The 72,089-nt window shown below is 38.1% G+C and overlaps 1 pseudogene; it reads right to left on the bottom strand.

Moving 5' to 3' along the window:
• Window positions 1–2,641: 2,641 nt before the first annotated feature.
• On the bottom strand, window positions 2,642–55,297 carry LOC115853311 (zinc finger CCHC domain-containing protein 10 pseudogene; annotated as a pseudogene).
• Window positions 55,298–72,089: the final 16,792 nt, after the last annotated feature.

The raw sequence follows: 72,089 nt of genomic DNA on the forward strand, positions 1-72,089 counted from the left end.
GTACTGTTAGTCTTTTTAAAGACATCTGTATTGAAATATAATTCACGTATCATACAGTCCACCCATGGCTTTTAATATTTTCAGAGGTGTGCAACCATGACCACAATCAACTTGAGAACATTTGCATCACCCTAAGAAAAAATCCCACACTCCTGATCTATCACCTCCCCATCTTCCTACCCCAGCTCTAGGCAAGCACTAATGATTCCCCTCCCCGGCTCTGAGGCTTGTTTTTGTTGTTATTTGCTTGTTTATTTGTTTAGTGACACGCTAAACTGTTTTAGTGAAGTTTGTCTCTCCTGAAGTGTGAAACCCTGGGTGTCTGAGAGGGCACAGCCACACAGTTATCTGAGATGACAGCATTTTTAGCAGGGTTCTGTTGGAGTGTCTCCTTTCCTGATCATTCGGCCTCATGTGGTATCACACCCACCTGTTAGGCACCACTAATTACGAGCTGATTACTCCGATAGTTTTTGACAATGCCCTCAGGCATAAATAGCTCTGTAGTCTGATCCGATTAAATTCAGACAAGAGTATATTTTTGAGAACAGTCTTTATCTTTTGTACTCAGGAGGTACTTCTTAGTTATCTCTTTTTCTCTGGTGAACTAGCTGGCCTGTAGTTAAGCTTTTTACTCCTAATTAAGAGGAGCTATTGTTTTCAAGAACACCCTTAGGCTTGAACCTCACCAAACTCTATTTCTAATAATGACTTTATCATTTCCTTTGGATAAAGCTTCAGAGGTCTCTTATAAACTGCTTCTCAACCTGGGCAAAATCTCTCACTGCTATTCCAGGGCAAGCTGCAGCAGTTAGCCTCTCGTCCTCTGGTCCTTTGACCTGACTCTCCTGGTGTGGAACTTCTGCTCTATGATTAAGTTGATGTCAGGGTGATTAGGACCCCAGTATTCTTGCCAGCCATGGCTGGAGAAGACCTTCCAGGTTCTAAGTGAGGGCTGGGTGAACCTCTCAGTAACTCTCAGCCAACCTCCAGTAATACCTGGAATTTATCCTCTTCAACTTGGAGTTGGAGGGAATGAGAAATTCTGGTGATGAAACCAGAGGGGGCCCTGTGGGGTGCCCAGGCACAGAGGCCTTTTTTTTTCTAAGCTCATCAGCACAAACAGAGCTTTATTTAATTACAAGTGATGTAACCTATGTACACGTTAGTTTCCCTTCCAAGTTTAACTGCTAAAATTACCCTTACAGAGATTAAATTGTAAATTTCATTAGTGATTTATTAAATTTGCCTGTCAACTGACACATTCTGTATGGAGCCTAAAATGATGTTTTGAGAGTTTATTTACAATCATTGAAAGCAACAGTTCTGTCAAACAGGTAATTACAGCTCTTTAAACTCACAACATACATATATTTAAACATTTAAATAGAAGTCCATTTTCTTCAAAAGTAATTTTCTACTGCTTTTTCATAAAAATATGAAAAGACAACATCTGTACTTTAAAAACCTATATTTAACCGAAATCAAGATTTTTCTACAAATGATACCTCTTTCCAAAAAGCTTAAAAGATATCACAAAATAATGTGATGTTAAACCAGATAATTTCGCCATGGCCTACTACTTTAAAGAAATACTGTGCAGTATTTCTTTTTAAACTTTCATGCTGGATTTCAACTGTGTATGTGCTATGTAAACATACCAGATTAATCCAGTTCACTCATATTTATGCAGTAGACTGTCATATACGACCAGTTACCATATAAACTGTCATACCACAATTGCAAAATGGTAAAAGGCAATCTTTATGAAAACTTAAGACCACTTTAGTAAAAGGCAACCAACGTCACTCTAATTTTCTATAAAAATTACCTCTCTTCCTCCTACCTTTTTTTCCCCTTTGAATGGTACCTTTTATAGCATATCAACACACAATGGTATTTGTATCACTTTTACTTGAGTTAGCTTTTTAAATGACTTTTCTCATACACTGAATTTATCAAAAGGCACCAAGATTAGAGTCCTATGTAGTTTCATAGTTTTGTTCCTTTTTAAGTTCCTCTAGAATAATTTTTGTCATAAAAGGGTAACTTTAAGAACCAGAAGAAAATGAATGATACAACACAGTAACTTGAAACTTGTACCATCCAAAAGGTATACATTTATAAATAGATTCCTTGAACTTTTCATTTAGGACAAGAAGTCAGAACAACTTTCTGAACATAAACATAAAAATAGAGCACATTTATTAACAGTAGGAAAACTCTGTTTATAGAGGTATTTAATCTTACATGATAACATACAGCCAAAAGCATTAGAAATTCACTGCCAGACAGATATTCTGAGGCGCTCTCCTGAAGACATGTCTGGCACATAGCACACACACAACAAAGTATGGCATTTATTTCCCAGGGAGAAGAGATAGGTTTCATCACAGAAAGATTTACTAGATTTCAGCTTTGATTAATTTTAGAGATATATTTTAAAGATAAAAAAGAAAAACAAGATTCACCCCTAAAATAAAAGTCTTTATATATATAATCCATTATTAATACTCTTTATGCTCTTACAATGTAAAACATTTAGAAGCTTTTGAACTCTAAAAATTTTGATCAGTTAACCTATTTGGTCTTAACACACTCTAACTTCCCTTCTGAGAATTACATTGATGTTTTTAGTCCATCAGTCCAATATGGATGGAACAATTCTATTTCTTTTTCTTCTTCTTTGGTGGTTTGGTTCATCCTCAGAGCTACTCTCTGTGCTGCTGCTGCTATTACTAGAAGAGCTGGAATCTCTTCTGCATCAGAGGACGAGGGAGAGCTTGTGGAGGAGGCTAAAGATGATGAACTGGAGGAGCTTTCATCAGAGTCACTGTCCTCTGAGGAGGACGAGGTAGACGGCTCTTCACTCCCTGATGAAGAATCACTGGCTGAACTGTCACTGCTATTGCTACTGGAACTGGTTACACTCTTAGACCTTTTTTTCTTGATCTTTCTTTCTACAGTAGTTTCTCCAACGCTTTCTTGTAATAATAATCTGTTTTCTTTTTCTTTTAAAGCTTTCTTTAGTTCTGCTCTTCTTGAAGGCCTATGTAGGTACTTTCTTTTTCCTGTACATTCATAAGTCCAATGCCCAAATTCCAGGCCTTTCTGACTTCTTACATGTTTTACAGATGGAGAAAAACCATTATTAAAAGATTTTTTGTGGATAATGAAATTAAGGAGAAAATTAGTATAAATAACAATTCTTAGTGTATTAACTCTAAAACCTTTTGGTACATTTAAAGCTATTTTAAATATTCCAAGCTGTATCACTCCCTGTGTAAGAAGATAACCTTTTATTTCTGTAGCTTTAGTATCAAAGTTGGAAGAAAACTATGGCTATCTATTGTTCTCATCTCCTTCACAGTCCAAAGTATAAAATTGTGGAAGGGGTTAGAATATTATTAGCATCTTAAAGAGACTTTAAAATATAACTTTCACTAGCTTTTCATGTAGAATAATGATATTAACTAATTTCACCTCTCAGTGTTGTAAAGATTAAGTTAAATACAAGTTCATACATGAAAGGTCAAAAAATCTGGTACCTTGTCTACAGCAGACATTCAATAAATGTTAACTTTCCGTTGCTTTCTTTTTTTTTTTCTTTTTTTTTTTTTGTGCGGTACGCCGGCCTCTCACTGTTGTGGCCTTTTCCGTTGCGGAGCGCAGGCTCAGCGGCCATGGCTCACGGGCCCAGCCGCTCCGCGGCATGTGGGATCTTCCCGGACTGGGGCACGAACCCGTGTCCCCTGCATCGGCAGGCGGACTCTCAACCACTGCGCCACCAGGGAAGCCCTCCATTGCTTTCTTTAGAGCCTCAGAAATGTGAACCGAGATTCATTATTTCTCTCATTCTGAGATTATTCTAAAGCCAGGTAATTGAGGTCATGACTGAAGGCAACCTCTCTGCCATTTTACAGTGAATTAAGCTGAAGTTTGTGTTGCTCTGATGATGACAGGAGAAGATTTATGTCTGTTCCTTTTTCTCAATTCCCAGCACTTCATTTTCTCTTCGATCCAAATGCAAAGTTTTGCAATAATTCTGTTTTAAATTCCAAGTTGCCTGATGGTCCCACCCATCACATATAGATGTAAATTTACAGTGGCAGATCAGTTATATAAATATTCTTAAAAGCCCTTGTTGTTAGGAGACTCACATATTCATTCATCCATTCAGTTGTTTATTCAACAACTCAAATTATGTGTTAGGTGATGAATCTAATATCTCTAAGACACAGAGCCTACCCTATAAAACTCATAGTCTGTTAGGGGAGCTAGGCATTATGGCATGTGCTATGTAAGGGATTTTTACTAGGCAATTTGGGAGGAAGAGGAGGCGTGAGTTACGTAAGAAGTAAAGAAATGATCCTCCCTGCCTTATTTTAAGGATCAGTCCTTAAATATTCAATATATATTTAAGAAAAACATAAAATATATTAGTGGGAATGGAATTGGAAGATATGTGTATATGTGAGACTTTTTTTTTTTTTTTTGCAGTACACGGGCCTCTCACTGTTGCAACCTCTCCTGTTGCGGAGCACAGGCTCCAGACGCGCAGCCTCAGCGGCCGTGGCTCACGGGCCCAGCCACTCCGTGGCATGTGGGATCCTCCCAGACCGGGGCACGAACCCGTGTCCCCTGCATCAGCAGGCGGACTCTCAACCACTGCGCCACCAGGGAAGACCTATGTGAAACTTTTTGAAGCATCTGGACAGATCATATGTTTAAACCTGTAGAAGCCAGGTTACTGTTCAGTTAAGTCAATAATCTTGAATTTGGAGACTCAGCCTTTCATATGTAAAAGTGAAACTATACCTGAAATTTAAGGAGAAAAAGTCAGTGACAGGTTGAGGGCCGTGAAAAACTGAATTGAGAGAGCCTTTTTCTTAGAGTGGAAAAGGGACATCATCTACTTCAAAGTTATTTCCACATAGTTATACTCATTCTCTTTCCTCATTTATTTCCAGATGAGAGGTAGAGGAATAAAGCATATCATGAGAACTATCCAGGGTGGGACAAAACAATATGGCCAACATCTTGACCATGTGGATCTCAGGAAAAACTCTTGTCACCCATCAGCACCCTGCTTGGGAACACGCATAAGTTAGGACTGCCTTGAGGAAGACTATTAAACCCTACAATGAGTATCAGGCCCACAGAACTGAGATAGTCTAGAAGCTTTAGTCAGATTTTTGCCTAGAGCAATACTATTGACTTTGAAATTAATCTTTATAATCTTCGCCTGTTACATATGAGGAAATTAAGACTGGGAAAGCTGAAGCGTCTTGTCCAAGATCATACCATTACATGAGAGAGAGGTAAGAACTACAACCCTGCTTTTAAAGTTAGACATCATATCCCCAATACCAGGCTGTCTCATAACTGGGAAATGCAGTCTTCACTTCTACAGAATTTTCTAGTGTTATCATATTTCGGATCCCTCCCCCCCTTAATTTTACCCAATTGATTTGACACTACAAGTCCCTATACTCACAATTTTGCATACCAGGAAAATTAAAACTATTGTCTGCACTTGAACTGGTGGGAGCCAAAGAAGGAGAGAAAAAGTAGCCTCTCTTCTAAGTCTTGCATGGTCATAACATTGGAGTCACTTTAGTGGACAAATAGTGATAGAAATCCAATTCAGCATACATTGACCGAATGTTCATTAGGTTCATGTCTATACACTGTAGATACTGAAGGAGAGAAAAAATACAATATGGGAATTTCAACATGTTGTCACCCACCTGGTCTTGGTTCACTATCAAATTCGTGGAAATGGAACTCTGTGGACAGAGATGGAAGGTAGACCCTTTCAAGAAGAGATTTTTCTAAATATAATTCACCTGTACTTTGTTTATTAATATTTTCCCAGTTCCTAGCACAGTGGCTAAATGAAACAGCTCTTAATAATATTTGATGGATAAATGAGTAAATAATGCAAAATCTTTGTTTCACATTTTGCATCATATTGTATTGGTATCCTGTAATGTGTTCCCAAAAGCGTCATCCCAATCAACCTCAAGATTGACTACCAGAATTCAAACTTTACAAAGATTTGCTTGACTTGCTGGTTTCATTTAATCATTCATTCAACATACTCCAAATGCTAGGAGCACAAAGATGACTTGGACATAGGCAAAAATATGGAGGCAATTAAGACATAATAGTTAAATACCTTCCCTGGTGGCGCAGTGGTTGACAGTCTGCCTGCCGATGCAGGGGACACGGGTTCGTGCCCCGGTCCGGGAAGATCCCACATGCCGCGGAGCAGCTGGGCCTGTGAGCCATGGCCGCTGAGCCTGCGCGTGCGGAGCCTGTGCTCTGCAACGGGAGAGGCCACAGCAGTGAGAGGCCCGCGTACCGCAAAAAAAAAAAAGAAAAAAAAAAGATATATTATTAGAAATATATATCAAAATTGGTAGCATAGAGATTGAACCTAATGAATTTGCCTAATTGAGATCAGAAGGGAGGCTCCTTGGTCACATCTTTACTGAGGTGATAATGGAATAATAAACTGGAGTTTGCAGGGCAGGGGGCAATGGGCAAGATAGACTAATACTACACTCAGGGAGAAAATTGTGCTATTCACTTATTAACATTTATAGAGAAAGAAAATTATCCAATCGCTAGTGACCACAGAGCTAATTCATGGTAAAAGAGGAATATATTAATAACGATTACTGTTGATGACTTTTAACTTTACAAACGTTGGCAACTTCTGGTTTTTAATGACTACATGGTAGTGTTTTTTAAATTTCCTTTGAAGGCAAACATTTTAAATGAGAAGAACCTCCTGAGGGCTGAGAATATGCCTGGTTCTAGAGTTAATATCCAGAGACAAGTTTATAGTTTGTTTCTACTCTTAAGCTTTCGATGATTTCCTAGATATTTATTTTATTTTTAAATGATTTAAAAATGAACACCAACAAAAATCCTGTGAGAGACTGAATATACAAACAGAAAATGGCCAGGCCACACGGAAAATAGAGCTCTGATCTACAACCTTTACAGCAACCCGCCCAGGAAACCAAACCACAACTTCTGTAGCATTTGGTCCCAAACAGCCAGGACTTGCTCAATAAAGGCCAGCTTCCTTAATTTTTGTCACTGCTTCCATCTCAAGGTCAACCAGAAAAAGCCAAATATGCTCCCCAAACTAATCGCATAGGATGCCCCACTTCTAGTTAGCCCACCTCCAGCTTCCCCATTTCAAAAACTTGCAGAGTAGGGGCTTCCCTGGTGGCGCAGTGGTTGAGAGTCCGCCTGCCGATGCAGGGGACACGGGTTCGTGCCCCGGTCCGGTAAGATCCCACGTGCCGCGGAGCGGCTGGGCCAGTGAGCCATGGCCCTTGAGCCTGCGCGTCCGAAGCCTGCGCTCCGCAGCGGGAGAGACCACAACAGTGAGAGGCCCGCGTACCGCAAAAAAAAAAACCAAAAAACTTTCAGAGTACACCTGAAGCCTTCCTTGTTTTATCAAAAACCTTTCCCTCTCCCCTGCCTGCCTCCCTCTGAATCTCTGCCAAGTGCTAGGGACGGTGGCTGACTCTGTCCCTACAGCAACCTCCAAATGAACAGCCTCAGCATATTCTGTTTGGGTGGTCTTTATTTATTTCCACATCTGAATGATGCAACAGTCTTATTGCGTCTACCTGTTCCACCTACATTCGTCTTGTTTAAGTTATAACAAAATGTGTACTTTCGGTAAAAAGAGGGAGGGTCTTATTTGAAACAATATGTTGTGTTTAGAATCTGGCTGGACTGGCAGAGGTCAGAGGGGCTGGTGCCCTGAATGTCTGGCCACTTCCTAGGAGATTTGGGAGGCCCAGAGTCCCTTGTGTAAATTTCCTCTGCCCCAGGCTTCTCTCTAATGAACTAAAGGGAACGCCCATCCTCAGATAAGGCAAGTAAATAGTCCATTGTTTGCTGTAAATTTAAGAGTATCTTTAGAGATTTTATAGGTTACTCTTATCTCCTTAATATTTCTGAGATGGATCCTAGGCTTCAAGGCTGGGAAAAATAAACACTAGGCATTGTGCTTCTAAAAGGGTAGAGGAGGAAAAGTTAGGAGCAGGGCAAGCTTTATTGGGAGGTAAGATGTCTCCAGGCTTAAGTATAGGCCAGAATGCTTTTAATGACAGTGGGAATTTCCCCATACTTCCAGCCTTACTTAGTACTACTTAATACAGCTGTTGCTTGGTATGGGGTGGGGGACATTAGTTCCAGTATCCCCATACACACCCTCCCCAGTACCAAAATCCGTGGATGCTCAAATCCCTTATATGAAATGGTGTTGTATTTGCATATAACCTATATACATCTTCCCACATACTTTAATTTTTACTTAAATTTAATTTTTTTTATAAGGGCAGAAAACAGAAAAGGAATGCTCCTTTTCATTAAAACAACAACAACAAAACTAAAAATCAACCCCCAAAGCAAATGTTCTAAGAGCTTTCTAGGTGGCAGGCATTATGAAATTTCTCCCATACGCTTTAAATCACCTCTAGATTACTTATAATAACTAATACAATGTAAATGCTATGTAAATAGTTATAAATGCAATGGAAATGCTATGTAAATAGTTGTCAGTGTGTGGAAGATTCAAATTTTGCTTTTGGAACTTTCTGGAATTTTTTTTTGAATTTTTTATATCTTCAGTTGGTTCAATCCATGTATGCAGAACCATTGTACTGCTTTTGGTGTAAATAAACTGAAAGGGAGGAATCAATTTCTAAGTGGAAGCTACTGTATAATTACTAAAGGAATCCAAGGTATAAAGGTTCTAACAGATAGCAAGCTTCAATGTAAATGCAACCGGATATTGATTATATTAGGAACATTTGAAACTTTTACAATGCCTTCCAACTTCTTATAGGGCCAGATAGCATTAGGGCAGTTCATATTGGAAGTGTTTCCTCAGGAAACCAGGGCAGATAGAGTGTGAAGAGCCAGCCTAAGAGGCTGGTGGCACCTGAGGGGTCCTTGTACACATATTCCCTTTACTCACTAACTGGGTGTAAACTTTGTAATGCTTTGTTTAATTTTCAGGGAGCGTTTCTTATTAAACTCTGTAATTACTCTATCTTTTGTTGTTGCTGTTGTTTTATTGGGCACCTTTGTCTTCAAATTTAGCCCTAGTAAAGACTTTCTTTGTCACTACCAAGTATGACAAAATTTGAATAAATTTATTAAAAAAAATAATACTTTAACATTGGACCAAAGTCTTTTAGAATGTTAATACAGCCTCAGAGCTTTAGTTCTTAATTATACTGTCAATTAAATTCAAAACAAGCTCCGCTAGGGCCTACTGTGGATGCCATGCTCTATGAGATGAGGGGCTATGTCAACCAATATGTACACAAATAATTACAAAGTTGTGCAGAGTGATAAATGACATCAGAGATGTAGGAACCAACGGTTGTGGCAATCCAAAGGATGACAATATTACTGTAATAGGGAAGAACAAGTCTGACTCCATACTGGATCTGCCTCTTTTACTTTAAGCTTTGTATTGTACTGCCTTTGCTACAAGTTAATCACTAAAGGGATGTTGCCTATAGCTTAATGTACACATAATGGCCCATCTCCAGAACCCTGCTGCCCATGCCTGAGTGTTAAGCTAAAATACTTCTGTTTAGCTCACGGGAAAAATCCTGACCGGGCCCACCTGTAAATGTCTATAGGAAAGAAGAAATTAACACATCCCCTCTGGAGTCTGGGCAGAACCAGGAAATATTTGCAACAACTAACTACCTTTTTTACTTTACCTCCTCACCTCCCCCCCTTTGTTCTATAAAAGAAACGAGCATCCAAACCCAGGCAAGATGGTTCTTTGGGACACTAGTCCACCATCTTCTCGGTCTGCTGGCTTTCTGAATAAAGTCGCTAGTCCTTGCCCCAACAATTCATCCTTCGATTTATTGGCCTGTCGTGCAGTGAGCGGTACAAGCTTGGACTCAGTAACATCACTTCTGGTTGGGACACACTGGGAGCAAGCGTTTCCAAAGAGGTGATACTTAAATTGAACCTGAAGGCATTGGTAGGTTTTGAAAGACACCGATGGTAAGGATATTGATAGCTGGGAGTATAGCCATGGGAAAGGAAATTAGAAATCAGAAGGAAGAGTTTGAGCCAAAGCAGAGAGCTTGAACGGGCCAGAGCAAGTTTGGAAAAGAAACAGTTGTCAGCTGTCCAGGACACATGGACTGTAGGAAAAGGAATATAAAGCCAGGGTGGTAGATATGGTTCTGATTATAGCTGGAAAAATCATGTGAAGATTTAGTATAATACTATAGGCATGGAGGAAAGTCACTAAAGATTTTTATGCAGAGAATTAACATGATCAAATTTGCATCTTAGAAATACCGTTTTGTGTTTTAGGAAGATGTGCTACATTCAGATTAGACTTATGATAGATATGCATGATAGATTTTGATAAATATGCAGTGATTTATGAGTAGTGATATGCAGTCATGAGAAAATGTGGTAAATCAGCATAAATGCAAAGAACATTTAGGCCTGGGAGGTATACTAATTTTATATATTTATTAGGACATATCACAAGATTATTTATAGTGCTTCATAACTTGTGCTTTTAAAAAAACGGAGGGATTTGAAATTAATCTTCTCTGGATTACTGCCTAAGTGGTTTTAAGAAAGAACAACTTGAGGAGCAGCAGCTTCTTGCTTTTATAAGTTGTTAATTTTTCTGAAGTATTTATGAATCTAGACCATGTGAAGATGGGCTTTTGGCACTCAGATTTGCCATTGCTCAGGCCTTTCCACATGCCCTGGAAAACTGAGTGAGAAATGGGGAGAATTTTTCTCTTATGCAGGTAAAATAAAGAGAAAAATTAGACTACTAATCAACTCTAGTTGAGTAATTTTTAAATCAAGGATAAGAAAATGCTAGGCATTGGAATTTTGGTCATGTGAAAGAAAAAAGTAATAAAATGTAAACATTTTACTCATATAAACACCAACTGTGCCAGTCACCAAAACACTGAGTTTCTCTGATTTCCCATGGCAGGTTGTGATGACCCTACTTCCACTGAGTTTCCTCTTTGGTCAGATCTGATACTGTTGAAGAAAGAAGGGAGCTCTGGATCACACAAGTCTTACTGAGTCTTACTGAGCAACACTGAGTGGATCTACTCTGAAGTTCAAGGTCCTAAAGAGATTAGAAGTAAAGGCTTGAGGTACTTTATTCAGGATTCTAGGAAGCCCTCTATTTGCAAGGTGGTTGGAGTGTCAGAATAGACCAAAACTTCAGAATGATTCATAAAACCTTTACCTAAAATATCCCTGGCTGGAAAGATCTGGAGATCTTAATGATTCTGGTGTTGGGTTCTCACAGCCCCTGAAGACCTTCCTTTGTTCCTCTTTTATTTATTTATTTATTTTGCAGTATGCGGGCCTCTCCCAGTTGTGGCCTCTCCCGTTGTGGAGCACAGGCTCCGGACGCGCAGGCTCAGCGGCCATGGCTCACGGGCCCAGCCGCTCCGCGGCATGTGGGATCTTCCCAGACCGGGGCACGAACCCGTGTCCCCTGCGTCGGCAGGCGGACTCACGGGCTGGGCCCGTGAGCCATGGCCGCTTGGCCTGCGCATCCGGAGCCTGTGCTCCGCAACGGGAGAGGCCACAGCGGTGAGAGGCCCGCGTACCCCACACACACACACAAAAAGTCTATTAAAAATTATTAACACACCATGATAGCATTTTTAATCATCTGTGATAGTTTTCTTTTTATGACTTTGATGAAAATCATCCAGTAAATAGCTACTGCTCATGGATGTATATATAACCATATTGCCATCTGTCAGGGGCTGTCCTGGGAACCAGATTTTATGATGAGCATTTGTCCTAAAAGACAAATGGGTGCTCTTCACAGATCAACTATACCATTTGGCAATGCATGGAATTTAGTTTTCTCTTGCTGTTAATGTATAGAACAGCAAACCAAGAAAGTCAATGTATTTTTTCCTTCAAAATCTGAATGAAGAATTTCTTAAACTTCTTGGAAAATACTAACAAAATTAAACTGTTGGCAGGAAAATTCCTCCAGATCGGTCAAATTCTGTTGTTTGTAATTATATCATTGTAATTGACAGTGATAAATATCTTTGAAGATCTGAAGTGCTTGGTATAATTAAATCCTGATAATGATAAAACAGCATATTATTCATACACTGTCTCTAGTGGAACAAGTGGGACTGATGTACTGAAACAAAAGATATCAGATGATTCACTGATTTTAGATTTGATTTTAAACTGGCTGAAAGGTTTTGATGAAAGATAAGTATGACTTAGAAGAGGAGGAGCCTATGTGCTGTTCTCTTTTTACTGCCTCCACAAGAAAAGCTCAGATAATTATAAAATGAATAGACCTCATCAATTTCCATTCTACCTTTTAATCAAAGGACTATAGCAGACATTGAAGGATATTCATCTGTTTTCTAACTTAAATGCGTGGTTTAATCAGAAGCTACATTGTGGTTCAAAATGGAAATAAAGAATTAGATGATATATTCATTTCTTCATATAAAGGACTATTATGTTATGAATAGATTCCATACTGTAAGATAGCATAGAAGTTAAAAACTGGCAGGACACATTAGGTCATTTGGTTGATCTCCATACTGAGGACAGCATTGTTTGGTACAATATACTTTTCAGTGTTTTGTAATGTCAAAATATTCTAAAAGACTAAGTCCAAGCAAAAATATCTTGTAACCCTGGAGTTGTGAAGTAACTCAAAGTGATGGGAGATTAGATTACTTCTCAAAGCACCATCTGTGCCCAAAAGTCTACTAATGCATGAAGAAGTCATTGAGAAAAGCAATCGTTAGAAGAATAAGAAATATAAAACACTGCCACAGCAGAATATGGAGCTGGAGAAGGCAATGTTGAAACAAGCTGGAGTCAAGAGAAACTCAGACATGCACTCAAGATGTAGAAGATATCCCCTAGGGATAGACACCGTAGTTCCTTTAGACCTGATTGAAATGATTAGAAATCACACTGAAATGTGAAATGACTTCTATAGCTATTGTGTGTGGGAGAAACAGGAGAAGCAAAGACTTCAAAAGGTTGAGAGGGAACAGCGGGGCCAGGCCATGTCCTTCCTGCCATGTAAACAGCTTCTGACAAGCCATATCCTCAATGAAGCCCTACTATGGGGATTAGAGAACTATTAACTTCTCTGTCAAATGATATCTAGACATGGATATGCAGACCTACTCTCCCCAGTGCATCTCCTACCCCTTTATTTCCTATTCCTAGTGAGGAGCAGAAAATAAAACACCTATCAGGGATTCATGTATGTCTTATAGTCCACCTTCACAGTAACCCTACTGAAGTAGATGGGTTCCATTTAGCACATGGTAAAATGAGAGCTTCAAGGTATTGAGGAACTTGACCAAGGTTAGGCAGTCACTGGTCTCTCTGATTCCAAAACTATGCTCCCTTCACCAAGTGCATCTATGTGCCCTCTAACATACTTTGATCATGAGTTTTAAAGGAATGTATGTCAATGTCCATATAGGAATTAGTTAATTATTATTTGCCCCTCTTGTCTGGAGGCTCATGATTGTGGGCCCATATTTTAGATTACCTGCTTTATGTATTGAGATACTCCTAGACTCTGGCCTCACACTCGTAGTTTAACTTCTGATTTACTGAAGACACATTCTCAAGCTCTTTTATAGCATGCCTTCCTTTCTCTAACTTCTAAACTCTAGAGTTCCTCAAAGGTAAATCCTAGGCCTTCTTCTGATTTCTCTCTAAATTCTCTTCCTAGATTTTATCTATTTCCATAGCATTATATTTCATCTGTAAAATATAAATCCAGGATGAACCCCATATTTATATTTCTAGCCCAAAACTTTCCCCTAAGTTTGACTCATATATCCAGCTGCCTGCTTGATAAGTCCATTTAGATATCTCACAAGCATTTCACATGAGCCCATCTAAGATAAACTCCTGATCTTTCACTGTCCCCAACTCCCACACTTTCTTCCTGGAATCTTCCCCATATCAATAAAAGTCACCATCATTCCACCCAGCTGCTCAAGCAAAACATCTGTGTTGAGATGAATACCCAGCCTTGTCCCATTTGCAGCCTTCATTCTGACTTTCCCTACCCTCCTGAGGATGGAGTTTAATTCAAGGATTCCTTAATAGTAAACTTCACAGACTTTTTCTGGAAGTTCTGGACACAGATTTTTCTTTCTCACCTTTCAGTACCATGGCAAGGGGGCTGCCAAGAATGGAGTCAGCGCTAATGAAGCAAAGCTGTGAAATGGAGAGAGAGAAGCTATTTGTAGCTAAGAAACTATTTCCTAATCACATCACACGAGGCACTAGACCAGGTCTGGAATGAATCTAACCCTACTTCTGGACTTTTTCAGTGACTTTTCAATTTAACAGACTTTTCAATACTTAACCTCTAATTGTTTATCCATTTCTATTGAGTTTTCCACTCCTTGCAACCCAAAGCATATTAACACAGTTGTCTATGTGAGTCTCAAGAAAGTGGAGGAGGGGGAACTCGATGGTAATTACATCAATGGACAAATTAAAATCTGAAAATGGATCCACGTGTATGTAGAAATCTAGTATACAGGCAAGGTGAAAGTTTGAAAATCTGGGTAGAAAGGGTGAACAATCCAATAAAACAGTTTTGAGACAATTAACTTTGACTTTGGAAAATTATTTGTAGACTTTTACTCCTCACTATTAGTAAAAATGCATTGAAAATGGCTTAAATATCTGACTATAAATACTAGATATATTAATAAATGAATAAACTGACAAACAAATCCAAGAAGCAAACACAGAAACATGTACGTATTAACTGGGGTAGGGATGGCTTAAAACAAAAAAACTATAAACAAAGTTATAATGGAAGCACCATAAATGAAAAAGACAAATTTGATTCTTTAAATCAGAATTTCAAGATTTTATGTGACAAAAGACATGCTAAGACTGTTAAAAGAAAAATAAACCAGGAGAAAATATTAGCAGAATATATAATAGACAAAGAATTAATATTTAAAACATAACTTTCACAAATATATAAGAAAAAGACAACAAGATAGAAAAAATGGTTAAAGAATTAAACAGATAACTGACAAATATGGAATTACAAATGATCAATAAGAATGTGGAAAGCTAGTCAAGTTTTCTAGGAATAAGGGAAACTATCGATATTTGGACCAAAACTGAGCTAGCCCTTTTCACTTGCTAGAATGGCAATAACTAACTAAATCAGTCAGTCAATCAATCAGTCAGTCAGTCAAAGTCTTGGCCAATGCATAGGTAAGTACTCTGCTGGTAAAACTATAAATTAGTTCTACTTTGTGATCAATTCGTTTCTATCCAATTAAAGTGCACATAGCATATGACTAGCAATTTCACTTTTGGCAATTATTCTAGAGTAAGACACATGATGTTTTCATGTGAACAGGTAATCATAGATGAGGGTGTTTTTTGCAGCCTGAGTCTTAACAGAAACACAAAAGAGAAATTTTATATAAATGGAAAGAGCTGAACAATTTATGGTATATTCGTATTGTAGGATGTATTGCAGAAGTTAAAAGGAATAAGACATAGATTTATTCCTAGAACTTTCTACCAGATGTATTGTTAGAAGCACGATGCAATTTGCAGCATGACACAGAGTAGTACTTTTAAAATGTATATATACAAAAGAAAGAGAACCACGAAATTGTGCTGTATATGTAAATATAAAGAAAAAGAAACACTAAATTATACCTATGGCATGATACATACCCGAAAAGTATAGGCATAGATAAAGCCCAGAGGAGCCGAGTGCAGAATTTCCAGGGATGATACTCATGTAAGAAAATCATTTAGAGTCGTCTTCTGGTAGGCACAGGGGCAGAGCGTGGCCAGGATTATAAGACCAGCCTTTGGAAGGTATTTAACACCTTCCTTGGATAAACAGCTGAGACCCAAGAATCGAAAGGTCCTGGGACAGCATCATTGGAGAAAAGAGACAAGTGTTTGATGACAGCTGAGTTCACTGACAAAGAAATCATTCCTTGCTTCAACTTACTCACTGTCAGCTCTAACTTCAACATCAACACAAAGTGTGCACGGCATTTTCACGTTTTGTTTAACAAATCCCTATCCCTCTGTTTCCACCGCGGACCCCAGGAATCCATTCTCCACCCAGCGCCCAAAACGATGATTTAGGAACGCTACTCACTCAGGTCACTCCCATGGCTTCTCATCATACGTGGAATGAAACTCAAATCCTTCCCTGAGTCTCCAGGCACCACGTGATTCACGCTAGCCCCGCCCTCCAATCTTCTGCCCACACCTCCCACACTCACTCTACCTCCGCCACCAGGACTTCTCGCTTTTCCTTAGACATGGATGCATTTCTGCTACTTCCTATTCCTGGAAATCCGAAATTATTCTTCCCCTAGACATTCCTATCTTCACTTCATTCACGTCTGTTTACTTCCCTTTCAAATGCTACCTCCTGGGAGATTAGACTGCTTACATTGCTGTACTTTTCATCAAGGCACTTACCATACCTGATGTTGTATTTCTTAGATGTCTTTCTTGTCTTTGTAATTGTAAGGTCCAAAGGAGTAGGAAATTTGTCTCTTTACTTCTCTCCTGTACAACTAAGTCTAGAATAGCGACTGGGCATTGTAAATTGGGTTTTTAGTGAATGAATGAATTAGTAAACAAAGAATTGGAAGTAAGAGACTAACCCAAGGTCGCAATCCTGCCAGAGCTAGAAGTAGAATTTGAATTCCAATTTTTTAAACTCAAACCCAGTGTTCTTCCTATTATATCAAAAATGTCACAATTATTTGTTTAAATGATTTTTTCGGTTATTAGGCTATTTAACAAAGGATTATAATGTGAGTAATTTTTTCTTGGAAAAATAATATATGAATAGACTAGGATTAAATACCTGCTTCTGACAGCCACCTATGCCTGATGAAAACCTTCTTTAGGGAAAGGAAAGGGGGTGGTTGCCTGGGGCATGGGAGAAACCCATAATCGGTGGGAGTGTCAAGATTTGAAATACAAAGCTGACAGGTTTCCAGGTTAACTGTGTTCCATCTGCAGTACTTGAACCATGAATGTCCATTAAATAACGAGGTTGAAGAGATCTACGGCACATGAATGTTTGCATTCAGATGATTCTAAGACGTGTCATTTCAGAACTCAAGCAATGGGAATAATATCTTCCAATGTTGAGGTAACCTAAGACTGTAGTAAGAAAGTAGCACTTCTAGAAGATTCCACCTGTCACCTGGTGGCTAATTGTTTTCAGACTTAGTGCACAGGAAGGGATTATATCCTAAATGTAGGAGACTTTCACTGGTATTGGAAGAAGTTATCAACTTCTGGATTTATAATTTATCTGCAAAATAATTCAAACAGTTCCCTAAAATCTGGATGTTTACCATGAAAACATACCATTGGTCTCAACCAACAACACTTAGCCCAAAGAACTTGGGTCCTGGAAACAGTTGCTTAACACTCTTGGTGTGCAGAGTCCTGGCCCAACTGTACCTTTTCTGGCTATCTCAAGACATTAAGTACATCATTGACTAATGCACTGTGTATAAATCCACCCATGCTTGTTGCAAGAGTAATCTCTTTCCCTCCCTGGCTAATTTTCCTATGGTAGATTTATTCCGTTTTGGGGAAAATGCATTTACCCCCTTTCCAAATATTTAGGTCAGTGAACTCATTTCTGGAATTCAGAAGTCTGGAGTCTATAAGATTTGGCAGATAAAAGATGATTCTTTTTGAGACTGTAGCTTAAATACAGTGAGTTGTGCACACGCTAATGGAATCAAAACGTAAGCTTACACATCCAGACTTATCTCAACATTCTGTGTTACCATTTAAAGAGAGCAGTTTGTGTCAGATCTAAGAGGCAGGGACCTTATATTACACTAGTTTATGACTAAGTCAAATGCATGTCTGCTTATTAAATAATATATCTTATTATATCATCACTTGAGAGGGTATGAAGACAGAAGAAAATATATCAAATGAGTTATTGGTATATTATAATAAAATGCACTTGCAATTAAATAATCTGTAAGGGAAAAGTTCCAGAACTCATATTGAGAAAATTCAATTACTAGTCTCCATATATATATATATACACACACACACATATGTATATGTGTGGATATATATTTCAAAATTAAATACATATTGTAATTATCACAAAAATCATTACATTTTATTTAAAACCTACTAGGTGCCAGATACTCAAGAAATTGAGACTTAGAAATTTAAGTTACTTAGTTTGTAAGAGGGTTCCACTATTATCCAATATGACTCTAATGTGCAGAATAGCTAATATTTATTGAGTGTTTGCTAAAATGAAGTACTCTACCGAGCTCTTAATCCTCAAAACAACTCCATGTGGTAGGTACTATCATCCCAGCTTTACAATGAGTAGATCAAGACTTAAAATGAGTAACTGTGCCAAAGGTTGACAGCTAGCCTGACAGGGAGATGGGACTCTATCCCAATGCTGTCAACCAGAATTCCAGGGATTTTAGAACCTCTTGTGTAGGGACCATTCTATTTCCTTCAGTGGTCAGGATTGCTGCAAAGATTGAGATAGGCGCTTAGGGAAGGGGTGGTGGATTGCAGGCCAAGTGAGACTTCCAAGCAGGCCTACTGTCCCATAGGCTCCCCCTGCTGCATCTTCCTGGAATTACCTCTGATGTTGCTCAGGGAAGCCGCCTAAGCTGGAAGCTTTGAATGATGATGATTCCTGGGAATTATCATTTCCTTTTCCAAACACCTAGATCAAGCAGGGATGATTGACAAAAAGATTAATTACAGCAAATAGAAGGTATAGTTTACCCTTTTTGCGTTTATCTGAGTTGGCCACTGAAAACCTATTGACTCACTCTCATTTTGCTTTCTTTTCTGTCCATTGCTTACGAATTGTATTCTAAGACTGTTGTCACCTAATTTACTTAGTCCATATTGTGGGAATGCCACTATCATATTCTATGAGAAAATTCTACTCTCTGATGCTGTCTTTGGGGGCTGTGTAATTTATTTATGCAAAGGTCATGCTTATGGGGTACAGCATTCTCTTCCTTTGCATTCAGGAATTGAGAATTGTATCTAGTTTTCTTTCCTCAATCTTCTAAATTATTTTTATGTGTTGCCATCAGAGTCATGAGAGGGTGCCAGTTGTCAATCCAATACCCCTTCTCTCCTTTCTTACTAACAGAATGACAATCTTTAAGTGACCATAGGGCCACTTAAAATAATAATAATTCCCAGGTAGCTTGAGGCTGTTGTATCCATCCAGTTTAGATATGTAAGAGCAAATGTGTTATGAGAAACTTCCAAGAAGACTCTTTAAAGGGATCTTAGAGGCAGACTCATTTAGCTTTCTCTTATTTTTCTTTCTGCTGTCTGGAATGTGGGTGAGATGGTTGGAACTCCAGCATCCATTCTGAATCATGAGGTCACCTTAAATCTGGAAGCAACACATCAAAAATGGTAGAGCAGAAAGATAGGAAAATCTGGGTATCTGGTGACTTCATGGAGCTGCCACACCAACCCTGGACTTTCTGGCCTTAGTCTTCTTCTACGTTAGAAAATACACATTTGAGAGTTTGTCACTGTTATTTTGGTGTTACTGTTATTCCTAACCTATATAAGACCCTTTGTAAGATAAAAATAATTATAATTTTTTGAGGGAGAGCCAAGTATAGTACACTATCCTAGACTTGTTGTAAATATTAAACTGTATAATTCCCACAATAACCTTATGGAAGAGCTAAGGTAATCTTCACTTCATAATTACAGACAGTAAGCCTCAGAAAGGCTTATTTGAATATTTACTCAATTTATACAGTTAGGAAAAAACGCAGCCACAATTTATTTTATTTTAAAAATATTTATTTATTTATTTATTTTGGATGTGCCATGCAGCATGTGGGATCTTAGTTCCCCAACCAGGGATCGAACCCCAGGCCCCCGCAGTGGTAGCAAGGAGTCCTAACCACTGGACTGCCAGGGAATTCTCAGGGCCACAGTTTAAATTCAGATCTATATAGTAATTAGATTCTACACCTTACTCTTTTCTCCTTTAACAGTATTGGCTACCTGTGCAGTTTATTCATATCTCTACAAACTCTCTGCCTTGATTCAAATCCTGCCTCTGACTTCTTGACCTCAGGTCATTTAACTCTAAGCCTCAGGGTCCCTGTAAAACAAGGGACCTATAAAACAAGACTATTAAGAGTCCTTATTTCTTAGGATTGTTTGGAAATCAAGTACATTAATTCATAAAAAACACTTATCAAAGTAGTTCACACATATAATCTTGTCGATAAATATTTCCACTGTATAACTTCATTATTTCTACATTGTAGTAGCATTAATAATTTGTATGTCTGTCTTACTTAATAGATTCTAAGGTCACAGTGACAGGAAATATACTTTTGTCATCTCTGTGTCCCTTTTAGATTTTACACAAAGCTTTGCACTTGTTAAGTGCTCTATAAATGTTCGTTGAGTTTAACTTATTTGAAAAACAGTATTGTGGGACACACTTTGCTTGATGGCTTGTTTAAACTTTATTTTTATGATTATTTAGGTGTATTTTATGATCATTTTTGTGATCCAGATAAATAGTTAAGTCTGAAGAATGCAGTTTGCCTGAGTGAAACAGAGGTCAATTATCACTCATTTCTTTAATCTTGTGGTCATTAGTTAATGGGATTTAACCATAAAAGCATTAATTTACAAAACATTTTAAGAAGCCAAAACTGTTTCATTGCCCATATTAACCATTTTGAAATATTATACTTAGGCCAAATTCCATTTTAATTTGTATCGTTGGCTTATAAGAAATAAAGAAAGAGTCTGTGTTATTTAAATTTAGCTATAAAATACAAGAAAATCTTTGTTTTGTCCATGTGAAAAAGTTCTAAAACTGACAAACTCGTCTATTATTCTCAAAACTCAAGTTTTGATGCCAAAGAGCATCACAATAGTTCTTTCTTCAAAAGCCTATTCCATAAATGTATCTATCATAAAACATAAATAACTCAATAAAATTTGCATAAATATTTATTTTTCTCTTAGACATATTTCAATAGGACAATCTTGGATTCGATGTGAAATGCTATAAAAAGAAAACAACTTAGAAGTAAAATATAGTTCAGTGTCCCTAAGGATCTCACATCTTAGGGCATAATCTTCCAGAGTTATCTTCTTTATTCGTTAAAGAAACATGTGAACTTTGGATGAGGTGACATATTTTAGCAAAGGAAATTTCAGTGCTGAGAGCATGAACTTGAATTCAAACCAATTAAAACATAATTAAATTTATTTCTCAAGGAAAAAGTATTTTGGTAAGTAAACAAACAAAATGTTACTGAATCCCATTCTTTACCACTAGCAGAGGTTTTGATTGTAGCTATTTGATAATCCACAACAGGATTTTTCCTGCTGATACATTTTATACACAGTCAGTAGAAAAATGAGAGAATTCTCTGCAGCACTCCATAGGAGGTGGTAGACGCCAACGTAAACTGTTTATAAAATGTTGTTCTGGTATACCCCTGTGTTGAAGAGTTGATTACGGAGGGTCTCTGTAATCCAATTATTACATGACTGGGACAATATTTTGAAAATAATAATTTGATGTTTTGCATTCTTCTCTCCCACAACTCATTTTTTTTGGAAGCCATTATGCCATTTTGCCTCGGGAAGCAGGGAGGGTAGATACTTCTAAGGGAAAGAGATGCCAAAACAATGATCAGTGAACAAGTAGAACGGAGACACCATCACCTCAGAGTTTCTTTAAGCAGCACAGATCCACAAAGACCCTTCAGTTCCTCTCCACCCCATGAGGCTCTAAGGGGCTTATGAGGCAAGTTTTATTTAGTTTCTTTGTTGGGGGCAAGGATCAGGGTAGTAGGATAAAAGGTAGAAAACCAAAAAGAAAATATGTCCCTACCACATACTCTGGCTCAGTTATTTTAAGGACATTTCATTTTATTATTTATTTATTAATTTTTTTGAAATGGGTTAAAGTTTTTTTTTTAACCTTTTTATTTTATATTGGAGCACAGTTGATTAACAATGTTGTGTTAGTTTCAGGTGTACAGCAGAGTGATTCAATTATACATATACCTGTATCTATTCTTTTTCAAATTCTTTTCCCATATAGGTTGTTACATAATATTGAGCAGAGTTCCCTGTGTTATACAGTAGGAGGATTTCACTTTAAATTGATTAAACTTCATATTTATAGCCAAGAAATTCTTAAAATAATTTCTATATGTTTTCTCCTTAGACATTGTATTTTTTCTCTTTGAAAATTCAATTTGGGTCTTTTTATATCTTCCACATTTCTCCTCAAAATGCTTATGTTTTCCTCTACCTTCTTGAACATATAAAATATAGTTATAACAACTCATAATAACTCTCATGATACTCTTGTCTACAAATTCTATCAGCTGTGTCGTTTCTGGATCTGTTTCAATTGATGGATTTTTCTCCTCATTCTGGGACATATATTCCTGCTTCTTTGTTTGCCTGTAATTTTTTACTGGATTCCAGACATTCTAGATTTCACCTCAGTGGGCACTGGATATTCATGTGTGTGTAATATAATATCAGTTCTTGAGCTTTGATCTGGGACACAGTTAAGTTACTTGGAAAGAGTTTGATCCTTTCAAGGATTGCTTTCAAGTTTTGCCTGGCAGGTCCAGTGAAGTCTTTAATCTAGGGCTGATTTTTTTCCCCCATTCCTAAGGCAATATCTGTCTTCTATAATCTGTGAATTATGAAGTTTTCCCACTATGGCAGCTGGAAACAAACTATGCCTAGTCTGTGTGATTGTTCCGAGGGTTGTTATGCCTATTCCTTTCCAGTGGTTCTTTCCCCAGTGTCAGACTGGGGGAAACTCTCCGTAAGTCTCTTTGCTACTCGGCCCTGAGGACTCTTGGCCTCCCAATTCCATCTTGTCAACTCAGGAAGACCACGGGGCTTCATCCACATTCCCTTTCCCTGCTCTAAATCCTGGTAATATTTCCAGGCAGTGACCTGGTACCGTCATAGGACTCACCTCATTTGTACGCCCTCCTTTAGGGATCACCATCCTCCACTGCTTATTGTTCAATGTTTGAAAACTATTATTTCATATATTTTTTTCCTTTATTTATTTTTTCGTTGTTTAAAAAGGTAGAAGAGTAAATCTGGTTCCCTGGACACCGTCTTGGTAAGAAATGGGTCCCTCTTTTCTTAATAGCTAAAAAACCGTCAATTTTATCTGGAAAATTTGGAAAGTCACTATACAAAGCTATGCTTTGTAATAAGATTGTTCATAGTCTTGAGTTTTTAACACTTACTGAAATATTAATTCATTTTGTCAACAAACGTTTGTTAAATGCTTACTATATGGCTGGTATTATGCCAGGAACTGGATTTCACAGACTTAAGTTTCTAGTATTTTAGTCATTACTTCCCTAAGGTAAATTTTAGTTTATTTTTATAATCTTAGAGATTTTATCATCATTAGTATGAATTAATCTACATGACACAGTGTATCAGAATAAATTTTGCTCCTTTCCAAAGTTGTTTGGTTTTTCTTCAGTTATAATTGGCCCTGTGCATGCTAATGAAAATTTAAATTTCTATACATTTTCACATATAATTACTAATTTTAGTTGAAAACACAGGAGTAGGGAAACACTTAAAAATTCACAGAAAATCAACAAAAATGATTAAGAGATTGAGGGTGACAAGAATAAAACTTTAAAAAATTAATTTAAAAAAACTTGCACAGAAACCACATTGACTCTTGGCTCAATGTGTATGTTTCCTGGCTGAGCAACAGTTGAGAAGGGAAGAAGGACAGCACCTCTTAAGTGAAGTTTGGGCAGCCATAGTGGAATCCCAGGTATTGAATGTGCTTTTCTATCTAAATGAGGGTCTCTAAATACTCAGCATCTCCCAATTATTTTACCTCCCCCTACCCCCCCCCAAAATACTCTTACTTTGTTTCCTGGTTGTATACATAGCATATCTTCATTTTCAAAAAGTCAAACAAAACTTAAAAGAGTATATATTTTAAAAAATAATCTTAAATCTTATACTCTGAAGTAATCATTAATTTTTGATGACTATCATGTTATATATCTTGTTATATAAATAGCAAGCATAATTTCATATAAAAAGAATTATACATTCTTTAAAATTATTTGTGGTCAATTTTTTAAAAATTAATTTATTTATTTTTGGCTGCGTTGGGTCTTTGTTGCTGCACACGGGCTTTCTCTAGTTGTGGCGAGAGGGGGCTACTCTTCATTGTGGTGCGCAGGCTTCTCATTACAGTGTCTTCTCTTGTTGCGGAGCAGGGCTCTAGGCGTGCGGCCCTCAGTTGTTGTGGCTCATGGGCTCCAGAGCGCAGGCTTAGTAGTTGTGGCGCACGGGCTTAGTTGCTCCGCGGCATGTGGGATCTTCCTGGACCAGGGCTCGAACCCGTGTCTCCTGCATTGGCAGGCGGATTCTTAACCACTGTGCCACCAGGGAAGCCCTATGGTCAATTTTTGTTTTCAAATTCCTTTCCCTCCCTCTCTCTCACATATATTCCTATTTTTAAATTAGTTAATTAATTAATTAAGGTTACTTTCACTGGAACCAGGGGTTAGGTTAGCCCTTCCAAAACCACATGGAATGAGAGTGGGGAAGGCTTCTTTTTCCAAAGAAAATTAGAGGTACCATTAGCAGAGCAAGGTGGATGGATGCTGGGCAATTAGAAACAGCAAATGCTCACCACATAAGGATTCTGGACATGGCGTAAAGAGACATATTAGCTTTGTGACCTTGAACAAGAGCCTTTAATTTCTCTGAGCTTTACCTTCTTCATCTGCACCATGGGCTTTTGGAAACTAAATGGAAAATGTACATGAAATGTAGAGTAGGCATTCTTTGATTGCTCACTACACTCTTACCTTTCTGCACTCATTCATGTTTTCAACAAGTATTTTGAATGCCTGTTATGTGCCAGACACTCTACTAGGTGCTAGAAATGTAATGTGGAGCAAAATCAGATGCATCCTGTCCTCAAGGAGCTTATAGATGTGGATACAACAGATACTAATCATAGAAGCACATTCATAAATGTTAAATTACATAATAAAGGGGCATGAAGGAAAGCTACCTGAGGAAGTAATCACTGTCCTTAGATCTAATGAAAGGTCAGTAGTTGACTAGGTAAGGAAGTGGGAGAGTTTTCTAGGCTGAGAAAAAGCATCTCAAGTCCCTGCAGTGGGAAGGGGCACTGTGTGTTTGAGGAACTGAAGGGAGGCCTGCACAGCTAGAGTGCCGTGAGTGAGGGGTTGTCCAGTGCAGACGAGGCTGGAGACAGAGTTGCCTTGAGGGACCATAAGAATTTTGTTTATTATCCTAAGGACAAAGGGCAGTCACTGATGTGTTTTAAGCCGGGCAGTGAATAATAATGTTTGCATTTTGAAAAGATCACTTTCAGTGCAGTATTAGAGAAGTGACAACGGGAAACGTGGCTGGTAAGAGTGGATTTGACTAGAACAGCTGGTGTGGTCCAGACCAGGGAATCTGACCACTTAGACCAGGTTAATGTTAGTGAACATTCGGAGAGGTAGATGGATGAAGGTAACATTGAGCAGACAAGAATGGCAGGACTTCATGACGGCCTTGACCTGGGAAGTAAGGGAGAAAGTGTAGGTGCCAGAAATGAGTCGGATATTTTTGTTTTGATGAGGGGATGAAAGTTTTTACCATTCATTGCTGTGGTCTGAAGGTATAGTGGGGAGGATAGCCAGAGAACTTGAATTTGCTTCTGAATGTTGCTGAGTTTTAGATGCTTTTGAAGAATCCAAATGGTGTGTAGTTGACAGGTAGAAGTATGCATCTGTATCCCAGAAGTGAGATCTGGGCTGAAGACATAAAATGGTGTGCAACATCTCTGTGTGTAATAATTTAAACTACAGCTGAGGAAGTGATCACCTCAGGAGAACAGGAAAAGAAGTCCTTTCTTACCATTTATATTTGCATATATTAAAAATTAGCCCACAAGATGTTATGACAAAAGCTACGTTGTAAGTACTGCTGAAGTAATAAAAGTACTTATAAGTACTATATATAAGTACTCGATATACATATTCACATTTAATGTATGTTTATGTAAATATTATATGAAATCACTATATATACGTATGTATAACTAATGCTTCATTTAAGTACTATATATATATATATATTTTTTTTTTTTCTGGTACGCGGGCCTCTCACTGTTGTGGCCTCTCCCGTTGCGGAGCACAGGCTCCGGACGCGCAGGCTCAGCGGCCATGGCTCACGGGCCCAGCCGCTCCGCGGCACGTGGGACCCTCCCGGACCGGGGCACGAACCCGTGTCCCCTGCATCGGCAGGCGGACTTTCAACCACTGCGCCACCAGGGAAGCCCCTAAGTATTATATTTTTTATAACTATTATTTTGAACTAGTTTCCTTACTCCATATTAACAGTCATTGTTTGACCTGTTGAAGATTTAGCCTATAGGTCATTTTTTTTTCCATTACCTTCGACGTTAATGATGCCATTCTAGTTTTGTAAAACAATGCAATATATGACATGCTTCTTATGTCTGAAGAGCCTTTAGCTCATCCCTTGATAATACGCTTTTGATAATTGTTTTTGTGGAAGTTACATTCTTCCAGGATTTATGCACTGAGACTTGGCTGTAGATTTATTAATGATTTATTAATGTCCTCTCTTTGCATTACCCTGTGTTGGTGGTCTGTCGTATACAATTTCTGCTGTGTTTTTCTTTTCCCTTCATGACAGGCCTGAGAGTGAAATTAATACAAAGATTTATAATTTCCTGTTTTTCCTTCCCTGTACTATCTTTTTGTAACCTTTAGCTCGTATGCGGCCATTTCTTTAAATATATGAATTTGTAGGGATTTATACTGCATACAAAATTGACAGTGCACTGACCTTACTTCTTACTTATAGTACTGCAATTTGCAAAAATTTCATTGCAAACAGTGGACTTCGATGGTTATGGAAAACATCCAGAAACACAATCTAGAACCTTTGGATTAAATAAGAAGCAAAATGAGCAAAGTAGATCATACAAAAGGGATTTTTTGAAGTGTCATTTTTAATCTTAACAATTCATGTGAAATTTGCCTTTTTGTCTAATGTAATCATATGAGTTTTAATATATATATATCACACTCAAATTATCAATATTTATTGATACAATTATGTAACTTTATCTCTCAAAATCTTAAAGTAAAATTAACTTGTCAGGAAGATATACTATATGTATCTTGTAGTGCTTACATATTCTGTGGCACAGAACCAATGGGGTGTAGGCCTCAGTGTTAGGGCACCATATACTGCTTTTGGTTAAATTGTCCTTAGGAGCATTGAACTTTGGTTAAAAGTTTTATCTACAACAGCAAAATGGGATAAAGATACTGCAAGTGTCTGTTTCATTCAGGCAAATGATTTGAACATAGACTCATAGTCAATTAAGTTTCATTTCTAGGAATTGAAGTTGTACTTCCAGATTATGTTGCCTAGTTTTTTTGTTTTTTGGTTTTTTTCATTTTGTAGCATAAGTTCTTCAGTGATGAGGGTTGCTAGCTATTTGGTGTTTTAGCATCCAACACAGTATGTGGCACATAAGAGGTGATCAGAAAATAAATGTTACATAAAGGAATGAAGATGGATAAGTGAGTTACCTGTGTTCAGTATGCTCTAGCTGCAGTGCTTTCTGACCCACTTTTTAATTGGCTACTAATATATGGAATCCATTTGGACAGTATTGAAAGTGTTCTTAAAAATAATGTTCAAAATTTCAAGTGTATTTTATAGATTCTCAGAACATGCTAACATAGCCTCATAGCATACAGTTATTGGACATTAGGGGGGAAATGGTATTTAGAAGATGGAGAATATCCAGTTAAATTTCTAAATTAATTTTTCTTATAGATGTAAAAGGTTGAAATACAGGCCTCAAGAATAAATGAGACTGTGGTTTTCTAATTAAATGAAATTCATTTCTAAATATCTGCTTCTTATTTTTTCATAAACTGTACTAAATGTTGACATTACTTTGGAGGTTGTCTTCTACGGCTTTATTCTTAATTACTCTGCATTTTTTTCTTTTATCCTTTATTGTGTATTATCTTTAAAAGTTGTTGCAATTCTTGAATAGTTGCAAATTTTCAAAGATTGGACTCTAATCATTTAATTATCTCCTTAAGGTGGTTGTCTAAAAAAAGGTATCTTCTAATTTTAAATATAGTTTTAAATTAAGTCAGAGGAAGCAAGGTTTGAAGTAAAGATATTTTCTTAAGTTAATTTTAATTTTGACAGCCTGCAGCTATTAGCTAATTATGGAGAGCTGCCTAAAAGAAAAACTCATTAGTATGTGAATAATAAGGCCATGTTCCTCATGTTCAGTTCAGTGTTCTTATGAAAAAAATCTTGCAAGTAAATATATCCACAGTGTTTTGAATTCACCAGTGTCTTGAATTTACTGGACTTTCAAATTTTACTACAAAAGACAGTTTTCTTCACAGTAAATTACCTATCCCACCGAAGCTCCATGTTAATGCAAACTAAAGTTGAATCAGATGGAGTAACAATAGGTCAGTCATGGAGCTGAGATTTTGTGAAGCTTTGGAAATGTGTAATATATCTTGATGTTAAAAAGGATTCATTTATATCATTTTTATATCTTTATTACGTCTTCATAGGGGTCAATCAGTGAAGTAGATGAAAATGATAATATATGAAGCCTTTACTGATTTTATGAGACATTAATCCATGTTTAAAAGGATGTCAAGGGCTTCCCTGGTGGTGCAGTGGTTGAGAGTCCACCTGCCGATGCAGGGGACACGGGTTCGTGCCCCGGTCTGGGAAGATCCCACATGCCGTGGAGCGGCTGGGCCCGTGAGCCATGGTCGCTGAGCCTGCGTGTCCGGAGCTTGTGCTCCGCAACGTGAGAGGCCACAACAGTGAGAGGCCCGCGTACCGCAAAAAAAAAAAATAAAAAAAAAAAAGGATGTCAAAACACTTCCACTTCCAGGAAGATGTAGTAAATACATTTTTCTTCTTCATTCCCCTAAGTACAATTTTAAAAAACTTGGACATTATACATAAAACGAACACAAGAAAACTGAAAAGTAGAAAGACCAGTTAGGGATTTGGGGACTGAAGGAATGATGCGTTGGTCAGTTCCCAGGCTTTTTTTTGGCCTCATACATTCCAGACTTGGGGCTGGAGAAACCAGAAACCAGGGATACCAAAGAGCTCAGACAAAAAAAAAAAAAAAAAAGAAAAGAAACAACAAAACAACCCAAAACCAAAAATTCAACAAAAGTCTGCTTTTTCTAGCCAAGGACCAGGAAAAGGACAACCTAGCTAGACAGAAAACCTTTACATAATAACCTTCTATTACAGGCAAATAACACAGATTAAACTGTGGCCTCACTCCTACCCCACCAGCAAAGGTTGAGTGAGGCCCCTAGATTTCCACTTTTGCCAGGCTGTAATAAGGTGCCTCCAAAACTTCATCCTCTAGAGAAAAACAAAACAAAACTCATGTTCGCACAAAAGCCTACACACAGATGTCCATAGGGGCTTTATATGTAATAGCTAAATCTGGAATCAGCCTCCATGTCCTTCAGTGGTTGAAAGATTACATAAGTTGTTGTATGTCTATACCATGGAATAGTACTCAGCAGTAAAAATGAATAAACTGTTGTTGATACATGTGACAACATGGGTGAATCTTCAGAGAATTATGCTGAATGAAAAAAGCCAATATCAAAGGCTACATTCTAATTAAAACATTCTTGAAATGACACCAGCGTAAAAATGGAGAAGAGATAATGGTTTCCAAGGGCTAAAGAGGGTACAGGAAGGAGGGGAGGGAAGTAAGCGTAGCTGTAGAAGGGCCACATGAGGGATCTTGGTGGTGATGGAAATGTTCTCTGTTTGACTGTATCAGTGTTAATATCCCAGTAGTGATATTGGACTATAGTTTTGCAATTTATTGCTATTGGGAGAAGCTGTGTAAATGGTACGAGGTTCTCTCTGTGTTAGTTCTTACAACTCCATGTGAATCTATAATTATCTTAAAATTAAAAGTGAAATTAAAAAACCTCAGGTGAAAAGTAGACATTTTCCATGAATGAGATCAGATACTACAATTCCTCGCACAAAGAGGAAGATTTCCCACTTACAATGATTCTTTAACATGTTCCTCTCATGAGCTATTTAAGCCTCTAATACCTGGTTTGGCTCGCCCTGGATTTGAAATGTAGCGGGGATAGGTGGAGATATGGCGTTCTTAAAAACTAGAGGGGCCATGTTGCCAAGATCTCTCCTTAAACTTCCTTAAAGATTCCTTGGTTGTCATTAGGCCAAACTTAAGTACCTTCAAATCCCAATTCTCGGTTATCCACTCCCTACTGTCTTAACCAGCTTCCTTCTTGAAATAGTTTGAGTCACTCTATGAAGAGTGCACACAGAGTCAGCCCATTAAAATAAAGATAAAAACCAAGAGTTGTGTAATGCAGACAGGGAGAAATGGGAGAGAAGATATTGTATTAAAAAATCTAAGTCCCCCACCACTTTTTGGGTAAAAATGAAAAGAATTTAATCTTGGTTTTCTGGTATCTTTAGCAAAAGAGGCACCATGATGGTCTACATAACTTCCATCATGACATAAAAGTGAGTATATTAGTTTATCAAGAGAGAGAACCTTTTGCTAGGAATAAATTCTGAATGCAATTTATTGTGTGGCTGCATATTATAAACTGTGTGGCTGGTCAAAAAGAATTAAAGAATAGAACCAAAGAGCATTGAACAAATGATAAGGCCATACATTGAATAAGGCCCAGGGATTTTTCCCATTGTAGATAGAGAAGGGAGGGTCTAGACTGAGTCACAGACTCAGGGCATCTGGCTGTCTGGTTGTTACCCTGAACTCACATCTAATCATCATACACTGGCCTCTACAGTCAGCTTAGTGTCCTCACCATCCCCTGCCTGGTAGCCTGACAGTCACTCCTATGTCCCTGCAGCACAATGTATCCCTTGAATAAGGGGTCCTCATTACAGTTCTCCTCTGCTTCTCTACATCCCTCTTTCCCCTGGCTTTCAAAACTGGGTCCTTCAGGAGTCATCACTGTCTACATAGATCCCCAGCTACCCAGGTTGCTTTCACTTCCATAACTCCTGTTAATGTAATTTCTGGAGCACAGTGCACAAGACGACTCTATATATGGCTTATTATTTTTCCATGCATGTTGATTATATATTCCCAATGAGACTGCAAATGTCTTGAGAGAAGGATATATCCAGCTATCTACTGAGCCACCTCTTTGCTTATAGGTGCAGTCTCCAGAGTGAGTCTAGCTGGATTCCTGGCTCTGCCACTTACTAGCTATGTAACCATGAAAAAATTGCTTACTATTTCTGGGTCTTTGTTGCCTGATCTGTATGGATGTGGGGATAGTTGAATTACATACCTCAAGGGTTTGTGAGAATTGAATTCAATTATACATGTATTGCCCATAGAACAGTATTTAGCACACTGTGAAACCTCAGTAAGGTTATCTATTGTCATCTCTTCTCTGTATACTTAGCCCTGTGTGGGAGAATCGTTATCCAACCTTATATAATTAAAAGAATATCCTAAAGACAGAGCCTGCAAGCTTCTCACCAGAACATAAGTCCTCCTTTTCATTCTGTGTCCTCAGCTGGACCTTCTTTCCCAACTCTTTTTGGGACTGAGGGTTGGCCAATAGAATGTAAGAAGGAGTGATAGGTATCATCTCAGACTTGATTCATTAGAAACTTCCCACATGTGCTCCTCCATACTTCTGGCCAGTTAGAATGGAGGTGATTTGAGATGTGGGAGTCACGTGTGGAAGATGGCAGAGTCTTTGTCAACCTGTCACACCAAACTGTTCACCTACTTGGTCAGTTGTGTCAGGCTGCAAGAAATAAACTACTCTTGAATAAGATCCATAATGCATTTCTTGGGTCTGTTTGATAGCAGGTTATACAACCCTGCTGTTTCTCACAATGAGGAGCTCTAACAACTGTGCATGTGAGAAGCAGCTTGACATACATCAATGCCTCTATCTTAGCGTATCTGCCCAGTTGTCTTCTAGAGTGGGCCTCCCATCAAACAGCTGCTTGTTTCCTGTCTACAACATGTCTACATGCATGGCTAATGTCTCCCACTCAGCGATCTCATGGGATTGCATCTGTGTCTTAATCTTAGCTCTATTAAATAAGATTGCCTATCTTTTTTGAGCTTATCTCAGGATCCTCTGAAGCAAAAGTTGCCATTGACTGTGCAGCCCCAGTTTTAAGTAAGAGCATCCCAAACATTAAACACCATCCCCAAAATAGGTTTAGCATTTTTCAAGTGACTTGATGACACAGACATGTATGTGTGTGAACGTGTGTATTGGTTTGTTTGTGACTTTCCTAGGTCATCTAGCACAGGGCTGGCTGGGCTCAATAACGTATAAATTCACTGATCAGTTGAACACAGCCTACCCCCTCTTCCCATAACTGCCAGAGCTGAGGTAAAGTGTTCTGGGTAACAGAGGAAGTTTATAGGTTGGAAAAGGTGGGTATGCTTGAGTAATCACTACTTTCTGTTCTTGGAAGCAGACTTTTTCTGCTTATTCATGTTTCTCAATTCTCTTTCACTGCTTTGCTCATTCAACAAACTTGGCTTTGTTTGAGGTGATGGGCAGACAAAGATGCGTCAGTGCACGTGACATTCTTAGGAGAGGTGCCGATGCATCTGCCCATCCTGTGACTTTACTGAAGAACCTATTCAAGAGCCACTTTATGGGATATTTCTACATGGGCTTGGAATTTTAGGATAAGAAAACATGTAAGGTAAGCCATCAAAATAATACTGACTGAGAAAAATTAAGTTCCAACATGGAAAAAAAAAACAACCCTTTAGTCAGGGTCAGAAGTAGATGCTTTCCTTGAGATATAAAAGTTTGTTATCCCTTTTAGCACCTCTCTGGTTTGGGAACTAAACTCCCTGCCCCGGAAAGTGAAGTGCATGGGCTATTTCTTTCTGTGAGGCACCTGAATTATAATAAAGTGACTCTAGAATTACTACCAGCGTGACTCAGTCCAAGCTGGAATGAGGGGAATTGTGCGCCCTGTGACTGGGAATTCTCAGATTCCTGGAGTAGTGTCAGAATGACAGTATCTTGACCGATAGAGGCTTGTTTCTTTGCTGGTGCTTGAAGGAGGGTGAACCAGTACTAGTAGCCAAAGAAAGTCAAGGTTGAGCAATAGTCACCCTCCTTTTCTCCTCCCACTTCCCTTCAGAACTGCCTTCTCCAAGTCCCAGCAGACGTTAGTGTTTGTGGGATGACATTGCAGATGGCTGTGTCAGGACAAATTTGTGAGTTCCTGAGCTCCTCTCTTCTCCCTTTCCTTCCCCTCCCTGCAGCTGACAGTGCTGGAGAAAAAGAGAAGTGTCCTGATGGTTGGGACAAAGCAAGGAACAAGTCATGAGTTTGCTATTTTTTGAGGGGCTACTGCAACATTGCACAGCGTCGCTCACTAGGCTAGTAGTCTCAGTATGACACAGCATTTTTTTTTGACCCTTAAATGCAGTCTTAGAATTTTTAATACCACTTTAAGTAACTCATCATAAGACTGAAAGCTTAATGTCTCCTGATCCAACAAAACATGTGAGCCAAGTACCAGCTGTGTAGTAATACTTTTAAAATTCAGGATCTTGATCCTGAGGCTTGAGATACAAAACAATTGAAATATACCCATTTGGAAATTTATTAAATGCTGTAACTACATATTCTCCTACAGTACTTTTTAGCTCCAAAAGTTAGTTCTTATAGAAATCATAGATAGTTATTCTAGAAGTGGGCCAAATCAGGTAGGCCCACTGACAGTGGAGAAAGATAATCTATTTTTGACCTCAGTTTGAATGTGGATTCCTTCTCAACTAATCCTTTGAGCTTACTCGTTGGACTTTGAAGGAAATAAGAGCAATACTATAAAATATGATGTAGAAGCATGTGTATCTAAACATTGTCTAGAATAGGACTCATCGAAATTAATCTAAGTACCCACCAGTGTGATACTGGTCAAAAGAATTATGTTAGATTCATAAAATGGAATGTGTTGGATTCATTTAAAATAATATTTTATAAATATAAATTTATTTAATATATTTTATTATTATTATTAAAAATTGAAATCAATTTTTAAAGTGTTTAACGTAAGAAAAGGGTAACAAACAAAAACTATATATTAATGTGGTAAAATAATATTACACGTGTATGATATTTTATTAAAAATACATATATTAAAAGTTCTCACTATATTATCATAGAAAAGTACTATCTCAGTGTTAATGATTATCACTTCATGGTAGAATTACAGATTTTTTTCTTTCATTTTCATACATATAGAGGTGTGTGTGTGCGTGTGAGTGTGTGTATGTAAACATGTATTGCTTCTGCCACAAAGATAAATTAATATTAAAATATTATAGATTTCAGGCTGAAATGGAAGAATAAAGCTGGGGCTCAGAAGCTCTATCTATAGCAGGTAACAAAAATGAATCAAGCATAGTAATATATAAATAAAAGTATAAAATATAAGCAACAATCAAACAAGTTCAAAATGTGATGTTTGAGACAAAACCCACAATTTCTCACATGGAGCCGAGTATAGTGGCTCCTAACGTTACCTCCACATTCAGGTAGTCATATTGTGTAGAAAGTCGAATCCTCAAAATTCTCAGCATTCTCAGTAAGATCTGTACCCACCACTACTAGTTTACAGAGCTGGAAGCAGGCTGAACTGGGAAGATGAGAAAGTTACTCCAAGAAGAGTTAAGGACAAATCCTGTAGAGAAATGGCCACATTAGCAGAGCCAATAGAAATGGACACAAAAATCACTGGAGAGACTTGAGATTATCCAGGACTTCCTGATGAATTTTGGAAAAAGTTCAAAGCCCCAGTGCATTCCCTTTCAGGACTAAAACACTTTCCAAACTAGGTGAAATGATCCAGAACATTTAAGAAAATCCCAAAGGAGAGAGCAGAGCTGGTGACCTTCAATGAAGTACACACACAGACCCGGCTGAGTCCTCCCCACTCTCGTTTCCCTTCCTCAACATCACCAGTGCCTCTAGGCTACAGAAAAGCAGATGGAACACTGCTCAGCCTTCAAGATGGTAGAAGGGCAGACAAACAGGTTCTAAATCCAGCATGGTAGGGATCAAGAAAAATTTAAACGCTTAAAGGAAGACCACTTTACTCATAACCCTTCTGATATCCAGTGTGTGGGTTTTCCACACCAAGCAGTTCTACGATTCTCTGTAGTCACCAAGTGGTGTCCTACAGTTTAATTCCATTGTGACCCTAACTATCCGAAGTTAGCACAGATCCCACAGGTTAATGGCTCAGTCCCACAAGACTACCCCCGGCTTCAGATGCTAATCACGAGTCCCCAGGTTACCTACACTTCTGTCCAGCTTGGCTACCAATCAGAGAGTCCCACAACCCCCTCCTCAGTTTCTATAATTTGCTGTAAAGACTCACAGAACTCTGGGAAACACTTTACTTACATTTGTGGGTTTATTATAAAGGCTATTGTAAGAAATACACATGAGGAGGCAGATGAAGAGGAACACAGGGTAAGGTTTGGAAGGGTCCTGAGCTCTGGCGCTTCACTCCTCGTGTAGTTGGGGTGTGTGCGTTCACCAATCCAGAAGCTCCCTAAACCCCATTGTTTAGGGTTCTTATGGAGATTCCATTATGTAAGTATGATTAATTAACTCAATTTCCACTAGCGATAAACTCAATCTCCAGCCCCTCTCCCCTCCCTAGAGGTCAGGGGATGGTACAGAGCATTCCAACCCTCTAATCACATGGCTAGTTCCTCTGGCAAACCCAGCCCTCACCCTGAAGCTCACCAGGGGTCACCAGTCATCTCGTTAACACACAAAAAGATACTCTTACCACTCTGGAGATTCTAAGGGTCTTAAAAGCTCACTCAAAAAATTACAAGGGTTTTAGGAGCTTTGTGCCCTGAACTGGGGACTTAGACCAAATATATATTTCTTCTTTTTTTTATAGTATTTATTTGGCTGCGCCGGGTCTTAGTTGAGGCATGTGGGATCTTTAGTTGCAGCACGCGATCTCTTAGCTGCGGCATGTGAGATCCAGTTCCCTGACCAGGGATCGAACCTGGGCCCCCTGCATTGGGAGTGTGGAGTCTCAGCCACTGGACCACCAGGGAAGTCCCTATATTTTTTATTATATCAACATTACAATACTATATCCAAAATATAGGTCTGGGTAAATGTAGGAGAAATTCCTTTTAATTATGCTTGTCCATTTTGCCTTTCTCTAAAATTTCATATTTAATTCATCAGCTAATTCTGTCAGCTCTACTTTCAAAATACATCTAGAATCCAACTACTTCTCACCATCTCAACTACTAACGCTCAGGTCCAAACCTCCATCACCTCTTGGCTAAGTGGGGACTGGTCTCCCCACTTCTGCACCCGCATCCCCTAGAGTCTTGTCTCAGTGCAGGATGATAACCTATAAAGATGTTGGTCAGTCTCCTTCTATTTCATTAAATGGTGTCCTATCTTACTCAGAATAAAATCCAGGGTCATTACTAGGGCCGCAATACCCTACATGGAGTTTGTGATTTCTTGCCCTCTTTCTGCCCTGCTTTACTTCCCTCCAGCCACACTCACTGATTCACACTTGGAGCATATGCCAAGCACGCTCTTACCTGAGGCCTTTGCATTAACTATTCCACGACCCTGGAATGACCTTCCTCCACATGTCTGCATGGCATTTCATGACCACACTTCATTGACATCTCTGCTCCAATATCACTTAATCAGAAAGGCCTTTGTCGATCACTCAGAATATAAAAGCACCCACCTTTCTCTCTTTACCTCATTTTAATTTTTTCATAATATACACCATATCCAGCTATAATTAACATATATGTAGTATACATTTTTATATGTATATAAAATGCATTATGTAAATACTACATTTGCTATAATCAATATATGAAAATACCTATCAAGAGTATATAAATATGTATACATGTTGCCTTATCATCTGACACACACGCCCACACACACAAGAATGCAAACAAACTCCATGTGAACAGGGACTTTGTTTTGTCAGTGTTATAACTCCCACGCTCAGCACAGTATCTGGCACACAGTGGGTGTCCTCACTAATTATTTGTTTAAAGAATACTCAACAATTAAGGAAAACCAAAGATATACAAAGAATCTTTAAATATCTAGTCAAACATATCCATGTAATAGTAAACAATTTTTGATTGAAGGAATGGCAAGAAACGTGCAGGTATCCTCATAGCTTTGCCCACGTGAAAGTGAGGTCCAGAGATATGGAATCATTTGCTCAAGGAGGTACTGAGGTATGAAGGAGACCCTGCCTGGGCTTTGGAGTCAGGCAGAACTGGAATCCACTGCTTCCTAACCCTGTGACCTTAGGAAAGTTATTTACTCTCGTTGTCCCTTTACTTTCTCATGTGGAATATTTAGGCTTCACACCCTGCAGAACTGTCAAAATAATTAAAAGCAATACTGAATGCATGGAATTTTTCTGTTGCTATAGATTTAAGACAGGAATCCACAAATGAAAACAAAGAGGCATTAAAGACTCCCATTGTAAAGAGAGATGAAAGCAACTGGGTCCTCCTTCCCAGTCCCAGCGCTTACTATTGGGTTGGCCAAAAAGTTCATTCGGATTTTTTCCATACCATCTTATGGAAAAGCCCGGATGGACTTTCTGGCCAACACAATAAATGCAGCAGAGTTAAAACAGCCACCCCAAACAAAACCATTCTTTACTTCCAGAGTGGGAGAGGAATCAGAAGAGAGAAGGCCACTGGGGACGTGGGCCTTCAGGGGAGTTTAGTGTTAGTGATGAAAGATTTTACTTTCCCACCCATGAAGGAGGAGGAAGGGTTCTCCTACCCAAGTGATAGGAAGGCTCCCACAAAATCATAGACACTAAGGATGTCCATGGAGGGGGAAACTGGTGTCTACTCCCTGGCTGGATGCTTACTGAGCCATGGAATGTTCGGGCCCATCATCTTGCTTTGCTCAAGTGAAATAGAATATGGTGAAGGAATTCAGCATCACCTGGGATTTTAAATGTTGCATCCACGACACTGGTGACTGCCCCTCTTCCCAAGATCCCAGGATGTTCAAAGCTTATTGGTGCAGAATACGCTAGCATGGGTAGTGGATCTGGGGAAAGAAAAGGATATTCAGCCCTGTTCTCCACAACACTTGGAAGACCTCAGTGGTTCCTGTGGCTCCATATGAAGGAGAACAGAGTTCAAAAGAGGAAGCAGAAGATTCAAAGTTGACCAAGAGGCCATGACGCAAAAAGACGGTGCTTACCAGGGAGGAATGGCCAAAGGAAGATGTGTATGCACTACACTTTGAGGGTGTTTTTAAAGATGGGCAGGACTCAGTGAGCTGCATGTCATCTCAGAAAAACCACAGACAGAATTTATATTGAGACAGCATATCAGCAGAGGCCACCAGCAGTGATGGAACCAGACCAAGTCAGAGAATATCAGAGGTGCCTCTACACCACTGATGCGGGTGGTTATGAGTGGAGATCCCTCCCTCCTCTTTCCCCTTCCTCACTCCTTCTTTTCTTTCCTCTCCTCATCTTTCTTCTCTTTAGTATAGATATATTAGCAAGAGAGAATGTCAAAGACTGACTTGTGGAAAGTTGAACGGAGGTTTGTGTGTGAATGGGTGTTGGGGACTATGTAACCAGGGTTGGCATGGAGGAATATGGTAGGAGGCAGGATAGATACTCCTGATGCCACAGCGATAGTCTCAGAGGGGAAACTGCCAGGCCAGGTCCGACTATTTTAGGCTTCAGCATATGAATAGGTGTTCTCACCTTGCTGAAGCTGTTTGCATCTAATGGAGGACGACTTAAACTTTCAGAAGACTCTAGTCTAAGGTACTCTTTTTAAAATAAATTTATTTTATTAAAAAAATTTTATAATAAATTTATTAAAATTTTAAAAATTTTTAATAAATTTATTTATTTTATTTATTTTTGGCTGTGTTGGGTCTTCGTTGCTGTGTGAGCTTTTCTCCCGTTGTGGGGAGCTGGGGCTATTCTTCATTGCGGTGCGCAGGCTTCTCGTGGTGGCTTCTCTTGTTGTGGAGCACAGGCTCTAGGCACACGGGCTTCAGTAGTTGTGGCACATGGGCTCAGTAGTTGTGGTGCACGGACTTAGTTGCTCTGCAGCATGTGGGATCTTCCTGGACCAGGGCTCAAACCCGTACCCCCTGCATTGGCAGGCGGATTCTTAACCACTGTGCCATAAGGTACTCTTTTTTTAAAAGCTGATGTGCCTGTCTTAAGACTTCATTCCTAGCAGAAAGTATTTAAAGTAATCCTTTTAAGGGAATTCCATGATGGTCCAGTGGTTAGCACTTGGTGCTTTCACTGCTGGGGCCTGAGTTCTATCCCTGGTCAGGGAACTAAGATCCTGTAAGCTGTGTGGTGTGGCCAAAGGAAAAAAAAAAAAATTAAGAAAAAAAAGTAATCCTTTTAAAATATAGTAGAGAAGTTGTGGCAAATTCCAATTAAAAATGATAACTTCTGAGTAGACATGTTAGCAAGTAGAATTATTTTGATAATATTTTCACCAAATCTCTGTAAGGTAGAATATAGAGTTATTTAGTCAGTTGAGCTTTTTTGAAAATACAGTTTTAAATTCTGAATAATGGAGCATAACTTTTTGTAATTCTAGCATAAAGACATTTCCCTATATAGTTATGCAACAAATTAGACAATCCCATAGTCCACTGAGGACTTTAACTTTGTTTCACATGAAAACATGGACAGTATGTCAAGTTCTAGATTAGGTATATAGCTTGTGGCTATAGAGACCAAATGAGATAGGAGGTTTAGGAAAGTATTTGGTTAAAATTGACAAAAGAGTTAAGTGCTATGTCATATAAAAAAAAAAGTTTGGTTTTCTGATCTGAATTATTTGAATTAATTGCACAAAATGACAAACAGAAAAAAAGTAAGATAGAAAAGTGAAAAGAAAAGCACAATAGAATAATTCTTAATTTAGATGCAGATTTTATTAATATCTCCTTTCTCTACTCCAGTTTGATCTTTCTTCATATCACTCACACTTTCAAGTTTAACTAACAAGAAAAAGTGAAATGTACATACAATTCAGATACCTTTTCTTTTGAGCCAGAGAGACAAATCCCTTCCATTAAATTCCTGAATTAAGAGACAGGAAGTTCGCCATGTAGGATAATGTGTTCACCTCTTACTCACAGAGAATGGGCTTTGATGAATAATCAGCTGGACAGCAGTTGTGCAATCACTTAGAGGACATCAGAAGTCAGTGCTGGGAAAGGGGAAGGAAGTCTGAAAAATACAAGAGGGGAGAGCTCCACCTCCCCTCCTGAAATCAGCATTTACAGGTTCACATAAAGGTAAGGTATTTTGGTATTTCTGGCTCAGAAATATACAGGAGGTTGTGCAGAAAAAAAAGTGAGTGGGTCCACAGTCATTAATTTTATTTAGGAAAAACAAAACAAAACTAGAGAAAAATTTTAGGAGCATCTTTACACAACAAAGGTTTAAACAAAGAAAAGTGCCCTTTGCTACTCTATCGGATGCAATATTCAGAAGCATTACAAGATATTTCTGTCCCTCTGCAGGGGACCCTGATGATTTAGGGAAGTGATTCATTTAAATCTGTAACCTTTTTTCCATTCCCTTTTAGATTCTCATTTTAGCATCATAGTGGAGAAGCTTAAAAGTTCTTACAACTCCCCTTGCTGGCAGCAAATAAGAAGTGCAGCTTTAATATGGAAAACTTCAGCATATATACCCTGAATATAATGGCTAAATGTTAAGATCAACTTTTTATTTTTTAAGTTTTTAATTATATTTTATTGTTATTTGATTTCATAGGCATACAAATTCAGTCAGGGCAAAATTAATATGTGCATTAGGTTTCATTTCTATATAGGAGAAAAAGATATTTGAATTCAGACTTTTTTTTTTAAAACAATAAAAAACTCTCTCTCACAGTTCTGGAGGCTAGAAGTCTAAGATCAAGGTGTTAGCAAGTTTGGCTTCTCCTGAGGTTTCTCTCCTTGGCTGACAGGCGGCTGCCTCCTTGCTGTGTCCTTGCAAGTTCTTTCCTCTGTGTATGTGCATCCCTGGTGTATCGTCCTCTTCTTATAAGGACATCAGTCCTATTGGATTAGAACCCCATCCCGAAGACTTTATTTAACCTTAATTAACACTTTAAAGGCCTTATCTCCAAATATGGCCACAGTCTAAGGTACTGGTGGTTAGGACTTCAACAAGCCAATAATGATTGTCTAGTGTGTAGAAAGGTCCTGAGCCGGGCTGGAGACTGAATCTGGACTCCTAGATGACTCAGCTGTTCGTGGAATTTCCATCTGAAACTTTAAAAAGCTTGATGACTATCTTAGACCTTTTTTTTTTTTTTTGCGGTACGCGGGCCTCTCACTTTTGTGGCCTCTCCCGTTGCGGAGCACAGGCTCTGGACACGCAGGCTCAGCGGTCATGGTTCACGGGCCCAGCCGCTCCACGGCATGTGGGACCCTCCCAGACTGGGGTACGAACCCGTGTCCGCTGCAGCGGCAGGCGGACTCTCAACCACTGCGCCAGCAGGGAAGCCCAGACTTCTTTTTTTTAATTAATGTTTATTGGAGTATAGTTGCTTTACAATGTTGTGTTAGTTTCTGCTGGACAGCGAAGTGAATCAGCCATATGTATACGTATATCCCCTCTTTTTTGGATTTCTTTCCCATTTAGGTCACCTCAGAACACCAAGTAGAGTTCCCTGTGCTATACAGTAGGTTCTCATTAGTTATCTATATTATACATAGTAGTATATGTATGTCAATGCCAATCTCTCACTTCATCCCACCCCCCCTTCCCACCTTGGTATCCATATGTTTGTTCTCTACATCTGTGTCTCTATTTCTGCTTTGCAAATGAGATCATCTTTACCATTTTTCCACATATATGTGTTAATATATGAAATTTGTTTTTCTCTTTCTGACTTACTTTACTCTGTATGACAGACTCTAGATTCATCCATGTCGCTACAAATGACCCAATTTCATCCATTTTTATGGCTGAGTAATACTCCATTGTACGGATCACATCCTCTTTATACATTCATCTGTTGATGGACATTTAGGGTGCTTCCATGCCCTAGCTATTGTAAATAGTGCTGCAATGAACATTGGGGTGCATGTAGCTTTCTGAATTATGGTTTTCTCCTGTATATGCCCAGGAGTGGGATTGCTGGGTCATATGGTAGCTCTATTTTTAGTTTTTTAAGGAACCTCCATACTGTTCTCCATAGTGGCGGTATAAATTTACATTCCCACCAACAGTGTAAGAGTGTTCCCTTTTCTCCACACCCTTTCCAGCATTTATTGTTTGTACATTTTTGTGATATGGCCATTCTGACCAGTGTGAGGTGATATCTCATTGTAGTTTCCATTTGCATTTCTCTAATAATTAGCGATGTTGAGCATCTTTTCCTGTGTTTGCTGGCCATCTGTATGTCTTGTTTGGAGAAATGTCTATTTAGGTATTCCACCCATTTTTTGATTGGTTGTTTGTTTTTTTGATATTGAGCTGCATGAGCTGTTTGTATATTTTGGAGATTAATCCTTTGTCCATTGATTCATTTGCAAATATTTTCTCCCATTCTGAGGGCTGTCTTTTTGTCTTGTTTATGTTTTCCTTTGTTGTGCAAAAGGTTTTAAGTTTCATTAGGTCCCATTTGTTTATTTTTGTTTTTATTGTCATTACTCTACGAGGTGGATCAAAAAAGATCTTGCTGGGGCTTCCCTGGTGGCGCAGTCGTTGAGAGTCCGCCTGCCGATGCAGGGGACACAGGTTCATGCCCCGGTCTGGGAGGATCCCACATGCCGCAGAGCGGCTGGGCCCGTGAGCCATGGCCGCTGAGCCTGCGCGTCCGGAGCCTGTGCTCTGTGACGGGAGAGGCCACGAGAGTGAGAGGCCCGCATACCGCAAAAAAAAAAAAAAAAAAAAGATCTTGCTGCAATTTATGTCAAAGAGTGTTCTGCCTATGTTTTCCTCTAATAGTTTTATAGTGGCTGGCCTTACATTTAGGTCTTTAATCCATTTTGAGTTTATTTTTATGTATGGTGTTAGGGAGAGTTCTAATTTCATTCTTTTACATGTAGCTTTCCAGTTTTCCCAGCACCACTTATTGAAGAGACTGTCTTTTCTCCATTGTATATTCTTGCCTCTTTTGTCATAGATTAGGTGATCATAGGTGCGTAGGTTTATCTCTGAACTTTCTGTCTTGATACTGTCTTGATTACTATAGCTTTGTAGTATAGTCAGAAGTCAGGGAGTCTGATTCCTCCAGCTCTGTTTTTCTTTCTCAAGATCACTTTGGCTATTCAGGGTCTTTAGTGTTTCTATACAAATTGTAAAATTTTTTGTTCTAATGCTGCGAAAAATGACATTAGTAATTTGATAGGGATTGTATTGAATACATAGATTGCTTTGGGTAGTATAGTCATTTTCACGATATCGATTCTTCCAGCTCAAGAACATGGTATATCTCTCCATCTGTTTGTGTCATCTTTGATTTCTTTCATCAGTGTCTTATAGTTTTCCGTGTACTGGTCTTTTGCCTCCTTAGGTAGGTTTATTCCTAGATATTTTATTCTTTTTGTTGCAATGGTAAATGGGAGTGTTTCCTTAATTTCTTTTTCTGATCTTTCATTGTTAGTGTATAGGAATGCAAGAGATTTCTGTGTAGTTTTGTATCCTGCAACTTTACTAAATTCATTGATTAACTCTAGTAGTTTTCTGGTGGCATCTTTAGGATTTTCTATATATAGTGTCATATCATCTACAAACACTGACAGTTTTACTTCTTCTTTTCCAGTTTGGATTCCTTTTCTTTCTTTTCCTTCTCTGATTGCCTTGGCTAGGACTTCCAAAGCTATGTTGAATAATAGTGGTGAGAGTGGACACCCTTGCCTTGTTCCTGAAGATCAACTTTTTGTTTTAAAAACAAGATCCCTTCCAGCTCCGATTTCTGAATAAGTTTGAAACATTATTTAAAAACATGAATAGTATCAATCAAATTTGTTGGAGATACTAATTTCCAGATCAGACCAATAATAAATCTTACATTAAAGCATTTAATTCAGTAGCTTAGCTTCAAAAATTTATATTTCTGAAATCTGATTCAGAATAACCTTATGATTTGGGGGGCTTTTAGGTTGTACCTCTGCTTTCTGTCATTTTCTCTCCATAGATCCATATTATCTGTGGCTGACACAGGAGGTCCACTAATCATTTAATGTCCTCCCACACACTTTCCAGCCCCTTGCTCTTCTTGCAGTTGGGCAGCCATGAATGATGTGTGTCACTTATTGGTCCACAAGTAAAAGATCCAGCCCTCCACCCCAGCTGTCTCCTCCACTGCTGAGCTCACTGAACACATCTCAGGTAAAGTCCATTGGCCTAGGTACCTGAGTGCCTCTGTGGAGCAGAGTCCCCCTGTGTACCTCCTCCTCCCATTGACATACAGTGGACTTTGTGTGAGTAAAACAAACCTGTTAGGAGTTAAGCAATGGAGATTTTTGAGGTCCTTTTGTCCTGAAAATAACAAAGTATCTGAAGTTTATAGAACACTTGCAGCATATTAGGCTCAATCCTGAACACTGTATGTCTCACTTGATCCTTACAACAGCACTAGGAAGTATTTTAGATATTTTATTAGCCACATTTATCTATGACAAAACTGTGGCAAAGGTAGATTAAGTAACTGATCCCAGGTCACATGGCTAGGAAGCGATAAAACTAGGAATCAATTCAGTCTCCAAATTCTTTCAATTTTTATGTCTGTGCTACACTGTCTCATAAAATCCAGATTTCACACTGATTTAAGGTTAATTAAATTAAGTTAAATGTTATCATTCTATTTAAAAAGTTATAAAAGCAAGTAATCATACACTGACCCAGTTAACCAAAAATATTCATCAAGAGTCTAGTTTGTTGAAAACACAGTCCTAAGCATTGTGAGATATATAAAGAAGTATGAAAGGCGTTCCTTTATCCTCATAGAGCTTATATTTATATTCAGGCTAGAGAGACCAATCAAGAAACTTGAAAAGCTCGGTAGCAACAGAAGAGACTTACAAATAGTCCATGACCAGTTGGCAAATTAGCCTTTCACATGGTAGAGTATCAGGAAATATTTGTCAGGGAGAAGAAAGAAGGATGATCAGGAAGGAAAGGTGGAGAAAAACTGGTGAAGAAGGTAAATGATGAGATTACAGTGCTTATTCCCATCCTTCAGGGTGGGGGTGGTCAGGCTCCATGGAAAAAGCAGGGCTTGAGCATTATCTTTTTTTAAATTTTTGGCTGCGTTGGGTCTTCGTTGCTGTGCGTGGGCTTTCTCGGGCTTTCTCTAGTTGTGGCAAGCGGGGGCTACTCTTTGTTACAATGCGCGGCCTTCTTATTGCGGTGGCTTCTTTTATTGCAGAGCACGGGCTCTAGGCACGCAGGCTTCAGTAGTTGTGGCACATGGGCTCAGTAGTTGTGGCTCACGGGCTCAGTAGTTGTGGTGCACAGACTTAGTTGCTCCGTGGCATGTGGGATCTCCCTGGACCAGGGCTCAAACCTGTGTTCCCTGCATTGGCAGGCGGATTCTTAACCACTGTGCCACCAGGGAAGTCCCGAAAGTAAGCTCTTTTACCTGTCTCTTTTAGTTTGTGGTGAAAATTACCTTCATAACTCTAAATGATATACATCTACCCCTATTTCTTTCTTTTTTTTTTTTTTTTGCGGTATGTGGGCCTCTCACTGTTGTGGCCTCTTCCGTTGCAGAGCACAGACTCCAGACGCGCAGGCTCAACGGCCATGGCTCACGGGCCCAGCCGCTCCGCGGCATGTGGGATCTTCCCGGACCAGGGCACGAACCCGTGTCCCCTGCATCGGCAGGCGGACTCTCAACCACTGCGCCACCAGGGAAGCCCTACCCATTGTTTAATTTCAAAATTCATTTCCATCCTTTCTGGCTTTCAGACAATTTTTGAAATTTTTTTCATTGATAACAGCTTTTCCCAGTCATCTTGTTCTCTCAGATGCTATGGGTATATTCTTTTTGTATTTTATCTTACCCCACCTCAGCCTGCTGCCATTGGAGGTTGAAAAAGATGAAAGGTAAACAGGGATGCCAATCATAATGTCTTCTGTTTCTCACAGACATCACATGTTTTAGAATCTCAAATTAAAGAATCTCTTAGTTCCAAGAGGAAAATCAATATGAAGGGTAAGAATTAGAGGCTGCTACTTGAGGAGCCAAGGGGTAGGAAGGCTGTGAACACATAGTGGTGATGTGCTAGTGATCATATTTCTCAGCCTTGTGAAGGGGAGCTGGCCAGGCTGATTTTTGATCAAGGAAATACACTTGTGGTATTTTTCTAATCCTGTACTCCTGTCCTTTCAACTGCATCTGTTTCAGTGTTTGCTCTATCAGTGCTTCTGCACATTAGGTTTCCTGACTCAATGTCTTGAAGAGGAATATTTTCTTTCACATCTCTCTTCATGATGTCTCCACGAAAGAATTTATCCAGAGTTTTTGTTTTATCACCATCAACGTCATTGTTATTATTACTTAAAGGGTTGGATGTTACTGATTCCTATTTCTAACTCCTCAAAATCCCTTTGGATTTTTAATCTGCAATTCCCAGTGTTTGCCAGTTCAGTACCAGCTGCAAATTAGTTAATGTGCAGTTTAGCCTTTCTTTGAAATCAGTAATTAAGATGTAAAGTAAGACTGAGCCCAGTACTAATTCCCTGGGCTTCCCACTGGGACCCCTCCTGAGCTCAATAACTCTTTTACCACCACCTCTGGTTCATCATCTTCCAGCCAAGGCTCAAGCCATTTCACTAGGTATATAATTAAGTTGATTTATGAGGGTCGGTAGATTAATTTTATTTTGTAAATGTTGTCTGATACATATATTTATTTTTCTGAGCTTCATATTTACTTATGTTGAAATATTATAGCCAAAGAAGGAAGCATATTTTCAGCCAGGCTAATAAGCCTGATATTTTCTGATAGACAGTCACTTAGTCTGGAGATATACATAGATGGTCTCTTAATGTTATTAGTTCTATCATCTATCTGCAGACAAAGTTCAGCCTCTAGAAAAAAATTACAATTCAATGATCTTTTTTTCTTCTATCTTAATTATTTTTTATACCTTTTCAGTTTTCTAGTATCTTTCCACTTCTTTAGGATAAAGACAATGAAACAAAGTATCTCTATTTTGGTAAATTTATTCACTTGATTCCCTGATCAACCATAGAAGAATCTTTTGTTTTCGGGTCTTAGGCATCTTCTATTAGCTGCCAATTATCTATGTCTCAGACTGACATTCAAATAATTAAATATTCAGGTGCACTGATCTTGCCACCAAGGGTTTTATGAGCGTTTGAGAAATTTGTTTAAGTTTAATTGGGAAATTAAGCCATGGGGCAACGTTACTGCAAAGCTATACTGCTGTGTTCTGAGTAACTAGACTAATCTAGGTCAGAAAAGCACAATAGGACACACAAACACCCAAAGAACGCAAAATCGTGCTTTTGATGACTGACAAATTTTGAGATACTTTAATTTTCCCATTCTGGGACTCTTTCTTCTTTGGGCGTGCAGACTGGGCTCTGGTTTATAACCTAAATCTTCTTAATGATTTGTAGCCCTTGCCTCTTTCCTCTGGCTCTTCGTTCTCCCTTCAGAACTTACTCAAGGATTTTATTACTTGTGTGTTTGTGAAACATACTGCTTTTCTGTCTGTAGTATCAGATAACACTCCTAGCACTCTGAGTTAGATGTTGTTTCTCTGTTTCTGGGAAACGCATACAGACAGTAAATATTTTTATTTCACTATAAATCCTTGAGAGTTTATCATGTATACAAGAGTGTGGAATGATGGATTATTTTTTTTCCCAGCTGATTCTTGACCACCTCTTGGCAGAGAAGACCAAATGAATGGCCCTTTCTCACTTCATGTTTTCCTTAAGACCTGCTTAACATTAGTGAAAATTATCAAAAAGTAAAGGAAAAAAATGGAAAAGAAGAGAGGGGAAGGGAAGGGTAGGGTAGGGAAGGGAAGGGAAGGGAAGGAAGAGAAAGCATGAGAGTATGTAAACTTATTTCTAATCTTGAACACAAACTTTCCCAGCTGTTTTCTACCATCTCTACAGTCACTAGGCTTTTAAAAAAAATTAAAACCTCCTGAATTCTCCGTCTTAGTAAGTACAGTGATTAATTGAAGACATTAAATTGCTTTAAGAGACAATTTTACACATTTAAGATTTCTGAAATCATGAACCTCGTGAGATGGATCCAGAAGTATTAAATTCATGTTTTAATGGAAGCCTCTAAATTAGGAGTTTGAGTAAAATTGAAGAGAATTTTGTCAGTGTTGTTCCAAGCTCTGCTATTCTTTGTGCATTAGGTAGCTACCTGTCTCCGTCTGATTTAATGAGCTTCTGTAATCCTGATTTTAGTCTGTTATTATTGTATTCTTGTTTTCAACTATATACTATTTTATTCTTCTCCCCGCTATTTTACATTGATAGTGACTTAGAGCAAAGCTCTACTACACCTAAAATATACTATGTCAGAATAATACACATGCTTCTTTGTTTCTCCATGCATATTATATAAACACAGCATACACATACATAGATAAAATATATTATCTTGAATATTATTTTAATCATAATAAGCTCATGTTTATTCTGTGTACATTCTCTTACTTCGTGGTTAAAAAAATCATCTTGCAATCGCTTATTTTTCAGATAATATGATAAACCAGATTAGCAACATGGGGATAAGAGTGTTCTTAATAAGTAGCTAGAATTTATTTACCTGATGAATAATCATTATTTTCTACCTCTAGCTGTATCAAATGGCTTCAGGCACAGAGCTATGACTGTAAAGACTTTTTGCCCATGATGTCGAATTACATTATGATCCTACACGTATCCTAGATGGATATGACATGAAAATGACATTCTTTTAAAGCTATGGGGCAACTTAGAAATAAACTACCCTTTCAACTAGGAGGTAAGATAAGTGAAGTTCAGGAAGTAAATTCCTCAGCCGAGGTAATACAGAGTGCTTGAAGCAGCTACAGAACTGGAAGAAACTAGAACTAGAGCTGGTCAGATTGCTTTTCCGTTCTCCCTCCATAAAGATGACTACTTCCTATGAGTATGATAGAACCACTGAAGGAAATACATGCTTGTCTTTTAAGAGGAAATACCTATGGGTCTTGCCAGCCCCAAAGTAAAATCTCAGGAAATGTACACGAAGAAATAAATCCATATGCTACTTGTGAATTATCAAATAATAGGGAGGTTGATAATTATTGAAAGTCTTTGGCTATAGCTCAGAGAGAAATGATCAGAGTACAAGCTACAGAAGTAAATATCCTGGATTAATCTGTTTGATATTAAAATCAGCTCTAAAGAATCCACTATTTTAATATGCAAACAACTTAAAACATGAAAACTGGTTTTAAATGTGTTCATTCTTTTCATTATATAAAACATTTTTTCTAAAAATTCTTCAAATCTGGGAATTGTGTTTTAATTAATAACTTGTTCTGCTATTAAATATGTGCAATTGGGACTTCCCTGGTGGCGCAGCGGTAAAGAATCCACCTGTCAAGGCAGGGGACATGGGTTCAAGCCCTGGTCCGGGAAGATCCCACAAGCTGCGGAGCAACTAAGCCCATGCGCCACAACTACTGAGCCTGTGCTCTAGAGCCCATGAGCCACAGCTACGGAGCCCGCGTGCCACAACTACTGAAGCCAGCGTGCCTAGAGCCCGTGCTCCACAACAAGAGAAGTCACTGCAGTGACAAGCCCGCACACCACAAGGAAGAGTAGCCCCTGCTCACCACAACTAGAGAAAGCCCGCAATCAACAATGAAGACCCAACATAGCCAAATTTAAAAAATTAATTAATTAAAAAATATGTACAATTAATTATGGAAGAAGTCCAGCATCATGGACACCATTAGATGGCAGTATGACACAAAACTATTATTTCCATTGAAAGTTTACAGCACAGTTCACATATTCATCTGCACTGCATTGACAGTAAGTTTTTAAGTTTAAAAAAAATGAAATGCAGATTGGAGATTCTGATGCAAGAGAATGAGACAACTCAGAGGGAAAGTAAAAAGACTGAGAAAGAGCAATAGGAACATGAAAGCTGATGACAGGGAAAATATATATTCCAGGAAGGCAAACGGGACCTCTGTCTACCATGCTGCCTCCATGACCATGTGATGCAAATATTGCAAAGTTTGGTAAATTCTTTTGGACAAAATTTTTATATTGAAAAATAAAGGAAAGGAAAGTCATTTAATTCCTCTGAGACATTCTAACTTCAAAATAAAAAGCAACTCATATTCCATCTATCATTAAGTGTGTCGGGATCAAAAATTTTGAGTTCCTAAGAGTTGGGTATTTACCTGAGTATAATTTTGTATACTAATAATTTAGCATATAAGAGAGAAATTTTTTAAAGAAAAAACTTAAGTTTAATAAATCTGTTTTAAAAATAATCCAATTCTTTTTTGGAGACAGGTGTTAGCCTATACAAAATTGGACTGTAGTATATGGTATGTGACTTACTCTAAAAGTTTGACATCCCTTGTAGATGGCCTGCATTATGTGTTAACAGGAAGAAAAAAATTGAGGGAGTGACAGAAACATTTTTACATCCAAAAATTATTTTGTATAATGTACAATAAACACCATGTCTAGAGAGTATTCTTTGCTGATATAGAAATACTGTATTTCTAGGTAAGGATGTAGCAGGAAGCAAGGCTGGAAGGCTCTACTCCTGTTTTACTCGGGCAATGGTGGATATCCGTTTTGAAAGGCACAACATGACTACTCCATTTTAACACTTTTCACTCCTCTACTCCTTCCTTTGTATGGCCAGCTCCTGACATAATGAGAGAAAAGTAGCCTATTGGGACCAGCTCAATTCCGTGACATGTTTTAACAAGGCAAGCTCCTCATTAATACCAGGGGCTTTTTGGAATCCCAGTGGTACCCTCTTATAAACATAGTTTGTCCAGTACCCAGATCTGCAATAGTATATACTTTACTGCCACGGTCTTCCTTCTTCAGTTCATGCCTCATAGTACTGACTAGTCTGATTAGTATTTTAGCCCACAGTCATAGACTCTGTTAAATTGAGAGTGCTATCGTTGCTGTACATAGAGATGTTTGAAGCTAAAAATTTTCCCCACCCTTTCAGAAAAAAACACAGTAAGGAGCTGCCTTATATTCAGGGTGCGCGATTCTTTCATGCTTCAGGGCATATTGTTATCACCAGCTGTGGTCAGGGAAAAAAAAATCCCCATCTCTGTGACGTAATACAGTACAATTAGGCACATAATGTAGATTTTATGCTTTTCCCCGAAACATCTGGCATGTACTACTTTCTAAAACCAAACCTCGGAGAGCCAGGCCTCCTGTAGCATTTTAATATCAATGTGCCTTTTCACACATTAGTTATCTAATGTTTGTGCCAGTTTTTGAAAAACATACCACATCCTCAATATCATCTCTTGAATGAGTGTAAATTTAAAATGCCTGCCAGGGGGTTATGTGTTTGGGGGAGAAACTAATATCTGCCCTCATCTAAATACCAAATGAATTTTAGACTGTCATTCTAGCCCAGCATTAGCATCGGCCCTTGGGAAAACCATTGTTTATGTATTCTTTTCAGATACTAAGAATTAAGAATCAACCTATTTAAACCTTGTTGCTAATATTACCTTTGTATAACTGACATATTAGGGAAATGTGTATGGAGTTATTACTTTTGTCCAGAGAGAAAAAGTTGGCCATGAAAAGTTTTAAACAAATTATCTCCAAGTTCTCAGGAAAAAAGAATTGAGTCACTTGGGGAAAAGATAAAATGTTATACTGAAATCCTTGTGAACAGAAAACTTTCTCACTGAGATTCAGGAACTCTTCAAGTCAGGGCAGTGGGTGTGAAAGTAACTGCCTTAGCAAGGTAGCAAAGTGTACTTTACCTGTTACGCCATCTTCACAGGATTCCATCTTCCTGTAAAATCCACCTCAGAACCAACCAAAAATAAAAAGAAACACAGGTTACGCAAAAGTAAAACCAAGAATAAAATGAGAGAAGAAAAGTTTATGTGATCCATATAGTCTGAGGATTTAATAATATAGTAAAATGTTGATAAAACATTTACAAATGTACCTGCAAAATGGCTTGTATTGGTTTATAAAGAATGTTAGTTGGCATTTAGTCGTTTCCATGAATCACGTTGAAATTTTAAAAAGAAGATGATGAAATTGTTTGAACCAAGTACAACGTAAACGAACTCTAAAACGTTAGAAAATTAAAACAAAAATGTTATACATTGCATAGACAACTATCCACATGCCCAGATAATAGCTTTAAGATTTATTGTTAATAAATTTAATGGAGAGATTAATAAGTTTAATTAAAGAGATACTTATTTTAACATTAGAATGTTGCCATTAGAATGTTGCTATTTTGGTAGAGGTATTGCAAAGAATTTAGGAAATTGTTCTTGAACTCTCAGGGCCTTGGTTTTCTCATTTATAAAAGTTGGTTACAGTGAGATGGTTTTTAAGATACTTTCCAGCTCTAAAAAAATTGAGTTCATGGATTTTAATGTAATTCTGTATGATTGTGTGGTGAACGACTTGCTTTAGAAGAATATTGAGTTCATTATTTATACATTTTGGTACTCTCACACCCTAGTGGTTCTTAATAAAGGTCAAAAAACATTGGTCACAACACCATAATATAAAACATGTTAGAAACAGATGGCAGCACTGGATATGTCTAAGTAGAAAGACAGATGGAGCAGGACTTAGATTCTGACCCTGGAAGCTTGGAAGGGGTTGAATGACATGACTTATTTTTTTTCCTCTAATTTAAGAAGTAATTTGGTGTAAGGACAAAGAGACCACTTCAACTATATGAAACAACATATAGACAGGGAAAGAATTGAGTTCCAGCAATGTGGTAGACTGACCTAATATGAACTACTTCCCCTTAACGAAAACTCACAATGCTGCATAAAATATACCAGTATTGTTTTAGTAAAAATACAAAAATGGGTTAGAAAGAAAGACAAGAAAAGTCCTAGCTGCAGAGTTAAGGAGAGTAACCATAGGCAAGTGTAAGCATATAAATGAAGACTCTGGTCCTTGGGACACTGACAAGCAAATATAGATCCGTGAAATCAAATACAGAAGCATGGAAGGTAAAACCAGCAGCCTGGGAGGGCTGCCTCTTTCTTAAAGAAGAGCCTGGGAAGAGTCAAGAATGCTTATCTCTGAAAGAAGATATAAATGTCCCATGAGAAATAAAACTCTCAAATACAGAGTCCAAACTTATACATCCATGTTGTGTACGATTCCCAAGTAGAGAAGTTAGTGGAAGATCTAGTCCTAGACTAACAAAATCTCTGGGGCATTCTCTGTGAACAAACACAGGGATTCTTCCATAATGCAGAGTGTACAAGACCTCCAAAGGAAAAACAAACAAACTACGAAAAAACTACGGCGGCAGTAATAAAATACTAACTGAAGATGAGCTCACAATAAAATTATAAACTACATAAGGAAATGGTAACCATAAGGGAAAGTCAGCAGAAACACAAAACAAGAAGCACCTCAACAAAACACAATCAAAAGTTTAATACAAAATACGTGTACGTCAACAATATTTAGATCAGATGTTTGGCTTCTTGGATGGATGGATGCGGTCTTGGATGTCACCTCTTCCAAATTAGAGCCTTCAGGGGCCTCTCTTACCCCCAGGGTTATAAATAAACTGGTATTTATTTTATAACAAGAAAAAGATCGTGAAGTTTTCTATTTTGCAGCATTCACCATACTGATTCTTGGGGAAATCTTTCAAGTTGCTCTCAGGTTAATGGTAACACAAATGTAAAAAATTCCTGATGAATCTATGTTTATTTGAAATGCTGTGAACACTTCTAATATTTTGGTTTTTCCTGAAATTCTATTTTTATTCTTGAATAAGCCTTCCATCGCTTGCTTTTTTTTTTTCCTCTCCCTCCCATCCTTCCTATCCCCCCCTCCCCCTTTCATTGCTTGCTTTTTTGATCAATATTCTGGAAATACTTTTGTAATCATGGAAATCATTATTTTCCCAGCTTGATAGTATATCCCAAAGATCTCTATACCTGGTCTCTAATGGCAATATAGAGGGTATGGCAGGCTCAATTATGAAATGATATTTTTATTAGTACATTGTCTTAATTTGATGATTAAAATATGACACTTCATTAATATCAGGGTTTTCAGACATTAGTACGTTAGAAAGCAAAGAGTGTGGTGTTAGAGGTAGCCATAGATCTTCCCTGTATGTCCGTAGAAAAACAAATAACCTTTCTTTTTCTTCAAAAATATCTGCATGGAGCCCAGAGGGGGGCACACTCAGCTCTCGGTGAAAGGAGGGGGCAGGGCTAACCAGGGGCTGCCTTCAAAGATGGTTGAAACGCAGGAGGATTTTCATCACAGGTTTTTGGCATTGGAAGGTCTTTGAAGATTTTGGGATTTTCGCTTAACAGGTGGTCTCCGAGCCTGCTGCAGTCTGCTGATCTGAAGCCACACAGCTCTGCAGGACTCCTACTTGCTTGGTTTTCTGGAGGTAAGGCCCCAGGAACCTCTCCCTGCTTTTATCCAATGATTATTTTCTTATGGGAGGGTTACGGTTTCCCTTCCCCACCTACTACCAACTGCCCCTCAATCGGACAGGGAAAGCCCCGAAGGAAAAGCGGTAGCATGGGAAGTGCCCACTAGATGGCAGAATTGATTAAGCAGATAACGTGTTAAGGCTGTGATCTCAGAACAAAAACAGGATGGGAAAGGAGTCCCAGTATGGCTTCTAACCCGCCCACGGGTGCTGAGCTAATTATGGCCGGACTGCTTTTACCTTCCAAAAAGGAAGTGGCACTTTAGAGAGGGACATCGTCGTGGCTGCCAGTTAGCGGTGTTAAACGCTGTGGTGCTGCCCATGAGGGTAAGAGAGGCCCCTGAAGGCTCAGATTTGGAAGAGGTGACGTCCAAGACCGCATCCATCCATCCAAGAAGCCAAACACCTGTTGTTGAAGTTCCCAAGGAAGATACTGAGAACATCTCTTATTTTGAGAGAATGTATTGTCTACAAACTCGAAATTCTGTTTCAAATTGTCCCAACCGAAGCAACAGAAAGGAGACATTATCTCTTCAGTTAACAGCTCGGATGTACACTGGCACTTTTTGCATTGCTCTGTCAGCATCCATTAGCTTGACAGAGTACCTCAAGACTGAAACATACATTATGGAAAACTGTGTAAGAATTCAGCATTGGGAATGCAGGCTGAATTTTGTTCAGCTCTAATTTGGCCTCATCTCACATCCACCCACTTATATTGGCTTGCTACCTGTAGCCAGTTTCATTTAACAGCAGTTTTATGCTACTTAGAAGGCACACAGAGTGCTTTAGGGCCTGAAGTTTAGACCCATTCCCATCTATGACTCTCTGTTTTCACCAATAGCTTTTGCGTCAACAGCCCTGGGATTCCTAGTGATGAAGAAACTCTTATAAAATGTTACTGAATGCTTACTATCAGGAATGGGCCTCCATTACCTCATTTAATCTTTTCAGCAAACCTAGAACCCAGATGTTTTTATTACCAGCTCTGATTTGGGGGATTTTTGGATGAAGGAACTGAAGCATAGAGCAGTTGATAAATAAAATAAAATAAAATAAATAAAAGGGATTTCCTTCTGCAATGTGTAAATTTTATTCCTTTCTTAGTTGAATTTGAACACGATAGACATTATACCTCTATTTAATGGCTGTGTATAGGATCAATTTTAATTTTCCCTTATCTGTAAATAAACAGTCACCGAACCTTATGCTTGTTCTGAATAATGGCTGGTGTACGCTGTGGGGTCTCAATTATTTTAATTAATTGGGATCTAGAACATAGAGCTTATGTTTTCTGGACAAGTGTGGAATGATGTGTTAGACTCTATACATACAAAGCTGAGGGAAGAAAATGAAACTTGGACATGAGTGGTTATGTGAACCCAGCCTAACAATAGTCAGTTGTCTTTCACTTTGGCAATTATGGAAATTAGTGGTATTATAATTTCTGTGTCTGTTGATGGGATATGTTATTGAGTGATAATCTTATTTTAGATTTTATATTTCTTCTATAACAATGGGCCAACAGCTGAAGAGGAATCAAGAACTACCATTCTTGCTATCTCTCTCATCTCTCTTTTTGTTACTTTTTTATGTTGGAATAATTTTAGATTTAGAGAGATGTTGCAGAGACAGCACAGAGTTCCTGTCAACGCTTCATCTAGTTTTATTTCATGTTAACACATCACTTAACATGATATATTTCTCAAAACTTAGACACTAACTTTGGGAAAATACTGTTAACTAAGCTACAAACATTATTCGGATTTCACTAGTTTTTCCACTAATACTCTTTGTTCCAGGATCTAATCTAGGACACCATGGTTCATTTTGTATCCTTCTCTTTTTATCCAGTTACTGCTGAAATGTGAGGTAGCATCATGCACTCCATCTTCTGCTGCCCATTTGCTTTGGTGTGAACCATCTAAGCCCAGATATTTAATGCAAGTCTCCTGGGTATTGGGTCAAATGGGAACCCTTCTCGATCAGAATTAGGCCTGGGATACTCAGATTGTATCAGTGCTTTTAAGCTCATTCCTAACTTCTCTGCTTCCCTGTCTCACTGAGCTACTTAAAAAGAGACATTTTCATCTCTTCTGTTGAAGAAAAAAAAAAAAAAAAAAACTCCAGGTAGTACTTTGCCATTGAGAAGAAGTAAATGAATTTTTATTTATTTATTTTTGGCCGTGCGCAGGTTTTCTCTAGTTGTGGCGAGCGGGGGCAACTCTTTGTTGCGGGGCGCAGGCTTTTCATTGCGGTGGCTTCCCTTGTTGTGGAGTTCGGGCTGTAGGCCTAGCTTCAGTAGTTGTGGCATGTGGGCTTAGTAGTTGTAGGTCGCGGGCTCTAGAGCGCAGGCTCAGTAGTTGTGGCACACGGGCTTAGTTGCTCCGCGGCATGTGGGATCTTTCCCGACCAGGGCTCGAACCTGTGTGCCCTGCATTGGCAGGCAGATTCTTAACCACTGCGCCACCAGGGAAGTCCAGCAAATGGATTTTTAAAGCATCCTTTGACCCTGTTCTTTTTCGTTTGTGTTTGATTTATGCAATGAGTGAAGCACTGCTTCTTTAGGAAAAATAGCAAAGAAGTCTCCTTATCATCAAGAGATTTTGATATATAAAATCCAGTTATCCTTACTTTGCTTGTCTTACTTTGTTTCCTTGTTACTTTTCCAGTATCACGAGTCATTCAGTATCTACACAGCCAAAGGTGCTGCAATTCTCCATTGGTCATGCAAAATAATTGTTAGCTGGAAAAAGAATAATACAGAATGGAGAAGCATAATACAGAATTAATGTAAATTTCTAAAAAAGGATCTCAGGACAAAATAACTTTTAATTTCATATGCAACAGGAGAGAGCTTCATACACTGACAACCACTTAGAAACAATACACTCAAGAGTCACTTGGGTGATATGAAAAGGTTACATTTTTTATTAGTAGTAGTAATTTATTTTTTTGGTATAATGAATGAGGCTGCCTATATGTGATCGAAAAATAACTTTCTGGTTTCTCAGCTGCCGTCTCTGTGCCGTGTTATGCCCGTGACAGTCACACAGATAGGAAGCTTATATTAAAACCAGAATCAAAGGCAACAGGAGTGGGAATCTGCCTTCATTAATGAACCATTGAAGCTTCTCTCCAGCATGGGTGAACACTAAATCACTGGTTAGATCTCTGGTGATTTCCCATTTGAGAGATGTGAAGGAAATTGTACATTCAGACTAACAGCACAGCCTTAGAAACTTGTCAAAATACTTTCAAACATGCAGGCTTTAAAATTATTTTTAAAATTATCTTTATAGAGCTACTGGAAATATTCCCACCAAGGATTTGATTTGGCAGTGACCCTGGAAGGAGCAAGTCATTGCATATGGAAGCATTGGGATTCAACTGATAAGTCTTCTCTTGCATTATCAACACTTTGGTCACAATAAACAAGGGTTCTTTTTTCAAAATTCATTTTATTGAAGTATAGTTGATTTACAATGTTGTGTTAATTTCTGCTGTACAGCAAAGTGATTCAGCTATACATATGTATACATTCTTTTTCAGATTCTTTTCTATTATGGTTTATCACAGGATATTGAATATAGTTCCCAGTGCTATCCAGTAGGACCTTGTTGTTAATCCATTCTATGTATAATAATTTGCATCTGCTAATCCCAAATTCCCAATCCATCCCTCCCTTTGCCCCCTCTCCCTGGCAACCACAGGTCTTGAATAAGGGTTCTTTTAATGGCTCAAAACAGAGCTGAGAGCTAAGTGACGTAAAATTATGAGTCTTTCTCCAGAGGAGTAGATCATTATGTTGACTATTCTCTTTTGCTTGTGAATACCTGCACTATAGTTGTACCATCAATTATATCATTTTTTAAATACAGAGTGCTCCACGTTGGGCTAATTTCTAGAGCACATTAAGAGACTGGTAGCAGATCTTGATGCCGATTGCTGCATCTTGCAATTAAGATTTACATTATAAAGATAAAATTCACTTTTTGGGGGGCTTCCCTGGTGGCGCAGTGGTTGAGAGTCCGCCTGCCGATGCAGGGGACGCGGGTTCGTGCCCCAGTCCAGGAAGATCCCACATGCCGCGAAACGGCTGGGCCCGTGAGCCATGGCCGCTGAGCCTGCGCGTCCGGAGCCTGTGCTCCGCAACGGGAGAGGCCACAACAGTGAGAGGCCCGCATACCGCAAAAAAAAAATTCACTTTTTGGTTCTTTGTAAAGAAGTTGTACCTTATTGTAAATTAAGTCAAAAATATATATTGAGCATCTGTTCTGTATCTGTTTAGCTACACGCATGGTTTTTTGCAATTTAATTATCATGCATTTGTGGTACACATTCTGTGTACTATGCAATTTGGGGGTTTGAGAGTAGTGAAACTCATAGTCCTTAAATTTTTTAGTATACAGCTGGGGAGAGAAGGAAGGAAAGTAAATAAAATAGGGCAAGATGAAAAACAATATATCAATTATTATTTTGCTAAGATGTAATCTTAGTTGTGGCGAGGAAGAGTTTGGTTTTAGAAAGTCTGGAAGAAGAATCAAAGTAATTCCAAGTGGACATAATATGGCGAGAATAAAATTTCAGAGTTACACAATTATCAGATGTGCCTTGGAAATTATAGTAGACCTATTTTATGTGGGCACATAAGGAAATAAAATTACAAAAGTGAGGGCAGATCTTTAGTGCCATGTTAAGGAGTTTAGGCTAGGTCTTGAAAGCATTGAGAAGTCACAGGTTTTTAACAGGATGACATGATTAAAGTAGTATTTTAGAAGGTTAATTTAGAAATAAACATGATAATGTTGATACGGAAATTAGTTAGAAGTGGGGTAACAAATTGGAAGGTTTTTGCAATAGTCCAGCTATGTAGCCAAAGGGCCTGTACCACAGGGGAATTGGAAACATAAGGAAAGAAAAGGATGTGAGAGGCATTTCGAAGCTAAAATTGTCAGGATGAGATTTTGCACTTAATAGGATTTGAGAAATGAGGTAGGGAGGAGAGTTGAAAATAGTATGAAAGCTCTGAGTCTCCAAGACTGAGACAATGGTGATAAAATGAATTCACACTAAGAACAAGAATACCCGGATTACAGGGCTGTCATGAGAAGAAGTCTAAATAACAATCAATAGGGTGAGGAAGTGATTAATTCATTATGAGGAATCTTGAGTTTATTGTTACCCCAGTGGAGATGGTCAGAAGTACCATTCTCAATTATCTCCATGGGTATAAACATGAAAATCTACTATTAGGAATGAAAGGATAGAGACCAGCATAGAATCAGCTGTGAACATTACCAGAAACATGATCCAAATGTTCAAGTCCATTTGGTGTTGGGTTGAATGAATAAGGAAGGCAACAAGGCATCACACAAGGAGAAATAAAGGAAGAGTATTTATTGAGTGTGTACGCAACATACCAAGTGCTTTCACACACACATTTCATTTAACATAATCATTATGCTAAGTGGCAGGATCCTTACTTTAGAGGTGAGAAATGTGACAATCAGAGATTTTAAGTGAATTAACCAAGACTTCTCAATTAATAAGCATCAAAGCTGGTTTTCTGATTCCAAGGCTATTGTCTTTAACTAGACTGTCTGTACCTTCATCTTAACATCATTGGGCAACTCAACATAGGCAATGTAACCCCTCTGAACTTTAGTTCCTACATCTATAAGGTGGGAATGATAACTTTTCATTTACGTGATTGTTGTAAGATTAAAATAATGTGAAAGAGTTGTGTAAATTGTTGTATAGTGGGGAAAATTAGTTATTATTAGTGTGTGATGAGCAACACACTGCTTTAAATATGCATTTGTACCATTCTTCTTGGAAGAGGAAGCTATGAGATGACTGAGGTATGGGTGACATTCTCTAATAATCTGACTTAAAATTTCCAAAGTTATTTTTTATTAGAAAAATACCTCGCAAATATTTCTTCTACTTGATATATTTATGTAAAATGGAACCACAGAATTGTTGTCTATTCTGCTGAGACAAAAAGTTTTAAGAATCATTTCAAATTAACTACGAAATTCCTTGATCTCAAAACTTAAAAATCTTTGAATATATTATTCTAACATGGCTCTTTCACAAAGACCACACTCCCCTACTGAACTGATAGCAATGCTTATTTTAAAGCCTTTTGAATACTTAAGAACATGCCCAGACTTTCAAAATCGTGGTTGCCATTTTGTTCCACAATATTGTTTGTCTTCTGTGAAATCCTGCCACATTCAATAGCCATATGTATGTTAATGAAAGAATAATCATGACAACTAATAGAAGACAAGAGCCATGTCAGTGTAGGACCATCAGAGCAAATCAAAAGAAAACTGCATAAAGACAATATGAATCAAGATCTGAAGCTTCGCGGTTTTTAACTAGTTTTATGTTAATGAAACAATTATTAGAACACACAAAACCCTTCCTTTTTAATTTGATAAATTGAGTGGTGATGTGAGTTAATTGAACCATTGGTGAGATAATAAGATGCAATTGGTATGATTTATCAGAGGATGACATGGTTACAGGCATTGCTTCCACAGAAAATAATGGCTGTTATTACCACTTCCTGAGGTGAGCAGGTAAGTCATAAACCTAGTTATTGCTACAGAGGTCAGAAAGATGAGGGGTCCATTCTGACTTTCATCTAAGTGACTATTTTAAGGCTGTCTTTTTAGAGGCACACATACCAATTTTGTACTTATTTTGCATTTCTCATAAACAATATCAATACTCTTTGTTTAGGCTATTTCATAATCTTAATCTATTTAGCTAAGTATTGAAGTGAAAAACCCCCAAGTCTCCAAGAGCTTTGAGTTCTAATGTTGGTAATTAAGGGGTCATCTTGGGTCTTCCTTTCTAAGTCACATTATCTTGTGGAGATATTTTCACAAGCTGTTATTCTAGCAGAATAATCCTCTAGGGCTCTGTAGCTTAAGAAGCAAGGCCTGTGCTTTCTCATACGTGATTCAGAGAGAATATTACAGGCTTCTAGTTGGGGAGAAAGAAAGAAATGATCACAAAGCCCATTGGATCGTACAAAAAATGGCATTCACATTGCTATATTTTTTGATATAGCATTAAGATGCTATATCTTAAATGACTTCAAAATAAATAAAAAATAAAATCAATGTCATTAGATACCTGACATATATTTATATGGACATGGGATGTATTTCTGCCACACAGAGATACTGGTAAAAACACTCAGTATGTAAGTTCATACTGTGATAAATAAGTCCAGGATCAGGGGATAAGCTTGTGCGTATGCTAAGGAGGAGATATCTTAAAATACCAATTAAATCTCCATTCTCCAGTAATCTTATATTCATTTGTTGGATTTCTTGTTTTTAAAATTCCATTTATATACATCTAGGCAATTTTTTGTGCACAAACACACACACACATTCGTTGAATTCTTACAACCACTTCTGATGTTGGCATGATTGATCCAAGTTTTAAAGATGAAATAAAATATAAGGTGATCAAAAACTGAATATAAATAATGAGAAACGGTTGAGAGGGAGAGACAGGACAATCAAGGACAACAAGTATGAACCAGGACTGCCCTGGGACCAGAAAATAGTCATTCTAGGTAAGAGGCTCATCAAAATTAAGAAATTTTACCAAGGTAATACATCTGGAAAGTGGCAGAGCCAGAATTTGGTTCCATGCCTTTAGGACTTAACCTCTCTTACTACTCTTTCCCAGTAGATTTGGTGATTTTCTTGTTTACTAATCATGACATGATTAGAGGGAAACAGGTCAAGAGAGCCTCCCTGCAATATATCAGTGCTAAAGTAGATGCCATGTCTTGTTTATCTCTGCATATCTAACTTGAAACACATCAGGTCTTCAATAAACATTTGTGGATCTGAGCCAAATCGTATTGCTTGACACTTCATCACTTTGGATGCATCCCCATTCCTTCAGATGGTAAGGATTTTTCTGTCTTTGAGAGTCAGTGAATGATTAGAACAATGCACACATACATAGGGAGATACATACAGAGACCAGCCATTCCTTCATTGTCTGTTCATCTTGTTTACAATATCCTGGACAGAAATTTTCTCCAAAATGATGATGACTGTCAGATAATTTCTAGGCTCAGAAGGATACAGAACACTGCCTAGGAAGGTAGCAAAAGATTAACTTTGGTCTTTCACTATTTCTTCAAATGGCCAGTCCTTATGCCAGTTTTTACCTTGTTCATTTTAACACCTTCACTGGCTGCACAGACAATGCAATTTGGAACATTTTCCTTTTATAAGACCTTCTGGTCTAGGTAAAAATTTTCATTTAGTTAACCGTATTTAACAATTAGAAATTAGAAGCTACGACGAGGCCACTCTTAGTACTACATTAGGCCACTGCCTAATGAGATGTGGAAAATATTAAGGAAAAAGAATCAGACATTGTAATCATGACACATTGAATAAAACCCAGGACTATATCAGTAACTTCATTTTCTGGACCTCAGATTTCCCACCTGTAATAAAGTCAATTAGCTAAGATCATATAACATTTTAAAATAGTTCTAATACTCCATTGTTTTGTAAACCAGATGCAGTTGGTTGTGCAATATAATCCTTACCGTTAACACACGAGGACACTTACCTTGCCTCTGTCCCTTAGCACAAGTCACCTGGACACTGAATGTTGTTCTCTCTCTAAAAGAAAGAAGAGTTTCAAACATTAATTTTCCATATTGCTATCATACTAAGAGCTATAAATAAAAATTAAATTTAAGAGTTACAACATGGAAAAATCTCCACTTTCCTACATATTTAAATATTAGGAAATATTTCTGGAAGTAATTTCTGGAGGTGTTTTGCTACGTTATCAGGTTGTCAAGATGACACATTCCCATTTAATATTTAATTCTATTATTTCTCAATTGTTCCCTCACCCCCTTCCTCATTCTGCAATGATTTACTTTGAACTCTAACTTGCCACACTACTTAGTGGTGGTGGGATGTTAGGTATATTTCTTGCCTTTTCTAAACTTGTTTATGCATCTACAAAATGGGGTTGGTGACATCTCCACCTGATCTCAGAAGAAAGGGCTAAGCTTTCATTTTAACTTTGCATGTAAATAAAGCTTTTTGACCATCATTTAAAAATTAGAGAGCCACTACATTATCGCCCATGATTTATGAATCAGATCTTAGCTACTTATTCCCAGGCCATTTCTTCCTAAGAGTTCTTGGACACTTCCAGGCATCAGTAGGAACTTGAGATGTATAGTTCTGAAATGTTGAAGGATTTTTTACCCACATTTTAAAGACGGCATATTTACAAGTTACAACAATTATCTGTTGTTAATCATATTATCTTCTGTTCACAACAGGACAGGGACCGCAGAAACATAGGTTAAGATTCCAATGTCTTTATTTCATGTTTAGCTTGGGCCATATCTGTTGTCCTAGAAAATGACTTATTTATAGATAGCTTCTTACATTTGGATTCAATGAGTAATTTTTGACATCCCACCTAACATCATTTCCAACACTATTAGCAGTCAACACTTAAGAGAAGTACATCTTTCTGGATTGTGACAATGCGAAGTTAGCTATGTTGCTGTGGTTGAATCATATCCTTATTATGTAGCAGAAGGAGTAGGGAGCAAGAATGAATTCTTCACATTATGATGAAGACATTAGATTGCAAACTTCCAAAGGAGAAAGAGGATTATCTCTTACTCATTTTCTGCCTCCTACAAATACATAAGTCACGGTCTTATAGATATTCATCCCTCAGGCACTTACGGAATTTGATGTTTCAAATAAGCAAGTTCAGAGGTCATAAAACTGAATTTAGTTTTGTGGCGAATTATAATGCTTTGACTTTAGAGTGAGTGCTGAACATAGATAAACTTTTCTAAACCTTAAAAGCTTTGAAGTCAGAAAACGTTCAAGACACTGAAGACGATTTAGTAAGCTCTCAACATAAGCAACTGGAAGGCAAACGTGTTTAACACCAAGTTTATAATCTGCAAATCTTATTGGCAAGTCAAAGGTGTTTAAACAAACATGAAAAAAATACAGACACCCATAGTTTTAAGGTTTCTTTGTCAGTATTCAATCAATATTCATGAGTAAAGGCGGGCCTGGCATATGACAGGAGATAAATAAATGGTGACTTCCATTATTATTATTAGGCATCTTTCCAAAGGTTTATTTTAAGAAAACAACCATAATTGCCATTGATAGAAAAAAAATGGTGAACAATGTTCTATTTGAGCACCTCAATACTTACCTACTGCATGAAAATTCTATCTGCAAGTTCTTTGTATCAAATACTTTCTGTTGAAATCAAACTAATAATGTGATACTAGGTATCAGTGAAGTAAACTGATGTGATTTGAGCAGTATGTCATCAAATGAACAGTGCCAGGAACAGCCTCCAAGTATCTACATTAAATCATTAAATTGACGAAAGCATTTATTTTCTCTGTCATCATGAGCCCACATTCAGGAAGTTGATAGGGCTGCTTCCGCCTAGAGGTATGTATTCACGAGCCAGGCTGGGCTTGCTGGGAATGTGAGAGGTACAGCTAGTTGTGTTATGTTGTGTTGACGGTATTTTGTGTGATTTGTTCTGTATCTCCAGTGGCCTGTGGAGAGATTATGTTTCCAGTCTTCTCGTACCCATAAGATGACATAAAATATACTGATGACTCTATTGCACTGTCAGTGCACGGCTACAGACCCACGATCTAACTTCAGAAGGTGGAAGTTATGCCTCAGCTTGCTCTAGAGAAACCCGATACAAGCCTAAAGATCTCTAAAGGTGATATAGGGTTTAAAACTCCAAAAGAATGTTTCTATGTTGCAATGTGATCTATAATGATAGATGTGCCAGACTAAAACCTAGCAAATGAGATCTAGGTGGTAATCTAAACTTCACAAAAAGCTGAAGACAGAGTGACAACTAATGGTCATACTTGTTAATTTGAAATGTAAGCCATATTCCCAGCATCAGCTGACATTTCTGCTTTTAATTGAAAGAAGTATTGATATGATATAAAATGCAATTAAGATGCACAATAGACAAATGGACAGAATAGAACAGAATAGAAAGCATAGAAATAGACTCAGATATACATGGGAATTTAGGTTACAGTAAAGATGGCAACTCAGATCAATGGAATAAAAATGAATTATTTTTTTTAAATGGGCTATTTTAATAAATGCCTTTGGAGCAAATGGATAACTATTTGTGAAAAAGACAAAGTTGGGTCCTTTGTATTATACCTCAAGATAAATAAATAAAAGATGTAAATGTGAAAAGGGAAACCGTAGAAGTCCTAGAAGAAAGCATGGGTTCATTTTTTTTTATAACCCTGGAGTGGAAAAAAGTTTTTCTAACTACAACCCAAAATTCAGAAGCCATAAAAGAAAGGATTGAAAACTTTTGCTACATAAAAATAAAAAATATCTTGTCAAGACAAAAACAAAACAAAAACAAAAAACTCTCCATAAGCAGTCAAAAGACAAATGTCAAATTAAGGAAAAGTATCTACAACTTATACCAGATAAAAGGATTAATCTTCATAATATATAAAGAGCTACTAGAAATTGAGATGAAATAGTCCAATAACCTTATAGAAAAAATGAGCAAGCCTCATGCAGACAGTTCATAGAAAAAAGAACCACAACTGGTATTAAAAATACGAAAAGAAGATAAACCTTATTCATAACGAGAGATGTAAAATGAAACTAGATATCTTTTCTTACTTTTTGAATTGGCAAAAACCCCAAAAATTGTTAACATGTTCTGTTGACAAGGCCATGGAGAAGTAGGTACTGTTATACATTTCCGGAAAAACGTCAAATGGTACAAACTTTATGGAGGTAAATTCGGCAGTAGTTATCAAATTTACGGATGCATTTACTCTTGAACCCAGAAATCCTGTTTCTGGGAATCTAGCCTAAGATTCCCTGCTGGCTCAAATAAAACAATTATATTACACTCTGATGTCACTTATAATAACAAAATGTTGGAAACAAGGCAATATCAACTATGATATAGTCACAAATGGGAATATCATGCAGCTATAAAGAAGAGGTTTCGATATTTCTGTATATAGTATGGCAGAGATACTACAGAATACATTTTTGGATGAAAAAGCAAGGTCCAGTACAGGTAGCATGCTATTTCTGGTATATGAAAACAAGGAAGGGTAAGACTATAATGCATAAAAATATTCTGGAACATAAAAAATCCTAGGAAGATGAGAGAGACTAGGAAGAATAGTGGTAAGAGCATGAGGTGTAGCACTTGTTAATAAAAAAATTAAAAGAAAACCTGAAAACCATAAGATTTAAGAATTTTAGAGATGCACAGAGACATGGCTTTATTTAAGGTGAAAATTTCTTGAAGATAATCTAATAAAATGTGCTAATGCTTTGAGTACTGTGTGGTGCAAAAAAAAAAGTAATTAATAGATCATTTAGTAGCCTGTTGAATTAGAATTGAGAATTTTACACAACTTCATGGTAATCTTATTTTATATGACTCTATCTTAGGCACGTTTCAAAAATACTCCATAAGGAATACTTAACTACCGACCCTTTACTCTTAACCATAGGAGGATGAAGATTTGGCCTCCTTCTGAAGCTCAACAAGAATTTGAGAACCTCTGATGATTGAGTCATCCTTAGGATTAAAGATACCGTTCAGTGTATCTATTCAAGACATATTGAGATCTTACTAAAAGACAGCCAATGCTATAAGTGCCAAGAAAGTATAAATAAACACTGGACCTTAAAGGATTCCATAGTATACTAGGTATCCAGATATATTAATAGCTAACTAGGTATAATGGGACACATACTTGGAGACATAAATGAGAGGTGACAAGGTAACTTGCAGCATATCCAGAAAGCAAATATCTGTTTTAAAATCAACATTTTCTTTTATTTTATAATTGAATTTATTTATTTATATTATTGGGGTATACTTGTTTTACAATGTTGTGTTAGTTTCTACTATACAGCAAAGTGAAGTAGAGTTCCCTGTGTTATACAGCAGTTTCTTATTAGTTGTCTATTTTATACATATTAGTATATATATGTCAATCCCAATCTCCGAATTCATCCCACCCACACCCTGATTTCCCCATTAGTGTCCATACATTTGTTCTCTACATTTGTGTCTCTATTTCTGCTTTGCAAACTGGTTCATCAGTACCATTTTTCTAGATTCTGCATATATGCATTAATATACGATATTTGTTTTTCTCTTTCTGACTTACTTCACTCTGTATGACAGTCTCTAGGTCCATCCACCTCACTACAAATGACTCAATTTCATTTATTTTTATGGCTGAGTAATATTTCATTGTATATATGTGCCACATCATCTTTATCCATTCATCTGTTGATGGACATTTAGGTTGCTTCCATGTCCTGGCTATTGTAAATAGTGCTGCAATGAACATTGGGGTGCATGTAGCTTTTTGAATTATGGTTTTCTCAGGGTATATGCCCAGGAATGGGATTGCTGGGTTGTATGGTAGTTCTACTTTTAGTTTTTTAAGGCACCTCCATACTGTTCTCCACAGTGGCTGTACCAATTTACATTCCCACCAACAGGGCAAGAGGGCTCCCTTTTCTCCACACTCTCTCCAGCATTTATTGTTTGTAGATGTTTTGATGACGGCCATTCTGACTGGTGTGAAGTGATACCTCATTGTAGTTTTGATTTGCATTTCTCTAATGGTTAGTGGTGTTAAGCATTTTTTCATGTGTTTGTTGGAAATCTGTATATCTTCTCTGGAAAAACGTCTATTTAGGTCTTCAACCCATTTTTGGGTTGTTTTTTTTTTTGAATTTTAGAATTTTATTGTTTTTTTATACAGGAGGTACTTATTAGTGATCCATATTATACATATTAGTGTATATATCCCAATCCCAGTCTCCCAATTCATCCCACCCCCACTTTCCCACTTTCCCCCCTTGGTGTCCATAAGTTTGTTCTCTACATCTGTGTTTCCATTTCTGCCTTGCAAACCGGTTCACCTGTACCATTTTTCTAGGTTCCACATATGTGCGGTAATATACGATATTTGTTTTTCTCTTTCTGACTTGCTTCACTCTGTATGACAGTCTCTAGATCCATACACATCTCTACAAATGACCCAATTTCGTTCCTTTTTCTGGCTGAGTAATATTCCATTGTATATATGTACCACAGCTTTTTTATCCATTTGTCTGTCAATGGGCATTTAGTTTGCTTCTATGACCTGGCTATTGTAAATAGTGCTGCAATGAACATTGGAGTGCATGTGTCTTTTTGAATTATGGTGTTCTCTGGGCATATGCCCAGTAGTGGGATTGCTGGGTCATATGGTAATTCTATTTTTAGTTTTTTAAGGAACCTCCATACTGTTCTCCACAGTGGCTGTACCAATTTACATTCCCACCAACAGGGCAAGAGGGTTCCCTTTTCTCCACACCCTCTCCAGCATTTATTGTTTGTAGATGATTTGATGATGGCCATTCTGACTGGTGTGAGGTGACACCTCATTGTAGTTTTGATTTGCATTTCTCTAATGATTAGTGATGTTGAGCATCTTTTCATGTGCTTCTTGGCCATCTGTATGTCTCCTTTGGAGAAATGTCTATTTAGGTCTTCTGCCCATTTTTGGATTGGGTTGTTTGTTTTTTTGTTATTGAGCTGCATGAGCTGCTTATAAATTTTGGAGATTAATCCTTTGTCAGTTGCTTCGTTTGCAAATATTTTCTCCCATTCTGAGGGTGGTCTTTTGGTCTTGTTTATGGTTTCCTTTGCTGTGCAAACGCTTTGAAGTTTCATTAGGTCCCATTTGTTGATTTCTGTTTTTATTTCTATTTCTCTAGGAGGTGGGCCAAAAAGGATCTTGCTGTGATTTATGTCATAGAGTGTTCTGCCTATGTTTTCCTCTAAGAGTTTGATAGTTTCTGGCCTTACATTTAGGTCTTTAATCCATTTTGAGCTTATTTTTGTGTATGGTGTTAGGGAGTGTTCTAAATTCATTCTTTTACATGTACCTGTCCAGTTTTCCCAGCACCACTTATCAAGAGACTGTCTTTTCTCCATTGTATAGCCTTGCCTCCTTTGTCATAGATTAGTTGACCATAGGTGTGTGGGTTTATCTCTGAGATTTCTGTCCTGTTCCATTGATCTATATTTCTTTTTTTGTGCCATACCATATTGTCTTGATTACTGTAGCTTTGTGGCATAGTCTGACGTCAGGGATCCGATTCCTCCAGCTCTGTCTTTTTTTTTTTCCTCAAGATTTCTTTGGCTATATGGCATCTTTTGTGTCTCCATTCAAATTTTAAGATTTTTTGCTCTAGCTCTGTAAATAAAATCAGCATATTAAAGAGATCCTTCATATCTTGTTTTGTCCACTCTGATCCTCAGAAGTCTTGATGCTAAGAGTGAGATAGTGGACATACAATATCTGGAGGCTACATGCATAGTGTTTCCTGCTGGACAAGTTGTGCTCACTGCACAAGTTTAAATTCAGATTCCACCACTTAACAGCTGGGTGAGGCTGACCATTGCAGCCTCATTGGAATGATAGAGAACAGTGCACTGAATCAATTAGTGAAAGGATGTTTACTTTAATGAAAAAAAAAATGTGCTTCACATTGACAGCAAAAGAGAAAAACTTGAAAGCAGTGACACTTTTTTTTTTTTTTTTGGCCGTGCTGAGTTGCTTATGGGATCTTAGTTCCCCCACCAGGGATGGAACCCATGCCCCCTGCAGTGGAAGCGCAACGTCTTCACCACTGGACAGCCAGGGAAGTCCCAGCAATGACACTTTTACCCTAGCAGTGGGGACTAAAGGTAGAGGAAACAGTATAGTTACCTTAGACATAATCCACGTGCACAAGCATTTTTGTACACATGGAAACAACCTTGTCAGCCCAGGCATATCTGGATGAAAAAGATACCCCATGAGAGAAGTAGGAGAAAAGCTGATCTGCCTAGATTCTAAAAGTATTAGCTCTTTTTTCCTTTGCCTCTAGTGAAACCATAAACATCTGTTCTGTAAATCCATGTGAACTTATAAACATGCAGAGAATTAAAGAGGTAGTAGGGCTTCCCTGGTGGCGCAGTGGTTGAGAGTCCGCCTGCCGATGCAGGGGACACGGGTTTGTGCCCTGGTCTGGGAAGATCCCACATGCCACGGAGTGGCTGGGCCCGTGAGCCATGGCCGCTGGGCCTGTGCGTCCGGAGCCTGTGCTCCGCAATGGGAGAGGACACAACAGTGAGAGGCCCGTGTACAACAAAAAAAAAAAAAAAAAAAAAGAGATAGTAGAACATCAAAATGATTAGGAAAATTAAAGGGACTAGATGAGTTTCAACTAGGAATTCTAAAAATACACACTAAATTCCCTGGATTGGACTGCTAAGGATATTGAGGATGTAAAAATGGGTATATAAGGTAGCTGGAGGGGCAGACAATATAAAATAATGTTGTGAATGAATCTTGAAGTTGTCATCATTATTGTAAGATTTTACGAAAAATAGCTTATCCAAAGTTTGAATTTAATTAAATACAAGTCAAGGAGTACTTATCAAATACCTACCATGTGCCATGTATCAATATAATCTTAGGTGCTACGGAAGAAGGGGACCAAATGACAGGATGTGGTCCCTCCTGTCAGTGCACATGAACAAGATGGGGGACAAACATGGGACAATTAATAAGGCAACATGGTAGGAGTGTTAGAGTTACAGATAGAAGCAAAGTGCTGTGAAAACAGGAAGAAGCAATTACGTCATTACAAAACCAAGCAAGACTTCACAGAGAATTTGGCAAATGAACTTGGTCTTGAGGAGTAATTGGAATTCTAGAGGCAGAAATGCTGGAAGAGGACCCTCTAGGGTAAAGAAGGAAATGTGTAAGTATAGAAAAATATTGCATGTTTAAGGGCTGGGAATTCTCTAGTGTGGCAGAAACCTGGGATGTAAGAAATAAAATAGGAAATTAGTATGGAAATAAATTGAGACCAGATGATAAAGTGCCATATGTATATCCTAAGGGGTTTGTAAATAA

Source organism: Globicephala melas, chromosome 18 (genome assembly GCF_963455315.2).
Source record: "Globicephala melas chromosome 18, mGloMel1.2, whole genome shotgun sequence".
Classification (NCBI taxonomy): domain Eukaryota; kingdom Metazoa; phylum Chordata; class Mammalia; order Artiodactyla; family Delphinidae; genus Globicephala; species Globicephala melas.